The 72,089-nt window shown below is 39.0% G+C and overlaps 2 protein-coding genes and 1 long non-coding RNA gene across 5 annotated transcripts in view; 2 read left to right on the top strand and 1 right to left on the bottom strand.

The window, feature by feature from the left end:
* The window catches only part of LOC109077414, a 13,859-nt gene extending 9,882 nt beyond the window's left edge, over positions 1-3,977 (top strand). The window contains exons 1-4 of one of the 2 annotated variants that reach the window (XM_042745599.1): positions 2,228-2,401; positions 2,505-2,840; positions 3,203-3,253; positions 3,606-3,977. In XM_042745599.1, the coding sequence (XP_042601533.1) occupies positions 2,522-2,840; positions 3,203-3,253; positions 3,606-3,778 (543 nt within the window). In that variant the 5' untranslated portion in view covers positions 2,228-2,401; positions 2,505-2,521 and the 3' untranslated portion in view covers positions 3,779-3,977. Of the gene's footprint in view, positions 1-2,227; positions 2,402-2,504; positions 2,841-3,202; positions 3,254-3,605 lie in introns of those variants that run through there. The other variant, XM_042745598.1, reaches the window with a different exon arrangement.
* A 4,599-nt stretch (positions 3,978-8,576) lies between these two features.
* Positions 8,577-11,681, top strand: LOC122140804. The gene is made up of 4 exons (XM_042745816.1): positions 8,577-8,998; positions 9,116-9,439; positions 11,129-11,197; positions 11,342-11,681. Exons 1-4 carry the CDS (start codon positions 8,938-8,940, stop codon positions 11,614-11,616), a joined length of 729 nt encoding a protein of 242 aa, XP_042601750.1. The 5' UTR covers positions 8,577-8,937; the 3' UTR covers positions 11,617-11,681.
* A 20,381-nt stretch (positions 11,682-32,062) lies between these two features.
* LOC122140764 lies at positions 32,063-55,126 on the bottom strand. Of its 2 annotated transcripts, none has more exons than XR_006157338.1 (3): positions 55,024-55,126; positions 54,737-54,833; positions 32,063-32,081 (listed from the first exon to the last, which is right to left on the bottom strand). It is a non-coding gene; the product is annotated as an uncharacterized LOC122140764 (long non-coding RNA). The 2 variants fall into 2 exon arrangements; XR_006157337.1 differs by lacking the exon at positions 32,063-32,081 and adding an exon at positions 32,446-32,571.
* Between the last annotated feature and the right edge of the window lie 16,963 nt (positions 55,127-72,089).

Here is a 72,089-nt window from a genome sequence, read left to right as displayed (position 1 = left end):
TTCAGAACCTCAAAAAATTAGAATATCTTCTCAAAGATCAATCAATAAAAGATTTACAAAACAGAAATGTTCAAGATCTCAAAAGCAGGTTTAATTATGCACTCAATACTTGGTTGGGGCTCCTTTTGCAGGAATTACTGCTTCAGTGCGGTGTGGCATGAAGGTGATCAGCCTGTGGCTCTGCTGAGGTGTTATTGAAGCCCAGCTTGCTTAGATAGCGGCCTTCAGCTCCCCTGTATTGTTTGTCAGATGTCACTTATCTTCCTCTTCACAATACCCCATAGATTCTCTGTGAGCTTCAGGTCAGGTGAGTTGGCTGTCCAATCAAGCTCAGTAATATCATGGTCATCAAACCACTTGGAAGTGGTTTTGGCACTGTGGGCAGGTGCTAAGTTCTGCTGCCAAAAATGAAATCAGCATCTCCTTAAAGCTTGCCTAAACAGTGCTCACAAAATCATCCCTGGTAAAATCTCCTGGTAGATGGCTGCATTGACTTTGGACTTGATAAAACACAATGGACCAACACCAGCAGACGTCACAGCACCCCAAATCATCAATGACTTCAGAAAACTTCACATTGGACTTTGGATTCTGTGCCTCTCCAGTCTTCCCTCCAGACTCCAGACCTTGATTTCCAAATGAAATGCTAAATTTCTGAAAAGAGGACTGTGGATCACTAAGCAACAGTCCAGTTCTTTTTCTCCTTACCCCAGGTGAGATGCTTCTGATGTGTTTTTCTGGTTCAGGAGTGGCTTGGTTCCAGGAATGTGACAGCTGTAGCCCATTTCCTGAAGACGTCTGAGCGTGGTGACTCTTGATGCGCTGACTCTGGCTTCAGTCCACTCCTTGTGAAGCTCTTCCAAGCGCTTTCCTTGAATCGGCTTTTCCTGACAGTCTTCCCAAGGCTGTGGTCATCCCTGCTGCTTATGGACCTTTTCCTACCACACTTTTTCCTTCCAGTCGACTTTCTATGAATATATTTCGATACAGCACTCTGTGAACAGCCAGCCCTTTCAGTAATGACCTTCTGTGAACTACCCAACTCATTGAGGGTGTCGGTGATCGTCTTCTGGACAAATGTCAAGTCAGTTGTGTTTCCCATAATTGTGGTTGCATGTTCTAAACTAGCCCAGGAGATACACAGTATTTATACTCAAAATTAATCAAACTAATCAAGCTCAAATGGAATATTCAAATTTTTTGAGATACTGAAATTTTAATTTTCCTAAGCTGTAAGTCGTTACCATCAAAATTAAAGCAAAAAAGCTTTTTTGAATTAGATTACAAAAAAATAAAGACCTTTTCTATGATATCCTAATTTTTTGAGATGCACCTGTACTATCATCTATGACTGAGCTGGTGATTTTTCTGGACTGAAAAAAATTTACTGCTGGACAGCTTGGTCCCCCCCAGTTAAAAAATCCTATCTGCGCCCCTGCTTTAAAGTGCTGGAAATAGTTGTGTGAAATGCTTGAAAGTCATTGATATATCCTTGAATTTCTGTCTCAAAAGCCTGAAATTAATAATATCAAGTCAAGTTAATTTATTTACACAGCACTTTTAACAATACTGAAAAATAGTGTGTCAATAAAGCAAAAAGTCATTAGTGATGATTTATTTCTCAGTGGATCTGCATTAATGTGTCAGCAGATCAGCACTGGTTCCCAAATAAACCAGTTCACTAAGCAGTTAATTTATGTTTTCACTTTTCAAATAAAAGCGTGGTTTCAGTTAAATATGTTGCAGGCTCATTAATTGGTAATAAATAGTTGATAATAAATGATATTGAAGATAATAAATAATCAAAATGTATTGGAGTTGTTTTTGCAGCTGCCGGATGCTTATTTTTCTCGCGAGACTTGGCAGCAGTGGTTTGTTTGAGCTGCGCTCAATTATTGGACTGGTTTTTGTCATTTGCTATTTAATGTTTCTCTCTCGTGCACCCGAAATGGCCAAGATTATGAGCTGGACAAAGTGGTGCATCAGTGCAAACGCAAATTAAGTCTCGCCGGCAGAATTTTTTTTTTGCAAAATGTGACAAAAGTCTATAAACAAGTTTTTGAATTTTGTAAGAAGAGAGTTATGTTTGGAGTTCTGGTGATATGATAATTTTTGCCATAAATCGCCCACCCCTTATTTTTATATTATGTGTAATTTATGACATTGCACACCAAACAGCAAAGCTTAATAAACCATAGCTTTAAATAAGTAAAGCACTTCAAATTATGTTGAAGCTTCATAAGCTTTCCTAAAGAAAGGAAGTGGAAACACGTTGTGGTTTAGTGTCTGCACTGAAAGGAAATCTGCAGTTTGATCAATGCTTTTACAGACGAAAGACAATGGAGAAGATCATGCTCTTTGTGTGTTTTTTCATACTTGATTGTTCAGATCAGCTCCAGCGGTAAATATATTCTCATTTACAATTTCACATTATTGAGCTTTATATACTTAGATATAATTAATGTTTTAATCATTTCAAAGGATCAGTGTATGATGTTTTCCAGATGCTTCAGAACATAATATGACTCTGTTAAGATTCCGGCTGAATGAAACCATCATTCTGAACTGCAGCATGACCCACACATACGAAATAGCCTGGTATCACCAGAATCCTGAATCTGGACGACTAACACTGCTGATATTTGCTATGGGCAGGATAAAAAAGCTAAATTCATTGCGTGTAAACACTCGTGCAACAGTTAAAGCAGATATATGGAGCAACACAGTCTCGCTTATTATTACTGGACTAATGGAGTCAGATTCAGGTCTTTATTTCTGTGGAACAAGATCAGCGACTTCAGAAATGCACTTTGAGAAACCCATCAGACTACAGCTTGAGGGTTAGTACTGCCGACTTCTCAATTTCTCTCAAATTTTCATCATCACTAGTAAGCTACTTCACTCAAAAAGGCTGTTTTTTTCACTGCAATGCCATATAAGAACCATTTTTGTTTCCCCAAAGAACCTTCTAGTGATCAGTTCTTTAAAAAACATAGTTTTCTATAGTGTGAAGAACATTTTAATCGTCCATAGAACCGTTTTCCATTAAAAAAAAAAACTTTTGTGCATGGAAAGATTTTGTGGATGATGTTTTTTTTTAATGCAGTGTTTGTGCTCCAGATATGAATGATTCCTGAAATCATGCGTGTTGTTGAGGAGTCATCATATATCTAAAGTGATCATATATTTCATATATTTTCAGACAAGCTGACAGACAGAGAGGACGAAGCTCATTCTGATGTTGAGATCACAGGTGAGAGCAGAAATCATTCTTGTTTGTCTCTTAGTTTATTTCAGGAACTCTCAGTGTATTTGTTATAGGTTATGCAAATTTTAATATTCAAAAGAACCTTTTGTACAATAAAAAGATGCTGTGGATTCTTCATAGAACCATCAAATCCAATTAAAAACTTTTTTTTAAGAGTGTAACTATTTATGTTACTGAGCAACGTAACAGCTTGTCACATTATTACAGAAAGTGCTTCACAGATGTGATTTCAGCGTGATTTTATCACAGTTCAAACTCAGCACAACCGATCAGAATCTGTCTTGATTCTGTTGTTTAATGAATGTTGGTTTCTGGATGTTTTTCTGTCTGTCTGTAGACTGGCTGACGCTGATGGAGCGTGTGCTGATGTTCGGTGGTGTTGGTTTGGCTGTGCTGGTGTTTTTTCTGGTTATAATCATTGCAGGAAGAAAAATTTACTGTCATGGTTGGCGGAAAGGATGGATCGCCGCCGAACATGTTGTTCTGAATGTTCAAAAATCACCTAAATGACATTTGTGAGCTTTATTTTTGACTCTATCACAATAATCAGCATTTTATACTTTACACCAGTGGTGGCTCACCAGTGTGATTCAGATGTGTTTCTGTCGGCCAGATCTCATAGACGTCTGTTTTATCTGTTTCATGGCAATTAACTTGTTCAAATAAAATGAGAGATTTCTGATCAAATAATCAGCAGTAAAACTAAGAAATCACATAACGAGTCGTATTTTTGATGAAAAAAGGAAAGAAATTATCATTCTTTGTAAATGTGATGTAGACCTAAAACATACTGTCTGTGACTATAATTAAACAGAAACAGGTGTGAATGAATAAGTTTGTGTGTACCACTTTATTTCTGTGACTAAATTGCAATCCTGAAACAAATTCATTTATTATGATCAATGTATCACTTATTATTGTAAAACTGATACAACATCAATGCTGTGTTTTAAATCTCTTATTAAAACTACAAAAATGGGTGTTTTTATCATGTTTGTTTTGTGATTTCACTAGTTTCTGTTATTAATTTCTGATTAGTTTTCTGATAAATTGTATCTTTTTGGTGAAATTCTGTGGTTGTGTGACAGAATCCTCTGGGGTTTCATTTAAAATATCTTCAGCTGTGTTCTGAGGATGAATGAAAGTCTTGGTGAGCGTAACAACATGAGGGTAAGTAAATAAGTGAATAGATTTACACTCAGCTTACACTGACCAAAGTGCTATATAAAAATAATTACAAATTACAATAAAATATTAAATGAAATAGAGTAGAATAAAAAAAGTTGTGTAATTAATGAGAGAAATTTCATTTGTGAACTTATCCTTTGTAGCATCTGATCATGCTCCCATCCTTCAGAGGGAGCACTTCCTGTTCCTGCCACATCAGTTCCTGTCTTGTCATTCCTGTTACCACATATCTAAGCCATGTGTTTCCACTACCATTTTGCGAAGTATTGCCAGTTCCTCTGCTTTACTAAGCATTCTTCTATGCCATTTCTATTTTTTATTGTTATGACCAGTGCTTTTGTTTCTCCCTGACTCCCGTTTCTGGATTACTGTTTTGGATTTGTCTGCAATTGGATTGTTTTCTCCATATTTTGACTCAAGCCAGTGACCTGACTTGGAGCTATGATTGTTATTAGTACCTGGAGCACAGATCATTGAATAAAGACCTGCATATGGAATCTATTAGGCCTACCTCTTCCTTACAGAATACTTCGCCAGGCGTGGATCCAGTGGAGGTCTATCAACTCCTGTCAACCATTGAGTATCAAAATGATCTGCTCAAGGGATTTCAAACTCAGTTATTGACACTGCTGCCAACTCTCCAAGTTATTGAGTAAGTCACTTGCTTAATACTTTACAAATTGGTCTATGCTTATCAATTCCCATTATGTTGTCTGTCACTAACCAAGACCACCAATTCTCAGCGTTAATAGATTCTGGAGCTGCTGCTAATGTGATTCATCAAGATTTAGTGAAACAGTTGAACATCCCCACAATCAAATGTGAACCACCTATCATTGTTACCGCCGTAGATGATGGTCCCATTGGAAAAGGTTGTATCACCCATCAAACTCTTTCTTTACAACTTAGAGTTGGTCTTTTTCACACTGAAGAAATCACTTTCTATGTCATCTCATCACCACAAAACCCAGTTATCCTAGGATGTCCTTGGTTGTCTACTCACAATCCACATTTTTCATGAAAGGAAAAGGAGTTGATCCATTGGTCTCCTTATTGTCATACCCACTGTCTGGAACTGGCAAATAAAGCTTCCATCTGCACTACTTATCTCACCAACAATCTATTTCCTTTGCCAGATAATGTCCCCCATGAGTATGCCGACCTAGCTGAGGTATTTACTAAAGAGAAGGCCACCAAACTGCCACCACATCGCCCCTGGGACTGTGTGATTGATCTTCTTCCTAACACCTCACCCCCTAAAAGCCTTGTTTATCCCTTTCAATTCCTGAAACCAAGGCCATGGAAGAATATATTGAAGAAGCATTGTTGTATGGATTCATCAGATCATCCACCTCTCCTGCAGCTTCTGGGTTTTTGGTTATGCCATATGGGCTGTTCAATGCACCTGCAGTTTTTCAGTCCTTTGTTAATGAAGTTTTCAAAGACCTCCTGAATCAGTGTGTGATTGTCTACATAGACGACATCCTGGTTTACTCGCACTCCATTAAAGACTATATCAATCATGTCAGAACTGTCTTGATCCGCCTGCTCCAGAGTAACCTTTTTGTTAAGGCTGAAAAGTGTGAATTTCATGTTACTTCTACCAAATTCTTGGGTAACAAAATTTGCCATACAGGAGTTCAGATGGATGATGCCAAGGTAAAAGCTGTCCTTGAGTGGTTTGCACCCAAAACAGTCAAGGAGTTACAACAGTTTTTAGGCTTTGCTAACTTTTACCGCAGGTTCATCCGTGACTTCAGTGCCGTAGTGGCACCTATCACCACCCTTCTTAAAGGAAAGCCAAAGAAATTAGTGAGGACAGAGGCAGCTACATCTGCGTTCAATCGGCTCAAGTCCAGGTTCACCTCAGCTCCAATTCTTAAGCATCCTGACCCTAAGCTTACTTTTATTGTAGAGGTAAATGCCTCTGACTGCAGAATTGGTGCTGTCCTCTTTCAACGCCATGGAATGCCAGGCAAATTAGACCCCTGTGCATTCTTCTCACGAAAGTTATCCCAAGCTGAAAGCAATTATGATATTGGGAACAAGGAATTACTATCTATCAAGGCTGCGCTCGAAGAATGGAGACATTTGTTAGAAGGTGCACTTCAACCATTTCAAGTTATTACAGACCACAAGAACCTAGAATATATCAAGGACGCCAAGCATTTGAATCCTCGCCAGGCAAGATGGGCACTCTTTTTCTCGTTTTAATTTCACAGTCACCTACCATCCAGGAAGTAAAAACAGTAAGGCAGATGCACTGTCACGCATCCCAGACTCAGCTGATTCACAGACAGGACCAGAAAACTATTTTACTATCCTCCATCATCATTGGACCCATCTGTTGGGGATATTATGGAAGAAATTCAATGTGCTCAACAAGAGGAGCCATCCCCTCCGGAGTGCCCGACTGGCAAGGTCTATGTTCCATCCAATCTTCACTCCAGAATCATTCAGTGGGTCCACACATCCCTCGCTACTGGACATCCTGGAATTAATCGTACCACAGCTTTGGTCAGAAATTAATTTTGGTGGCCCAAATTGTCTGTTGATGTCAATAATTATGTGACTATATGTCAGATCTGTGCTCAGTCGTGAACACCTCGACAACTACCTGCAGGACTGTTGGAACCACTACCCATACTCCTACGACTCTGGTCACACCTGTCTGTTAACTTTATCACTGATCTACCTAACTCACAAGGGTTCCCCACATCATGGTCACCATTGATCGCTTCTCTAAGTCTTGCCGTCTTATTCCATTAAAAGGTAATGTTTCAGAAATTTACGGAATACCTGATGTTATTGTTACTGACAGAGGATCACAGTTTACATCATGGGTTTGGAGAGCCTTTTGCAAACAGTTAAACATCAATGTCAGTCTCACATCTGGCTATCACCCTCAAGCTAATGGACAAGTTGAGTGTCTCAATCAAGAAACTGGCAGATATTTAAGATCATATTGTTGCCAGGAACGGGAGAAGTTGAGTATATTCCTTCCATGGGCAGAGTATGCTCAAAATTCCCTCACACACTCTTCTACTGGTTTGACCCCCTTTCAGTGTGTCCTAGGATACCAGCCTCCTTTATTCCCATGGTCTGGGGAGCTATCTGAGGTGCCTACTGAGGGTGATTGGATTAAGAAGAAGGTGAACTGGTATGGGACAATGCTCATGGTCCTCCTTCCAGCAAGATAATCCGATCTCAAAAGATCCAAGCTAATTGACACAGACATCGTCATCCTGAGTATCAGCCAGGTCAAATGGTGTGGCTTTCTACTCGTGACCATACGCCTGAAACTCCCTTGTAAGAAATTAAGTCCAAGGTATGTTGGTCCTTGTAAGATTTTACGTCAAGTTAATCCTGTCACGTATCGTTTGGAATTGCCTGCTAATTACCGCATCTCTCCCTCCTTTCATGTGTCCCTCCTGAAACCGGCCCACGTGACAACAAGCTCTGAAGCTCCTGACATGGATCCTCCTCCACCACTTTGAGACGATGGGAGTTCCTGCTTACCTGGCAACTGTAGCATCTGATCATGCTCCCATCCTTCAGAAGGAGCTCTTACCTGAATATTGAACTCTGTCCACTTCCTTTTCCTGCCACATCAGTTCCTGTCTTGTCATTTCCTGTTACCATGTATTTAATCCATGTGTTTTCCACTACCATTTTGTGAAGTATGCCAGTTCCTCTGCTTTACTTATTGTTCTTCCCATGCCATTTGTATTGTTTATAGTTTTTATGACCATTGCTTTTGTTCTCCTGACTCCTGTTTCTGGATGACTGTTTTGGATTTGTCTGCAATTGGCTTGTTTTCTCCATATTTTAACTCAAGCCAGTGACCTGACTTGGGAAGGTTGCCGGTTTGAGTCTCGGTGCTGGCAGGAGTTGGGCAGCTGTGGCCTAATGGTTAGAGAGCCGGACTAATTACCAGAAGGTTGCCGGTTTGAGTCTCGGTGCTGGCAGGAGTTGTAAGTGGAGGGAGTTAATGAACAGCGCTCTCTTCCACCCTCAATACCCATGGCTGAAGTGCCCTTGAGCAAGGCACTGAACCCCCAGTTGCTCCCCGGTGCTGGATCTATAGCTGCCCACTGCTCCGGGTGTGTGTTCACAGTGTGTTCACTTCTCACTGCTGTGTGTGTGCACTTAGATGGGTTAAATGCAGAGCATCAATTCTGAGTATGGGTAACCATACTTGGCAAATGTCATGACTTTCACTTTTTTTTTCTTCATTGAATAAAGACCCGCATATGGAATTTATTAGGCCTACCTATTCCTCACATTCTTTTAAACATTTCCTTGTTTGTACAGTCTGTACTCATTAAAGTCTGATAAGATTGTTTAGATGTTATAATTTTGACTGATAGCTTGATGATTTTCACAGCGTTAAGACAGGAAGTGGAAACACGTTGTGGTTTAATGTCTCTGCACTGAAAGGCAATCTGCAGTTTGATCGATGCTTTTACAGACGAAAGACAATGGAGAAGATCATGCTCTTTTGTGTTTTTTCATACAGGATTATTCAGATCAGCTCCAGCGGTAAATTTATTGTACTTTACGATTTCACATTATTGAACTTTTTATCCTTAAATATTATTAAAGTTTTATCTAAATCATTTCAAAGAATCAGTTTATGATGTTTTCCAAATGTTTCAGAACATGATGTGACTCTGTTAAGATTCCGGCTGACCGAAAGCATCAGTCTGAACTGCAACATGACAGACAAATTCAGAATGGCCTGGTATCACCAGAATCCTGATTCTGGACGACTAACACTGCTGCTGTCTGCCAAGATCTGGTCATCACTGCACACTGAATACTCTCAAAACAGTCGCATGAGAGTTTATGGGGATAGGATGAGCATCTCACTAAATATTATTGGACTAATGGAGTCAGATTCAGGTCTTTATTACTGTGGAACAGGACATACATTTAATTCAGTCATGTACTTTGACAAACCCATCAGACTAGTGATGGAGGGTTAGTACAGCTTTTCAATTTCTCTGAAATCTTCATAATGTTTTTAATCTAGCTTCACGTGGATCTTACGATCACAAACTCGCCAGTCTGATGTTAGTCAGAGGATGTAGGTAGACTAATACACGTTTTGCCTGCCACCTACTGCTTGCTTATGACAAAAGTGCAGTTTATTTAGTCTTTTCCCATACAACTTGCTAACATCAGCGATAGACAGAAATCAGAAGGTCTCTGATCATTCTCGAGTCTTCAGTTTGACCTATCCTGGCCGTAGATTTGCGGTAACAAAAGCCTCCTCACAGTTTACTAGTCATAATGATTTCAGGAGATTTTAGGATAAATTAAATATAACAATTTATTATCAGTCAGGTAAAATTGTATCATGTCAATTACATAATGAAAGAAATAGAAGCCAGTTTAGAAAGGATAGTGCAATTGTGAATCTCATTGTAACCACGTGGCAACCTTGCTCCTGCACAGACTGTAGCCATGTGGGGAACGACCAAGTGTTCCACGCAGGAGACAAACAAATTTAACATAGTCACACATGTAACAGTTATCCTAATTTAAGACATATGGTCTTAAATGCATAGCAAAGAACTCAGGTGTTTTAGAGAATAAACTTAACTAGCCAATGTGCACAGGTAGTAGCACAAACAACTATACAGTGTGCTCTATGTGCACAATGTGTTCAACACAATTAAATTTTTGAGTAAGTAATAATATACCTGACTTCAGAAAGATACATAGTATGAAGCATATGAGATACACTCCACACTACGGGCTGATCTGATTACAGAATCGCCCATTAGTGTTTTGTCACTTCCCTTAAATACTCAGACCAGATAACAAAGAAATCTTCAAATCAGTTGTAAAAACATAAAAGTTCTTTTGGTTCAATAGGTTCCCGTGGTCACATAAGGGTCAAACCTGGCTGGAGTTAAACATCTCATAGACCCCTAATGGGTGACGCACCCCCTTCTCAGCAGAACACAATTCTACAAAAGTTGTTAATCTTTCTCATAATATAAATGACTACTGTTAAATTGAGACCATTTTACCAACCGCACAGAGACCTTTAAAATGATACTAAACATGAAGTGGAAAAAACAACATTTTCACAAGATATAACATGGCATATGGATATTCTTGCTTTTGGGGGAGAAGAGTAAGAGTCAGAGGCAAGGAGGGGAGAGGAGATGGAGGAAGAAGGTCGTAAATGAGCAAGGAAATAGGTGTTGTTTTCCAGATCAGTTTTATTGTTTTATTGCATGGCAGAATTGTATCTGTTTTCTGTGAGTTCCTGAGTTTTGACTTGAGGAGTTAATTTCGTAAGGAAATAATTTAATTCCTTTCAAAAGTTTTTTTTTTTTTTAACTGCAATGTCACAGAAGAACCATTTTTGTTTCCATAAAAGGACCTTCTAATGATCAATTCATAAAGAAGCATTGTTTTCTATAGTGTGAAGAACATTTGAATCATCTATAGAACCGTTTTCCTTTATAAAGAATCTTTTGTACGATGGAAAGACTCTCTGGAAGTTTTTTTTATTTTTATTTTTTTTATGCAGTGTCTGTGCTTCAGATATGAATGATTCTTCAAATCATGTGTGTTATTCAGGAGTTTGCTGTTATAATAATATTGAAACTCTTTGTGTTTGAGTAAGTGATCATATATCTTAAATATTTTCAGAGAAGTTGACAGACAGAGAAGACAAAGTTCATTCCATCACAGATCTGTCAGAGGATGATGAGATCAGAGGTGAGAGCGGAGATCATTCTTACTTGTATTTTATTTTATTTCAGGAACTCATCAAGTGCATTAGTGTATATGTTATAGATTATGCTAATTTGAACAATCTAAAGAACCTTTTGTCCAATGGAAATATATATGATTTTTTCCCAGATGCTTCAGAACATAATGTGACTCTGTTAAGATTCCAGCTAAATGAAACCCTCACTCTGAACTGCAACATGACCGACAAAGCTGAAATGACCTGGTATCACCAGAATCCTGAATCTGGACGACTTACAATGCTGATATTTGCCATATGGCCATTACGGCTCTCTGTGTCAGGGATCTGGCAAGCCCGGTTTCAACCAATCCACAACGCTCACAGTCCCCTGAGTACTAACCAGTCACACCTGCCCCGCATCAAGGATCCAATCAAGGCACTATAAAACACTCACCAATACATCAGTTCTCCGTCAAGCCTCCAACAGGAACAGTCTCCTTGCACTTGCCTCCTGAGTTCCTGACACTTCACTGTTATTCAGACATATCGTATACTTACCCTTGTGTTACACTAACCTGTGTCCTTGTTCTGCTGCCCACAGGACCACGGATCACCGAATTGTTACCTGTGATTCGGCGGTCTCTGTAGTCTCCTGTGTATATTCCGAGCTAGTACTGTCTTCGGCATCTGTTAAGGAAGAGAACATACGTGAGTGATCTGTGACTGTGGCTTTGACACTCCTGAATCAAACGTGCTCACCTGTCTACTATCCCATCCCCTGTGTTTATCATACTGCCCGCACTTGAAGACACGAAGCACTCACCGAGCACTTGAAGACGAAGTATTCAACGAGGACTTGTATATTCAAATAAAAACACTGTTCTGAATTCACCTATCTCTGTCTCCTGAGTATATCCTGACACTCTAAAGACCTTGAAGAACTTCGCATGAGAATTTATGGAGATAGAGAGAGCAACACAGTCTCGCTAGTTATTACTAGACTAACAGAGTCAGACTCAGGTCTTTATTTCTGTGGAACAAGATCAAAAGTCACTTTCAGAAATGCACTTTGAGAAACCCATCAGACTACAAGATGGATGGTTAGTACTGCTGACTTCTCCATTTCTCTCAAATTTTCATACTGTTTTTTTCATGCTAAGAATTATTTGACTGTTTCTCAATTGATTTCAGTCATCACTAGAAACACACAAAAAAAAATAAACCAAAAAAATTTTTTTTTTTTTTACAGCAATGCCACAGAAGAACAAATTTATGTTTCCACAAAGAACATTCTAGTAATCAGTTCATAAAGATCAATGTTTTCTATAGTGTGAAACACATTTGAATCATCTATAGAACCCTTTTCCACTCTAAAGAATCTTTTGTTTGATGGAAAGATTTTGTGGATCTTAAAGTTTTTTTTTCTTTAATGCAGTGTTTTTTGCTCCAGATATGAATAATTGCTGAAATCTTGTGTGTTGTTGGAGGACGTACATATATATTTCATATATTTTCAGACAAGCTGACAGACAGAGAGGACGAAGCTCATTCTGATGTTGAGATCAGTGACGGTTATTCTGATGTTGAGAACCAGTGAAATTGCATTAGTGTATAAGTTATAATTATGCAGATTTTTAAGAACCTAAAGAACCTTTAGTCAATGGAAAGATTCTGTGGATATTAAAGATTCTTCATAGAAACTATCAATCCAATTAAAAAACTTTTTTAAAGAAGTGTAACTGTGTATGTTACTGAGCCTAACAGCTTGTACATTTATTACAGAAAGTGCTTCACAGATGTGATTTCAGCGTGATTTTATCACACAGTTCCAAACTCAGCACCAACCGATCAGAATCTGTCTTGATTCTGTTGGGGGGGGGGGAATGAATGTTGGTTTCTGAATGTTTTCTGTCTGTCTGTAGACGGGCGGATGGCGGATGGACGGAGCGTTGCTGATGGTCGGTGGGGTGTGGTTTGGGTTGTGTGTTTGTGTTTTCCGCGTGGCTATTCAATCATTGCGGAAGAAACATTTACTGTCACAGCAGTAGTGGTTCTCACCAGTGTGGCAAACTTGTTCAAATAGTGTCTTCAGTGTTAATGTGTCATTAAATAATCAGCCAGTAAAACTAAGACTGTCACAGTTGTATTTTTGATGGACAAATTATAGAAATTCTTTTTAAACTGTGATGTAGTACCTACAGTAAAAAATACTGTCTGGTGACTATAAATAACACAAACAGGCAGCGCGTGAATGAATAAGTGTGTGTGCTGTCTTTCTTTTGGGAAAACCACTTTATTTCTGTGTGACTAATTTGCAATCCTGAAACAAATTAATTCATTATGATCAACTCAGCTTACACTGCCCAAAAATGCTATATAAAAATAATTATAAATTACTGCCTTTAACTGGTCATTTTGCATTATTGACACACTGTGTTTAACTAATTAATGTTGTTCAGTTGCTTTGACACAATTCTTTTTGTTTGTTGTAAAGCGCTATATAATAAAGGTGACTTGCCTTGGACATAAATATTAAATAAAATAGAGTATAATAAAAAAAAGGTTGAATTAATTAATGATTTTGGAAAATTTCCTTTGTGAATCTATTGCTTTAAACATTCTCCTTGTTTGTCTGTACTTATTAAAGTCTGATAAAGATGTGGTTAAGTATGTTATATTTTTGACTCTTATAGCCACTGATTAATGCTTAAAAACATTTTACAAACGTCATATTTCACTAAATAATTAAGATTACCCCTACTGTTCTGTCATCATTGCTTTGGTACCAATGTTGATTTTCTTGCTTAGTCCTTATGTAACTTTATAATTTTGAGTTTAACTTAAACCATTTAAGTAGCTACATAGCTTTTAGACTTTAATTACCTGTTAACATTGATTTTATGTTTATTTATTTTTATTAAAACAGTAAAGTAATCACTTTGGTAATCTAAAATAACTTTTCAAATGTAAATGCAATTTTTTTTATATATAAAAAGCCAAGTACTGAAAAGACGACTATCATGAAAAGTATAGTCCCATGCAACAAGGAGATGTTCTCTTCATTTGCCTGAAGTCATTATTGAACCAGCTTTGTGTGAGGAACAGAAAGTCAACTGACAACAATCTTCCTCTCTGCGCCGTCCGTTTTCACACTCGCAGTAGTCACATTTGTAAAAAATGAAACCACCAGAAGAGAGGAAGTATGTAACTTTAATTATTTTGAGTTTTATTAAATTAACCATTTTACGTAGCTATAATATAGCTGTTTAGATATTATCTTACCTGAAAAAAAAATTTCAAACAGGATCTGAGTGAAATAAACTACTAACTGACTAAACAACAATTAACTAAATACAAGTGACTCAATCTTGTAGGAGATTACAGTAACTCATTTAATTGGTTTTAAAACTTGTAAGGCCATCGGGTTCGAACAGTTTGAGACTCGCTCTGGATTTTAAGAAAGGAAGTTGGGGAAAAAAACACGTTGTAGGAGGATAGCGACACAAACACACACGAAAAACACAGGAGGTGCACTTCGGGATCGCTGGGAGACAGGTAAGTATAACATTGGTAGTTCTTGAAGTAAGCATGTAGGTAATTCCTAGTTGCGAACAAGACCAGACAGTGGCTGTGTACGTGTGAGTGTCTTTTATGTGCCAGTTAATTAAGGTGCTGATGAGGTGCAGGTGTGTGTGCTCAGTAATTCTGGTGAAGGGAGTGCGCTGTGATATGGTGGATAGTGTTGGAGCCTTGGCGTGTCTGTGACAACAACTTACTGACAATGCCATAGTGTATCATTTAGTTAATCACTCAATGAGCGTTTCAACCGCGGAAAGACAGCAGCTAAAAAAAAAATTTACAGCAGAAAATCCCCAAAGTGTCCATAAAATTAGTAGGAAAATTACAGTAGAGAGGAATTTTGCCAAAAATAAACTTTATATATTTTACCTCATAATTGCTCTTTTTAGTACAGTTAATATAAAGAATGCATTTAGTTGATCTAAAAGACAGCAAAAAGCAAGTAATATTGTGAAATATTTTTACTATTTAAAATAACTGATTTCTATTTGAATATAATTTTAAAATGTCCATTTTATTCCTGTGATTTCAAAGCTGAATTTTTTTAGCATCATACCTCCAGTCCACAGATCCTTTCAAAATCATTAACTATTCTGAATTGCTGCTCAAAAAAACAGTTATTATTATTATTATTATTATGTTGAAAACAGCTAGACATGTTTTCAGGTTTCCTTTGATGAATAGAAAACGTTCAGAAGAACAGCACTTACCTGAAAGGAAATCTTTTGTAAAATAATAAATGTCTTTATCATCATTTTTGATCAATTTTAAATTTAAAACGTCCTTGTTAAAATAAAAGTATTCATTTATTCAATCCCCCCACCACATCAGACGAGAGAAAATAAAAATACTGACTCCAAGCGTTTAAATGCTATGGTGTATAATGTTACAATTTATTTTTTTTTTCAGATAACTGCTCTTTTGATCTTTTTCCTATTCATTAAGATCCTGAAAAAATTTACTCAACTATTTTAAATAATAATAATAATAATAATAATAATAATAATAATAATAATAAAATGTTTCTTAGAATCATGTGACTGGAGTAATAATGCCAAAATTCAGCTTTTAAATAACAGGAATAAAATACGTTTTTAATATATTTAAAATCGAATAGTTATTTTTAAATAGTTTAAAAATAGGCCAATTTAACAATATTATGCTTTTGTTGTATTTTGTATCAAATAAATTGCAGGCTTGGGAGCAGAAGCATCTTTTAAAAGCCATTAAAACAGCCTACTGTTCAAAGCTTTTGGATGGTAAGTGTACTTAATCGAAGGTTGTTACTATTCCTGAATAATTCCTCACTCCAGCTGAAACTCAAAAGCTGGCAGCCATGTTTGAATACATGTAAGTTTTAGGCTCCTAGACACCATTGTATTAAAATACACTGTAGTCTACAAGTTAAGTATAGATAGTTTTGCCTCCAACCACTGGTTAATAAGATAATATAATAAGTTTCAGTAAAACTAACAGTTACAGTATACACTGAATCTCTGACATACACTATACACCCACTCAACTACAGTAATCGTAGGATTTATTAATGCTTTTTTATGCCAGGTTGGAGTTACAGTATACACTGATTCTCTGTCATGGTCTATGGACCCCCTGAACTAGCCTTGGCCGTCCCATGTATAAAACTTTAGCTCCGCCACTGGGTAGAAACAAACTCTAAATTAGTTTTTGATTTTGTCTAATCGTCTTCATAGATTGTGAACTGATCTTAGTACAATTGTAATAGTGGAGGTGGTAATAATAATAATAATACTTACAGGATGTATTCTGTACTGTATTGCACAAAAAGGACGCCGATACAAACTACCAACTCTGAGGGTTTCGAACTCGATGCAGATGCGGTCATCGTTTTGTCTCACTGTACATATATCTGTCAACAACAATAAACTATATGATGAAATTATGATCGTATTGTAACAAGCTATCATAATATACATATTTGTGGTATATAAAGTATAGATAAATGTATGATGAATAATTACACCACGCCTTCTTTCGCCTTCCACTATGGATATTAAGTAAATATATATATTTACCCGGCGATTCTACACATTAAAAACTCCTTTCACCTTTTGGGACAGCCCCTTTCTCCAGGCTGCAGCTACCCTTGTCTCCTTCAAATAAAGAGAGCATGTTTTACACTGTTATACCAGTAGGTGGCGACCAGTGACTGTTAAAATATAGGCCTTATTGATAAGATTCATTCAAATCTATTTTTTTTTAATTTGTAAAATTAATATTTACAGTTTGTAATAGGCTCAACATGGACATTTATAGATTTACTAAATTATTACATTAAATAGAGCATTTTGTCAGAACCTCAAGGAAACTTTAGATTACATATTATTTTGGTTGGTAGTCTAATGTTTTGTTTTTAGACAGCTAGAGCAGTCGTGGATCTCTATTGTGTAAACAGTATCTATCTCTAAAAAAGAGCTGTTTTAGACTAAAGAGAGAAAGTTTTGAGTTCTGGAATTTAGAAGAAGTGTTATAGTACAATGTCCTCTTAAATGTCAAAAAGGTCAAGGGAATTTTGGATTCTTAGTTTATAACCTCTTTAATTGTTTGTTGAAAATTTGTGATCAAATAAACAGCAATAAAACAAAAAAATAATTAACAAATGAAAACCCTAGTAATCAGTTCACTCATCTGTGTCCCTGCAGCACAAAAGCAGTCATCAGCAGCACAGGTAATCTGTGTCCCTGCAGCACAAAAGCAGTCATCAGCAGCACAGGTATATTTGTAGCAATAGGCAACAATACATTGTATTGGTCAAAATGATTGTGTTTTTTCTTTTTATTCCAAAAAATCATTAGGATATTAAGTAAAAGATTATGTTCCATGAAGATATTTTGTAAATTTCCTACCGTAAATATATATCAAAACTTTATTTTTGATTAGTAATATGCATTGCTAAGAACTTCATTTGAACAACTTTAAAGATGATTTTCTCAATATTTAGATTTTTTTGCACCCTCAGTATTACGGAGCCCCTCTGGTCCCACTTTGTCAAAAAAAAAAACTTATCTTGTGGCCTCAAGATACTAACGTGGCCTCGTGGCCTCAAGATACTAACTCGTGGCCTCAAGATAAGTAACTCATGGCCTCAAGATACTAACTCGTGGCCTCAAGAAGTCATAACTCGTGGCCTCAAGATACGTAACTCATTGCAGCCTCCAAGATAAGTAACTCATAGTAACTCGTGGCCTCAAGATAATAACTCGTGGCCTCAAGATACTAACTCGTGGCCTCAAGATAAGTAACTCTGGTAACTAAACTCGTGGCCTCAAGATAAGTAACTCGTGGCCTCAAGATACTAACGCGTCGGCCTCAAGATACATAACTCGTGGCCTCAAGATAAGTAAGTCGTGGCCTCAAGATAGATAAATCGTGCTACTAACTTCGACTACATACCTCATTGGCCTCAAGATAAGTAACTCGTGGCCTCAAGATACTAACTCGTGGCCTCAAGATAAGGTAACTCGTGGCCTCAAGATACACTCGGGCTAACTAAGTCGTGGCCTCAAAGATACTAACTCGTGGCTCTCAAGATAAGTAACTTGATGGCCTCCAAGATGCCTTCGTGGCCTCAAGATACTAACTCGTGGCCTCAAGATAACATAACTCATGGCCTCAAAGATAAGTAAGTCGTGGCCTCAAGATACTAACTCTGTGATACTATCGGGCTCAAGATAAGTAACTCATGGCCTCAAGATACTAACTTCTGTGGCCTCAAGATACTAACTCGTGGCCTCAAGTAGTCGGTGGCTCAAGATACTAACTCGGTGGCCTCAAGATAAGTAACTTTCATTGGCCCTCAAGATGCCTAACTTCGTGGCCTCTCAAGATACTAACTTCGTGGCCTCAAGATAAGTAACTCATGGCCTCAAGATGCTAACTCGTGGCCTCAAGATAAGTAGCTTCGTGGCCTCAAGATAATACTAGCTCGTGGCCTCAAGATACTAACTTCGTGGCCTCAAGATACGTAAGTCGTGGCCTCCAAGATACTAACTTCGTGGCCTCAAGTAAGTAACTCATGGCCTCAAGATACTAACTTCGTGGCCTCAAGATAAGTGCTTCTAACTCGTGGCCTCAAGATAGTAACTTCATGGGCCTCAAGATACTAAAACTCGTGGGCCTCAAGATAAATAAGAATCATTGGCCTCAAGATACTAGCTTCGTGGCCTCAAGATAAGTAAATTGTGGCCTCAAGATTACTAAACTCGTGGCCTCAAGATATGGTAAGAAGTGTCTTGACAACATGGAACCTGTACTGTAGTGCAATGTAATACTATCACATTCTATGCAATATTCTCTGTTTTAATATCAGTTTAATATAGTTTGTGCAGTTTGCTTATCATTATTACCTTGTTTCTGTTCATCAAATCAATTCAATTCTGTCAATAACAGTAAATTTCAATCTGGTAGGCTGCATATCCATCAAGTCCTTTTATAATTCTTCTCATTATTTTTATATTAAGCAATTTTATTATTTATGTATGTAGTTATCTTCCTTAACTGTCTGATTGACATTAACTGTGACACAAGAATTTGTCCCCGAGTTATCAATATCAATAAAGGATCAATAAAGTTATTTCTGGATTCTGATTTTACGTTAAGCCTATAGTATGTGCAGACTGGTTCATTAATATTTTGGGAAGTGTTTCACATTGGTTTGGGAAAAGCATGTCCGTTTATGTAGCCTACGATAAAATGTCAGCAGCAGGGCGTTCTAGGCTTAGGTCCACGGTCAAACCTCTGTCTGGCTGTATGTATTTTATGTGTATTTCCCAGCCAGTACCTGTGACGTCATGTGCAAAGTATTAAATTAATAGGATCTTGACAGGACGTTGCCAGTTTTAATATACCAAAAGTGGTGTTTGAGAGTGGTAAACACATCGTCTGCCTGCATGGCAGATAGTTGTTGTGCGACATTGGATGCACACTTGGATCATTTTTGTCAGCGTTTGCAATGGTAGTCACATGACTGCAAAGTATATGGAATTGCGTCGTTTACTTTAAATCCAACAACAACAAAGTGGTCGTCTATGTCATCTGAGGAGATTTACGTTACAAAAAAAGAATTTTAACCGAGTGTTGTATTATGTCTCATTGGCAATTACTGGTTTTTGTTTAACTCAGAACACCTATGCTATAAAATACTAAGAAGAATTATAAAGGACTATGGATATGCCAGCCTACAAGATTTAAATTACTGTATTGACAGAAATTGAATTGATTGTGAATGAAACAGTAACTATAGTAAGTAAATAGAAGCAAAACTAGCAGCAAACTATATTACCTAATATTAAAACAGAGATATATGCACAGAATGTGAAGTATTACATTGCACTACAGTACAGGGTCCAGTTTAATAACAAAAGGGTCCATGTGTCAGACACTTCACTATCTTGAGGCGTGACGAGTTTACTTATCTTGAGGCCCACGAGGTACTTATCTTGAAGGCAACGAGTTAGTATCTTGAGGCCACAGTTAGTATCTTAATGAGGCCACGAGTTAGTATCTTGAGGCCACGAGTTACTTATCTTGAGGCAACGAGTTAGTATCTTGAGCCACAAGTTAGTATCCTTGAGGCCACGAGTTACTTATCTTGAGGCCACGACGGTTAGTAATCTTGAGGCCACGAGTTTAGTATCTTGAGGCACGAGTTAGTATCTTGAGGCCACGATCGTTACTTATCTTGAGGCCACGATGTTAGTATCTTGAGGCACGACGTTAGTATCCTTGAGGCCAACGAAAAAGTGGTACTTTCTTGAGGCATGCGAGGTTAGTATCTTGATGTCCACTAGATTAGTAGTCCTTGGAAGGTCCACGATCGTTACTTATCCTTGAGGCCTCGAGGTAGTATCTTGAGGCCACGAGATAGTAACTTGAGGCCACGAGTTAGTATCTTGAGGCCACGAGTTACTTATCTTGAGGCCACGAGTTAGTATCTTGAGGCCACGAGTTAGTATCTTGAGGCCCCGAGTTAGTATCTTGAGGCCACGAGTTACTTATCTTGAGGCCACGAGTTACCACGAGTTAGGCCACGAGTTAACTTATCCTTATCACACTATCTGAGTTAATGAATAAAATGACATGTGAAACTTTCAAAGAAAGATTGTATCTATTACACTGTTATGCTAGCAAGAAAACAAAACATAAACGAACAAAAAACAAACAAAAAAACCAACATCTTGCATCTATCGTGCACTGTTTTAGCACTATCTAAGCCCCAATTAAATGTACGACGTCTTACAGATTATGGATGTAAAATATAAACCTGTAGTATTTGGGACAAAAAATTAATGCATTATTAATGTTGGATTCTGAAAGGTTTGTCTTATTTTACAATGGACGCTCTCATCCAGGTGTGAAGTTCTCTGCAAGATGTCTTAGTAATGAAAACAGACTTAGATAATTTTATAAACAACAGTAACATGGCAAAAATCTATTTTTGTATGGAAAATGTGTATATTCTGCTCTGTTCTAAATGTAACCTTGACTAGGCCTGTTGTGTTTTTCGACCGGCACATTGCACAAAAAAGAGCAAAACTTTCACAAAATTTGATTTCTTGATGATTTGATATTTTATAATAGGATTTTATAAAATTCAAATTATTAGAAGCAAAAAAGTGGAAATGAATGACTAAATAACCAATAAGTGCTCCTCTGCTGTCTATCTACTTATAGTGATAATTTGGTGTCTTTTGTTGCACCACAAAATATATAAGTGCGTTTAAAGGGGATCCTTTTACAGTGCGTTTAAAGTGCTGGAAACAGTTGTGTGAAATGCTTGAAAGTCATTGAAAAAATCTTTCTCTCCCTCTCAAAGCCTGAAACTATTAATGTCAATTCAGTTAATTTTATCTACACACAGCTTTTACAATACGAAAAATAGGTGTCAATTGAACCATCTCAAGTCATTATCAGATTTAGAAATCAGAGGATTCTCTGTTAAATATATGAGTGTCACCAGATCAACACTGGTTCTGCATACTTAAACCCATGAGCTATTTCAGTTTTTATTTTTTAATATATCTGCAAAAATGTCAACAAAAGCTTGTTTTTCAGTTTATATATGGTGCTGGCTGTACATTAATTGGTAATAAATAGTTACTATAAATGATATTAGAGAATGGCTGTGCAAAATAACAAAGACTGTGAGTTTGTTTTTGCAGCATGCGCGATGAGCTTCCGTTTCTCGACTGTGTGTATATATATATAGCCATATATATCGGTTTATAGTTTGAGCTGCGCTCACATTATTACATACACTGTTTTTGTCATTACATTTCAAGTTTCTCTTCCGGCAACATGAAATGGTGCAAAGATTATGGTGGCAAAGTGGTGCATCAGTGCAAATGCGGCACAAAGTTCTCGCAGGCAGGGTTTTTTTTTTGAAAAGTGCTTACTCTGGATGCAGGAACGTTTTGCATCTTTGCAAGAAGAAGCGTTCCACTTATGTTTGGAGAGCTGCTGATATGATTTATTTGCCAGATCGCCCACCCTCTGATGACTATCAAACTTGTGTGTTTTTATGACATGCACATTCAAACTATGAAGCTTAATCAGGTTAGGGCCACGAGAGCCCTAAATAGAATAAAGCATTTCAAATTATGTCCGGATGAGCTTCATAAGTGTTCCGTGAAGTCTTTGAACACTTTCTGGTTTTTTGATCCACACTTTTGGTTTAGTGTCTGCACTGAAAGTGCTGCAGTTAGATACTCTGCTGTTCTTTCTAAAGATCTATATGGAGAGAGCATTGCTCTTGCTTCGTGTTTTTTCATGAGCTTGAAAGGCCCCGTTCAGCTTGGCGCAGCGGTACCCATATATTCTCATTTACATATCTACACAGGGTATTGACTGGAGATCTTTTACATATAAGACAGTTCCTTATATCAAGCTCAAAGGATCAACGTGTATGCCCCTGTTTGACAGGCCAGACTTCAGTAAAAAATGTGACTCTGTTAAGATTTCCGGCTTTAATGAAAAGGATCCTTCTGAGCTTGCAAGCCTTGATGCTCTACCAGATGGCAACGAGGCCATATGAATAGAAGTTGGGTATGTGCTTAGAATTGGCTGTAAGGGGTATTGGGACAGACGTCTAACACTAGATATCCCATTGCTATGGGCGAGTTGAGATCTAAATCGCCATGATTCTTGCCTGCACTCCCGCATGGCGGCGTGGGTATAGCAGATGAATAGAGGAAACCATTAGAGGATTGCAGTTATTAAGTGACTTGAATGGAGTCAGATTCAGAATGTAACCATGGTTCCCTGAGTAGGAAACAAGACGTCAGCCGTCCTTCAGATCTCCATGCCATGCTTCGGAAACACGCTTCAGACGACAGATGCGAGGGTTAGTATGACGTGTTGTCTACATGTTTCTCGTCGTTATAGTCGCACTCATCACTGACCGTAAGAGGCTTCACTCCGGCCAACTACGCTGGTGTTTTTTCATTGTACTGCTTCAGACACGGGTCACGACGAGGTGTTCCCATAGCGAAGAGGACGCAGTAGTGTCTTTTACCTACTCAGGGAAACCATGGTTACATTCGTAAAAGTGAGACCTTTCTAGTAGGCAGTCTTCATTAATGCCTTGAATTCTATAGCGAGAAGAAACTTGTAGCTAAGTGCAAATTTTCATGAACAAAAAACCGTTGGGTTGTTTTTTTTTTCATTTAGTGATTTGGGCTTGCAGCGGCATGAATGATCCCTGAATGGTGTGTGTTTGCTAGAAGGAGTGATCATACCTGCTAAAATGAGCATTATTTCAAATAGTTTTGCAGACAGCTGATAGAACAAGAGCTTGAACGAAGCCATTCTGTGTTGAGATCATGTTTGAGTAAGAAATCATCTCTGTTTGTGTCCTAGTTTATTTCAGCAACTCTGCAGTGGACTTTGTATATAGTTTAAGCAATGTGATATTTTCGTGAAATTCACCTTATCACCAACCACAAACTCCAAGGTTCAAGCTTTTTTGTTTTTGAAGAGTGTTAACCTATTGATAATCAACCGTTACTTTGTCACATTATTACAGAAATTGCTTAAACTGATGGGTTTTCTTAGTCAGGATTTTAGTGTTGGTTTCTGGATGTTTTCTGTCTGTCTGTAGTACTGTTATGACGAGACATGCGAGATGCTATGCAGCTATCATTGGTTCATCAGGATGGAATGTGAGGTAGGTTTTTGGTTCTGGTTATATCATTGCAGGAAGAAACCACACTGTTTACGGTTGGCCGAAAGGAGGATCGCCGTGTACATGTTGGTCTGAATTGTTCAAAAACTCCAGCCCTAGGACACCTTTTAGTGAGCTTTATTTTTGACTCTTTACACTCATCTCTCTCAGTACCTTGAAGGATACCACAGTGGTAAGACTCACCACTAGGGTGATGTCAGAGATGAATTTTTCTAATCGGGGTGACAGGAAAAATCTCATCGGGTTCACTGTATTAAAAGTAGTTTGATGGCAGCAAACTTTGTTCAGAAGATTTTGAAAGCCGCACAGATTTCTGATCAAATCATCAGCATAAAGAGCATAAGAAGTCTTGGTTGGTCGTGTCCATTTCTGATGCCAGAAAAAGGATGTCCAGCGGGTGTTCTTTGTGAGAAATGCCGATTTAGACCTGGGTGAACACAACTGTCTGTTACAAGGTTAGAACAGAAACAGGCAAAAGGATAAGTTGTCTGGTGTACTGTATTTCTCTGTGAAAATTGCAGTCCTGGTCAAACTTATATTATGATGGTATCACTCTTATTGTAAGAAGTGGGGTGACATCAATTGAACGGCTGTTGTTAAAATCTCTAAGCGAAACTACAAAGTATGAAGGTATGTGTAACAATTGTGAGTGAGTGATTCAACTAGTTTCTGGAGAAAGAATTTCTTGATTAGATTTCTGATGCGAATAGGATCTTTGCGGACAAGTGCTGTGGATAATGGGAAAGAATGAGTCAGAGAGTTCATTTAAAAATATGAAACGACTGTATGTTCTGAGGATGAACTGAAGGTGTGTTTGATAACAACATGAGGGTGGCAAAAATGTTAAGTGAATAGTCCTTTACCACTCAGCTTACAATGTGACAAAAGTCATACATACAGTCAAGGCCAAAAATATGTTTCATAAAAATTGGGTAAATATGATCAAATGCCTGCTGTGAAAGTTATTGCTTAATTGTTAATCCCGTTTGCAAAAAACAATGCAAAAAAAAAGAACATAACATTAAATATCTTAGTGTATATAAAAAATGTAAAATGTGGGGGAAATATCATTATATAATAAATATCTCTTATTGCTAAAGCCACTATTAGTTTTAGTTACACAGATTACCTTTTTTTTTTCAGTGAGCATATTCGCTGAAGTATATTCCCATAGATATATTGTCTCAAATATTGTGAGCACTCTTAAATGCTTTTTTTCCGTGTCACAAGCCATGTTCGTCGCACTACCTCCTGCGATGGAGGGAAAAACAATGTCAAATATCCCATAATCATGCCAGTCCACTGATAAAACTCAAAGAATTTGCATTTCTGATGTGCAAGCAACGATAATATGAGCTTCACCAATAGTGAAGTGGCTTTAACAGAAAGGAGCTAGTCGCAGTGCAAATTACCATTGTGCCACCATCAGGGTCAATACTAAAGATTTACAACCAGCAGTGGGAATGTACACTAAATCTCCTGGCCAGAACGAGTGCCTGTCTGGTAAACATCCTATTTTACACAGTGAAAATTTATGTGATATGACTAGTGGTCTAAATGACTGGCTGCAATGGGTCTCTCGCTAGAGAATTGCAGAAATTGTATTGAGTCTCTTCCTGTTTTTTCAGAAACACTTTAAAAAGAATTGTCCAAACAGCACCTAACATCAACACATGTGGAGTAGAGGGTTTCAAGAAAACAGTTTGATTACTCATGCTCTTCAAAAACAATGTCCTGCAAAATAAGTATCTTCTGAGACAATGCTCTGTTGTGTTTTTTTGATCCAAAATATTCAGAACAGTAAATCCATTGTTAAATATATTCTACTTTTTAAAATAAAACATTATTCTAATTTTTATCCTTAATTCGATATAATAAAGTTCCCTTTCGAAGGATCCACACTGAGTCCTCTAGCGGGCGCTATGGGAACGCTGTCAGCGTGACCGGTGTCTGAAGCATGAATGAAAAAACGACCAACAATGAACTTGACATTGCAGGCGGAAGCCTATGACGTAAGCTAATGAGCGACTACGGATATAAAAGGGCACTTGTAGAACACATCATCCTCTTTTTTGTCTTCAAGCCTTGTGTACTAATGCATGTGTGTTTGACTACCGAGAGGATACTGTTGCATTCGCGGAACTACTAGAGCAGAGGTACTGTACTCGAGGTTTTTGCCAGCGTTTGCACGAGCGCGTTCGCCTCTCGGGGGAGTTGAACAAGCATTAATGCGATGCATTCGCGGCGGTTTTTTTTTTTGCGGTGTTCTCGCCTGATTCTTGAGGGAATTAAGTGTTTGATCAGAATGTATGGCTCTCAGGGGAGAGATAGCCACGCTGCGAGAGGTGATGCATTGAGATAGAATGCCTGATTCTTGATTGAGAATTTAGCGCTACTCTCACCCGTGTTTCGGGTCTCGCGGCTGCCGAAGGCAGTTAATCAGGTCCGATCACGGGTATTGTAGGTGGGGCATGTAAGGAATCTGACGTGGAATGCTTTTTTTCTTCCCAGAATTCCTTTTTTGTATAGATTTAGTAGAATAGGAACAGTGTATAATTGTGGGTAATCTACATTATTTGTGAAGGTAGGAGGTCCTGACTTGGTGAACAAAAAAGGCAAGTTTTTTGAGTTGTTAGGCTCTTGTTTGAGCCTCTCTGAGCCCGTCCACTCATCATCTTCTCAGCCTGGTTGTGAGGCTCTTGTGAGCCTCCCCGCAGATGATCAGCGGTTCTTGAGGGGGCTATGCTGAGATCACAGTTCCTGGTTCTCTCAAAGCGAGAGGGTCTGTGGAGCCGCTTAGACAGAACTATTAGTATTAGGCTCTATGTGAGCCTCACTAGTGTGTCTAGCATTGAGTAGTCAGGACTCTCTCTCGTTTAGAGAGACGTTACGTTGAGACCTCCCACTCTTAAGTGCTCCTCAACTAGGTTGGGTGTTGGTAGGCTTCCTCTCGTTTAAGAGTGTTATTCTGCTGAAGCCCTCCGCTCTCCATAGCCCGCGCTTAGACAGCACTATTGGTTTTTAGGCTCCTTTTTTTTTTCTTTGTGAGGAGCTCATTAACTGTCTTTAGCTCTGAGTGTTGTCAGGCCTCCTCTCGCTCCTGAGGTAAGCATGCTGAGGCCTCCACTCTTAAGAGCTTCTCTAAGACGAGGGTTGAGTGTTAGCGCACCTCCTCTCGGGTTTTAGAGTGTCATCCCTGCTGAGCCAAAAAAGGCCCTTCGCCTCTCAAGAGCTCCGTCATGGGCAGTGTGATTGAGTTTTAGTAGGCTCTTTCTTGAGCCTCACTTACTGCCCCCGGCACTGAGTGTTAGCCAGGTCTCCTCTCGGTTTTAGAGAGTCGTTATGCTGAGACCCTCCACTCTTAAGAGCTCCCATACCAGGGTGTGAGCATTGTTAGGTTAGACTCTCATTTTAGAGATGTCATTCTTCTGAGCCCTATCCGCTCCCCAGACGCTCCGCCTAGGCAGTATTAGGAGCAGGAGTGTAGGCTCTTCTATTTTGAGCCTCACTAACTGTCTTTTCCCCATGCCGAGTGTGGATAGGTCCTCCTCTCCTTTTTTTAAAGAGCGTTATGGCTGGAGTTCTCCACTCTCGTAGAGAGTCAACTAGGAATTGAGTGTGGTAGGTTTCCTCTCATTTAAGAGGGCTCATTCTGCTGAAGCCTTCCACTCTCCATAGCGTCACTCTTGATCCCAGAGCTCCGCCTAGGCAGTAGAGGCCTCACTACTGCCTTTGACATTGAGTGTGGCTAGGGCTGAGGGCACTCCACTCTTAAGAGCTCCCCTACCGAGTGATTGAGCATGGTAGGCCTTCCTCTCATGCAAGAGAGTCATTCTGTGAAGCCTCCACTCTCCTTAGCTCCGCTTGGACAGTAATATTGGTAGGTATAGGCTCCTCTTTTGTGAGCCTCGCCAACTGCTCGTTAGCGTTGAGTGTTGTCAGGGACGCTCCTCTCCACTGCTAGAGGAGAGTTTTCATGCTCAGGCCTCCACTCTTAGAGCAGCTTTCTCTAAGAGGGTTGAGCATGGTAGGCTTCCTCTCATTTTGAGAGTCATTCTTGCTGAAGCCTCTGTATCCTCAGGAGCTAATGCCAATGCTAAAATCCACATAGTGGTAATTGTGGCACGCTAAGAACCTTTGCAGCACTTTCTAAAAATCCACATAAGGGGTCCACGGGTGCACACAAGACTCTGTGCACTGTCTGGAATCCTGTACGGTAAGGGTTACGCGTTTTAGCTATGTTCCCCTTTCTCAGACTAGGTTAGACCCCCGGTACCTTGGGGTCCACTCAAACCAGCGGTGTCCCTACTAACACACGTGGTCATCGCTCTCCTCAGCGATTGAGGGTTATGGTGAGCAGGGTGATCCTGTTGACTTGCTTTCTGTTAGGGGAGTCATGCTGCTGGAAGCCTCCGCTCCCCAGCGAGCTCTGCTTAAAAACAGCTATTATTGGTATGTAGGCTCTTTTTTCTGGTGAGCCTCGTGTGACTGTCTTTGGAGCACTGAGTGTAGTCAGGCTGTTATGCTGAGGCCATCCACTCTTAAGAGCTCCCCTGCCAGGGTTGTGGGGTTTTGGCGTCATAGGTTTCCTCTCGTGGTTAGAGTCATTTTTCTCTGCAGAAGCCACACCCCAGAAAATGCTCCTCCTAGGCAGTATCCTCACATACCTGGCCATTGGTGGTGCGAGTGTAGCTGGGTCTCCTCTCGCTTCTTTCCTTTAGAGAGTCGTTAAATACTGAGACCGTCCTTACTCTTAGAGGATCCCTGAGACTTGGCCCAGGTGAGTTAGTTTTATGACATTTAGTAGGATAGGCAACTTCGGTCCTGGAGGGTCCACTGGTCCGTGCAGAGTTTAGCTCTTCAACCCTAATTAAAACACACCTGATACAAGGCAAATCCTCATCCTGTTTTCGGGATTACTAGATAGATACAGGCAGGTGAGTTTTTATGCAGGGCTTGAAGCTAACTCTGCAGGGTAGTGGCCCTCCAGGACCGGAGTTGCCTATCCCTGGTCTATGATGATTGGACCGTGAGCCTGCTGTAAAGCCTAGCGTTTCGCTAGCAGGGATGCTGTTCCTCAAGTCCTGACTTGGGGGCTCTCCAACGGTGTACCTAGGCACTTTTCCTCTCAGCATGGCAGCGCTTGGTCATATACGTTTCCCATAGCCGCCACCTAGAGGAACACTGTGGTGGAGTTCACTTTCGAAAGGGAACCATGGTTTACATACGTAACCTGAGACGTTTTATCTAACTCATTCTAAAGGATCAGTTTATGATGTTTTCCAATGTTTCAGAACATAATGTGACTCTGTTAAGATTTCTGGCTGAATAAAAAGCAGCAGTCAGTCTGAACTGCAGCGATATGAACGACAGTTTGAAATGGCCTGGGTATCACCAGAATCCTGAATCTGGACGACTAACACTGCTGCTGTCTGCCAAGAGCTGGTCATCACTGCCACATGAATACCTCCAAAACAGTTGCATGAGAGTTCATGGAAGATAGGAAGACGCAATCTCACTAAATAGTATTGGGCACTAATGGAGTCAGATTCACGGTCTTTATTTCTGTGAAACAGGACATACATTTAATTCAGCTCAATGTACTTCGCACAAACCCATCAGACTAGTGATGGAGGGTTAGTACAGCTCTTCAAGTTTTCTCTCAACATCTTTAATATTTTTTTTTGAAGCGACGAAGCTCATTCTGATGTTGAGATCACAGGTGAAGAGCAGAAATCATTCTTGGTTTTGATGTCTCATTTTATTTCAGGAAAGTCTTCAAGTGCATTAGTGTATAAGTATAAGTTATGAGATTTTTCAGACCCTAAAGAACTTTTTGTCCATTGGATAGATTCTGTGGATAGTTAAAGGTTCTTCACAGAACCATCAAATCCAATTAAAAAACTTTTTTAAGAGTGTAACTGGTTTATGTTACTGAGCAATTGTAACAGCTTGTCACATTATTACAGAAAGTGCTTCACAGATTCTGTTGTTAATGAATGTTGGTTCTGAATGTTTTTTCTGTCTGTCTGTAGACGGCACGCTGCACTGATGGAGCGCTTGTGCTGATGCGGCCTCAGCGTGGTGTTGTCATTGGTTTGGCTGTGTTTGTGTGTTTTCTGGCTATGATATCATTGCAGGAAGAAAGCATTTTATCTGTCACGTGTAGTGGGTGGCTCCACTCTCAGTTGTGATTCAGATGTGGTTCTGTTGGCCAGATCTCATAGACATCTGTTGTGGCAAAGCTCATAGAGGAGCATTTATAATGTACACTATAAAGCTGAGCTGAGAAAGTATAAACTGTCATCTGTTTTAAATTGGCAAACTTGTTAAAATAAAATGAGCTTCAGTGTTAAATGTGTCCGTCAAAAATAATCAGCAGTAAAACTAAAGAAATCATGTACACAGTCATATTTTTGATGTGTACGAATTATCGAGAAATTCTTTTCTAAAATGTGATGTAGTAGACCTACAGTAAAAAATACTGTCTGGGACTATGAAAATGAAACCACACACATGTACCGGGTCAATGAATAAGTGTGTCCTCGTGTGCTGTCTTTTTTTGGGGAAAAACCACTTATTTCTGTGTGACTAATTTGCAATCCTGAAAAAATAATTAAAGTTCATTCTGATCAACTCAATTGCACTTACACACTGCCCAAAAATGCCTTACTATAAAAATAATTATAAATCACTGCCTTTAACTATCATTTTTGCATTATGACACACTGTTTTTCTAATTAATGTTGTCTCAGTTGCTTTGACACAATCTTTTTTTGTTTAAAGCGCTATATAAATAAAGGTGACTTTGACTTGACAAAAAATAGAGTATAATAATAAAACAAGTTCTGAGTAATTAATGAGAGAAATTTCATTTGGTGATCTATCCCTTTCAACATTTCCTACTTTTGTACATTCTGTACTTATTAAAGTCTGGATGAGATTGTTTTATAAAATCCAAATGGTTTTAAAATATTTTTCTTTTTTGACTATATAGCCCACTGATAATTGCGTTTAAAAACATTTCACCAACATGTCATATTTCACTAAATACATAAGAATATCCTCCTGTTCTGTCATCATTGCTTTAATGTACCAATGGTTGATTTTTTGCTTAGTTTTATGTAACTTTATTATTTTGAGTGTAATACCTCTTAAAGCACAGGGCTATTTTGGGGATTTCCGCCTGGCATTTTTCCTACCCAAATTGAAAAGCTTCCACCAGTTTACCCATGCAGAGGTCCACAGGTGTCGCAGAAGCGTTGTACATACCAAAGTTTGGTATCATCTTTACAGGAAATCCCTTTGAAAATTACATAAACTAGTGTTGAAATTGATAAAAATGGTTTTATATGTTGTCTGTGTTATAATAAATGGGGGAAAAAAAAGGCGCTTTTTGATTTTTTTTTTTTATAAATTGAAGTTTGTTGAAATTGATAGATCAGGTTCTGAGAGGTCCAGCATCCAGTGCAAGAGACGCAGCATACAATGTATTTGTTTCCAGCACATGTCAGCTAATAGAGGAAAAAAGGAAATTGTTTCTATCATAATCTATGCAAAAAGTTATTCTATTCCATCTAAAGGGAGGAATAATACCCTTTTTGTATACATTTTCGCACTCCGCCTACCCACAGTTGAAAGTCTCTAGCCCCATACCCACATATAGTAGAACTAACCCATGCAATATTCTTTATATCCTTTTACAGAAACACCATTTGAAGTGACAAAAAAAGTGCTGTTTGTGGACAAATAGTATTATTTATGTTGTTTCACATATGATGAACCACCTCAAAATACAATGGGCTTTTTTGTGTGTGTGTGTTTTTCAGAACAGTCTTGAAAACGAGGATAAGAGTCAACTGCAAAACTAGCAACACTGCTTTAAATTATTAAATATATCTGGTTCTAATCACACAATCTAAATAGAATCCCACAATCTATCAGCTTCATATCATTTCATTTAATGTCCATTCTGCATGGTCTTCTTTGTATGATTGGGAGATCTTACCTGTCTATAACATCTGTAATATTTTCATATTCATCCAGCTCCCCTTCTGTTGTTTTTGACGCATTATCAGCGCGGTATCCGCTGCCCGAAGCTTGTACACGACCTTCGAACGTCAACCAACAAACGAATTATCGTTCATCCACTGCCACAGTACTGTAATAATCACATGTGTATTTACTGTACTTTCACTGAGATGCATCATGTACTGTACTTTTCCGTGTCAATAAACAGTTGTTAGGCGGAGCTTACACGCTTCAAAATAAAATAATAATATATAAAAGTAAAGCTAACACGCGTATTAAGCCTCACCTCACCCAGATTTATCGCGTCCTGTCCTCTCCACGGCGACGGTGGTCATACTACTAACTTGTAGTATGATTCTATAAATACATTTGATAATCACCCGCCGACGCGAGTTGATTCCGCGTGTTCATCTGTGTTTACAGACAGCGGAGAACTCAAACATCCCATCGGCCAGCGCTCCACCGGTTGAGGAGGATGTGGTCATCACTGTCCCACTCCATCCCCCCGCTGTTGACGCAGAGGTGTCAAATTCAGCAGCTCTGAGTGGAGCACACAGCTCAGACTGACAGCTGAAGGGACAAATAGTGCGTCAAAAAAGAGATCCGATCGATATATCAGAAGAAAGCCGCTTAGGCGCATCTTATGATGATGGAGAGCGCTTCTTGGTCAAAAAGTGCGTCTTTTCTGTATATGCGCGTCTGGACTAAACGCTTTATATTCTCACCAATGGAAGCACGCAGTGAAGCACGCTAAACATAACAATGGTCTTGTTTGAAAGACGAGATTCTAATCTAAAAGATTATATCGAAGAGTATAATAGGTATGGTGTGGCTGTTTGCCCGGCTGGAATGAAGCGGTGCTAAGATGGATAAATAATAATTTGCGCAATGAGGTGAGCAAATTTTACATCGCCGATTCTGTTGAAGATCATTCGAATCTGTGATTGTCACACAATAAAATGATCTACATCTTCAGATTCCTGAGAATGAGAGCTTTCTTGTGATATAGACTTGACCTGTTTTGGATGTGAAAAATATTTTTAAATACACATTTCTTCGGATTGAAAAAATCTTCCTAATCGTTAGACGGAAATTTGTGTGGGGGGGATTTATTTCTTAGCTTAATTTTATCTACTTATGAATCATAAAACCCCAATTATATGGTATTCTTTGTAAGAAGACACTCTAAACTTTCAAATGAACCCATATATGGGCTGATACCCAAATAAGGAAGGCTTTGCAAATGAAAAACGAACATTTTGTATGCTATTTTTGGACCCCAGTACCGGGTCCGCAGAGTTTAACTTAAACCATTTAAGTAGCTATATAGCTTTTAGACTTAGATTTGTTACCTGAATTCAAGCAGACTGAGTGAACATAAACCTATAATTGACTAAACACAATTAAAAATACAAGTGACTCCAATGTACAGGAGTTTACAGTACTCATAGTTTATTGGTTTTAAAACTTAAGGCCATCGGTTCGAAATCAGTTTGAGATTCACTTGATGATTTTCACAGCGTTAAGAAAGGAAGTGGAAACACTTTGTGGGTTTAGTGTCTGCACTGAAAGGAAATCTGCAGTTTGATCAATGCTTTTACAGACGAAAGACAATGGAGAAGATCATGCTCTTTTGTGTTTTTTCATACAGGATTATTCAGATCAGCTCCAGCGGTAAAGTATATTCTACTTTATCGACTATTTCACATTATTGATCTTTTTATCCTTAGATATAATTAATGTTTTTAATCATTCCAAAGGATCAGTGTATGATGTTTTCCAGCTGTTTCAGAACTAATGTGACTCTGTTAAGATTCCGGCTGATGAAAACTCACTATGAACTGCAGCATAAACGACCAATTCCCCACACAAATTTGAAAATGGCCCTGGTATCACCAGAATCCTGAAAATTTGGACGACTAACACTGCTGGCTGTCCTGCCAAGATCTGGTGTCATTTCCTATATATTAAATACCCTGACAACAGTCGCATGAGAGTTCATGGAGATAGGAGAACATCTCACTAAATATTATTGGACTAACAGAGTCAGATTCAGGTCTTTTATTTTCTGTGGAAAAGGACATACATTTAATTCAATCTTGTACTTCGACAAAAACCCATCAGACTAATGATGGAGGGTTAGTACAAGCTTTTCAGTTTCTCTCAAATCTTCATATTGTTTTTAATGTTGCAGAATATTTGACTGTGTTCGCAATTATTTTCATTCATCTATGTTACAAATTAATTTCCATAAAGTTTTTTTTTTTTTTGTTTACTGCAAGCCATAGAAGAATCAATTTTTGTTTCCACAAAGAACCTTCTAGTGATCAGTTCATAAAGAAGGCAGTTGTTTTCTATAGTGTGAAGACATTTTAATCATCTATAGAACTGTTTCCATGATAAAGAATCTTTTGTGGTAGCGATGGAAAGATTCTGTGGAAGTGCTTCTTTTTATGCAGTGTTTGTGGCAGATATGAATGATTCTTCAGTCATGTGTGTTATTCAGGAGTTTTGCTGTTATAATAATATTGAATCTCTTTGTGTTTGAGTAAGTGATCATATATTATAAATATTTTCAGACAAGCTGACAGGACAGAGAAGACAAAGTTCAGTCCGTCACAGATCTGCCAGAGATCACAGGTGAGAGCAGAAATCATTCTTACGTCGTATTTTATTTTATTTTCAGGAAATTATTTAGTTTATTTTTTACATTATTTTTATTTCAGGAGTCAAGTGCATTAGTGTATTTGTTATAGGTTATGCAAATTTTAATAATCTAAAGATCATTTGTCCAATGGAAATATTACATGGATTTTGCTTCATGAATCCATCAAAGTGAAGTTAAAAACTTTTTTTTTTAAATAAAGTGTAACTGTTCATATTTACTGAGCAACATAACTACTTGTCACATTATTATAGAATGTGCATCTCACAGATGTAATTTCAGGCGGGTTTTTATTACAGTTCAGACCCAGCACGACCGATCGATAGATCAGTGTCTGAAACGATCTGTTGTTTCTTTATTCTGTAGTTTGATTGGTTTCTCTTATGTCTGTAGCCTCTACAGTCGAGGGGTGTGATGACGGAGCGTGTGATGATGTGTTCAGTGTGGTGCGGTCTGGCTGTGTGTTTTGTGTTTTTTCTGGCTACAGTTGTTGCAGGAGGAATCATTCACTGTTGTTACGGTGGGCAGAAAGGAGTGGGCCACAGCTAAACCGTGCTGGTTGAACTGATTAAAAAAAAATAACCTACATGTCACAAAATTTTGTGACTTTATTTTTCACTCTATCACAAATTATCAGCATTGCGCTGTATGTTATCACTGATGGTGGCTACAGATCTCATTTAGACTTCTGTTATGTGGTAAAGTTCTCGAAGGAGCAACCACCGATAAAGTGCCCCCCTTTATGCTATCTATGAAAAAGTACATAATTTGCTTTGAGCATCCTCAACAGTAGGTTCACATGCATGCAAGATCAATAAACATGCACTTTCATTGCACTCTTGTGTGCATGGTTCTCAAACAACAATTCATTCATCTTTCCAAACCCCTCCTTTGAGTGTTTTTATTTTATGAGAGGGGGGGTTCTACTCTGCTCTGAAGTGGACAGATATGTCCCTGGAGCATAACACACAGTCTTTAAGTTGCACAGATATATTTGTAGCAATAGCCAACCAATACATGTATGGGGCCAAAAATGATTGATTATGCAAATGTGGTAACTTGTGACGTGTGAACAAATGACTCATTTCAAATGATTCAGAGTCGACTTCTTTTCTTGATGCACTTCATGACACACTTTTAGCCTGGTATAACTTGTGCAGACTGTTTACATTCAAATACAGCAGCTACATTACATGTCTGAATAAAAGGTAATTTTTCAAAAATCCATAATGGGGGCACTTTAGTATGTACATTTCGAGCTGAGTTCAAGGAGAAAATATACATGCCACTGGACACATAAAGCGTTGCTCAAATAAAATGTCTTCAATGTTAAATGTGTGTTTGTTTGAAGTTTCGGATCAATAAGAGCGAAAACTAAGAAAGCAACGCGTTGTGCTTTTGCTGACTGAAAAACCTGATTAGTAGCAGTTTGTTTGGTCAGAAAAACAAGAAATGGTTCAAATCAATTCACAATAACTTCTGCATTCCAAAAATTGTGTCATGCAACGCTCTCAAACAAGAAGATCCAATTGCAGCTTTTACTGAAGAGTCCAAAAACAGCAATCCACATCAGGGCAAAAGCAGAAAAACATACAAAATGTAACCCGCAGAAACAGACAACAGAAAACAATACTGATGCAGTCAAAGGCTACGGAACATGGTGTATATAGAGGAACTAATAAGACTAATGACACACAGCTGGAAACAATGAGAACTAATAGAAAAGAGCAAAGGGTGATGGGAAATGAAGTCCAAATAAACAAACGATGACCCAGTGAAGGAGTGCCCTCTGGTGGCTGTTATGTGCACTCCAGCTGATGGCTGTGACAAATTAAACAATGTATTATGGCTGTCACGATTAGACTGAAATGAGCAAATGAATGAAGTATTCATGCACACTGCATCAAATTGCTTTTTACATGCTGTTTTTTTTTGCAGCATTGAGTCTTACAACCAATCACACATTTCTTCTGTTGAACTTAGGATATGCTGGGCCAATCAAGTGGCCTAGATGATCAGCACTTAAAGGCTGTCACTCGTGTTGCGTGTGCACGCTTTGTGAATTCCCTCATCTTAAAAAACTGAGTCTTTTAGCTGCTGATCTACTGCTGATCTTCTTTGCTGATCTTCTACTGTAAACATCTTTGTGTTGAATCACCCAACTAATAAATTCTGACAGTTCTGGAGTGTTCGTCTCATATTCATCTTTTTAATCATAGTTACGTGATTTCTTGACTCCACAGCAAACCGAACAAATTCTTTATTCTTTACTGTTTTACAATTACTTCATGGAGGGCACTGTATTCACAGGCTCGTCATATTTGAAAAAACTTGAAGGTCTTTTACTCTTTATGTTCTTCACAGCAATTCGCTGTCCTGATGCTGTGTCTTTTCTGTTTTATGGCAGTGCACATGTCCTCGTTAATGTGACAAGTCTATGTCTTCTAAAAGACTTTCCTGTCTAAAGCCCTATTCAGACGGGAATGTTTTCTCAGGGGGACAGAAGTGATTTTCACCATTTACAGGGAGTAGTCGGTGATTTAATTGCAGTCCAATCCTGGATGTCGGTATGTTTTTCTTTCACCACCCCCGTAAAAATCCCAGGCCGAATTACCTACTGTTTTTTGATAAACACCGAGGTCGTGTTGTGATTTAATTGCTGTCCGAATTCACATCTCTGAGTTTACAAGAAGAAATCGATTCAAAATTCAGTGCTTAAACCCTTTTTGAGCACTCCCGAACACCCGTAAAGGTAACGCTAACTGTTGTACTTTGGTGTAATTTGCATAGCTACATATTTATTTCTGGAAATGCTGGAAAGTAGTTTAAAAGAATAATACTTAATAACTGCTCCACCACACCGACTGGGATGCTTGTAGGAGTCTTCACAGACATGTTCAACCCGTCCCCTCACCCCAAGCAACTGTGCCAACATGCTTTTAAGTCCACATCCATTGTGCCAGTGCCGAAACACTCCTCTCCCCGATGTGTCTGAATGACTACTACCTCATAGCACTCACACCTATTGTTATGAAGTGCTTTGAGCGACTGGTCCTAGCACACCTCAAGAACTGCCTCCCACCCACACTAGACCCACACCAATTTGCCTACCATAGCAATAGGAGCACAGAGGATGCAGTATGCACAGTGCTGCACTCGGTACTCACACACTTGGACAATAACAACACATATGTACGGATGTTGTTTGTTGACTTCAGCTCAGCATTTTAATAATTGTCATTCCCTCCAAGCTGACCACTAAACTTGGAGACCTGGACATTAACACCCCCCTCTGCAACTGGACCATTGAAATCCCAACCAACACACACCAGCATAATAACACAGCCCAAAACTCCACAACCACCATCACACTCAACACTCGGGCGCATTCACAGGGCTGTGTGCTGAGCCCATTCCTCTACTCCCTCTACACCCACCATTGCAAGCCTGTGCATGGATCCAACTCCATCATTAAGTTTGCAGATGACACCATGGCGCATTGGCATCATCAGAGATAATCTATGCTGTACTCCCTACAGGGGAGGAGGTTCAGCACCTGGCTATATGGTGCACTGACAACAGCCTGCTCCTTAACACCAGTAAGACAAAGGAGCTCATTGTGGACTACAGGAAGAAGAAAGGAAGTACTCATGACCCCATCCACATTACCGGGATGGTTGTTTGAACATAATCTCCAGCTTCAAGTTCCTGGGAACCACCATCACGGAGGACCTGTCCTGGACCACAAACAGCCTCCAGCCTGGTCAGAAGGCTCACCACAGCCTCTTCTTCCTCAGAACACTGAAGAAGAACCAGCTGTCTTCGGGTCATCCTGAGTGAACTTCTACCGGTGTAGCGATCGAGAGCATCCTGACCAGTTGTATCACAGTCTGGTATGGGGAACTGCTCAGTTGCTGACCACAAGGCACTGCAGAGGGTGGTAAAACCACCCAACGCATCACAGGGACACACCACTTCCTGTTATTGAGGACATCCATAGAAAACGCTGTCTATGTTGAGCTCGCAGCATTCTTAAGGACTCCTCTCACCCTGACCATAGACTGTTTAACCTCCTGCCCCACGGAGGCGCCTCAGGCCTCGGACAAGGACTCAGCAGACTCCAGGAACAGCTTTTTCCTACAGCTGTCTCCCTACTGAACTCTGCCCCTCCCACACCCCACCCCCCCACCACCACCACAACAAACACACACACTCCTCACCCCTCCTCATCACTACATATGGTTTACAAACAAACAAACAACAAACAAAACAAAAACAGTTCACTTGTTATTACTTGCACTACTGCCTGTTCATCCAGAATACTGAATGATCCATTTGCACACTGGGATATTTTTCTATGCACTTTATACTATCTTTTTACTATCCATTGCACTAGTGTAACTGATGTTCATATGTTCATAGTTTCTGCTTTTAGCTTTTACTGCTAGTATTTAAAAATCTGTAAATTATGTCCATATCATAGTACACCTATCTGTATATCATGCTGCTAGTATTTAAAAATCTGTAAATTATGTCCATAGTACTGCTTTACCCTGTATATTTATTGTACATTTGTAACATATTGTAGACAATGTATATTCTGTACTGCTTTATTGCACTTCTGGTTAGATGCTAACTGTATTTCGATTTGCCTTGTACCTTACATATTGCAATGACAGCCAAGGAAGTTGAATCTAACCTAATCTTAATCTAATATTTAAATCAGATTTAATTTCTAAATATGAATTAAAAATCAGGATGATGAGTACCACAGTTATAAGTAATGCATGTGACAATATAGCATATATAAGCAATGCATGGGACAATAATAATAATAATAATAATAATAACAATAATAACAATGATACAAAAGTCTGATGTCAATAGATCTTGGCGTGTAAATGCTGATTAATAGACTCTATCATTTGTTCTATATGAGGAGTTTCATTTGACCTTTTAAAACAATGTTACTAAAGGAAAAAGGCTACATACTGTTTTAAAGCATTAATTCCATTATTATCAGCTTAATTATACTGCTTTTAATGTACTCAATACTTTTTTTATTTTCAAATATGGCCAATTAGAGCATCTAAAATAATATTGGAACTGTGTAGCTGAGACTAATTTGTAGTATATTATGAGAGAGTCAAATTGTGATTTCAAAATTGTGAGATTGAACCTTTAATAGTTACAGCCCTAATCTTTTTTCCCCCATTATGAAATTACATAAAAATACATTTTTCAAACATCATATGAGGACAGGAGAAGGTTTCATTAATATTCACAAGAAAAGCAATTTGCCTGTCTCATGAGCCCCTATATTTGAACAATTAACAGAAATGATAAAGGCTCACACACTCAGCTGTAGGAAATATGTTTCCTTGTTTCAGTATGTTTTTCACATCATACAGATGTGTTGAAGATTTAAGGGTTTTCATGTAAAGAAAAAAAACATACTTTTTATGGTATTTAAATGAACTCTGTCAATCAGAACAGAAGTGGGTCTGAACCAGTCTGGATCTGTTAATATTGTCGTGGATTGAGTCTCTTTCTGATTGTGAAGTTGCTGCTGATCTGAGCTGTGATCCTGAACTGAGAGACTGGAGTGTGTCATTGTTCTCTACAGGTTGAGTGATTGTGGCATCACAGATGAAGGTTGTGTTGCTCTGGCTTCAGCTCTGAGATCGAACCCCTCACACCTGAGAGAACTGGATCTGACTGGAAATAAATCCAAGAGACTCAGGGAGTGAGTCCTGCTCTCTGATCTGAAGGATGATCCACATTATAAAACTGGAGACACTTGGAGTGAGTAGTGATGATTAAACATGTTTGGATTTTTTAAATTAAAAGATAATACAGTTTCTTCTTCTTAGGTTAATTTCTTGGTAATTGTGATTCACATGTTTAAAAAAGAGTTTAGGATTCAGTTTATAGTTAAGTATCTTTGTTATTACTTTTTTATTTCAAAATAATACAGTATTTCACTAGTGAAAAATATACTTATATTTGAAATACATTTGAAATAAAAATCTTCTGTTTGTGTTCCTACTAAAAGAAACAAAGTCAGTTCACTGTAAATCTTGGATGCCCTATGGTAAGTAGTGATAAATATAAAATTTTCATTTTGGGTGGATCTATCCCTTTAACATGGCTTGGGGCACTATGCATCGCTAAAGTTTTCCTTTCACCAGAATTCAAGGGGACTAAATGTTAAGTTTACATACGGAATAATCGTATTATGAGTTTACCTTACAGAACCCAGAGTGTCTGCATCAGTAGTAGGAAAGTGGATAAAACGAGCATCTTTCCCATCTGAAGACTTTGTGTTGCATTTCAGGGCAAAACAAATAACAACAAAAAACATCAATGAACAACAATATAAAATGCAGGAAACTAATTAATTGTATTACAAATTATACTAAGACTGGAAAAATACTGTAAATTGATAAACTGTTTGGGGTGATGGCGTTATATGTCTTCGACAGCACCTGTAGTCCCATTTAGCAACTTCTGTTAGCAAACCGTCTTTTTAAAGAATTGTAACAGTTTAAAATAAATCACGAGAGTGGGGTGTAAGGCTGATTTATACTTCTTTCGGCGTCAAACTACACTGTAGCCTACGCATAGACGCACATCCTAAACCGTAGCCTATACCGTAGCCTTACGTGCACCTCTCAAAAATCTTACAGCATCAATTCTATGCTGACCTCAGTATGTACTTGAGTTTTGTGTGTGTTTATGTGCACGTTTAATGTATTTTTAATGTTTTCACAGTGTGTTTCTGTTTACGATATTAGGGATTATTTTCTTAGGGCTACTACTACAGCTACTAATGTTAATATAAAGAAGAATAATTATTCTAACTATTTGACTTCCTAAAACAAGCGTGAAAGTATATTGTCTGCAACACATTTCTTCTCGCCTCTTCATCTTTCAACCATTTTTCTCCTCTGCTAAGAAGAAACACTTTTTTGTCCTTAAGATCTCTTTTAAGGGTTAAGAATGTGAATACCTTTCATCTTTGGCTAGGATCTTCCCTTTAATTTTAAGGGAACGGCCTCTTTCTAAGAATTTTCTTAGAATTTTGTTACTAGGAGCAACTCTTGCCACTAAGAAATTTCATTAATACAGACCCAGATCATGTCAGAAAATCTGTTTTGTATGGTAACAGAACCAACTACCTAGTTAAAAAAAACAAATATTCTTAAATGTAGGCTAGCATTTATTTTAATGCTAAGTATAGTACAAATTAGTGATGGGGAAGCACTGAATCAGATTGAACCAATTGCTTCAAAAATTAATTTTGAGGTTTGGAAGCACTTGAAACAGCACGTGGCTGGAGACACCTGTTGATGAAAACGTTGTAAAAGCATCAAGAACAAAGTGTTTTATTTAAGTATAATCAAACCCCCCTAACATTAATGAACTAAAATTAATTATTTAATTAATTGATTATGTAATTATTGCAATTAATTGAGTGTTTTCTTTAGAGCTGTCTATATAAAAACCAGCAGGCAAGAGAGTTTTATCAGCCAGGAGAAGGAGGTGTATTTAATTCTATCCTAAGCTAATTTTGTTATTTTTTTAAGGTGGATGATGAATTTTTTGTTGAAAGTACTGGAATGTTTTTACACATTTTTAACTATATAACCATCTGTGTTAAAGGGAAGTTATCTTTTTTTTAACCTAACCCACCACACCTGGCCCTGAATTCACTTATTTTTATAGTAAAATTTTTGTGGGATTTTCATGTCACATGATATAGTAAATATTGTTACTCGTCAGATTATGAACTATACTTCGTATGAAAACACAATTTTAGCGAATATTTTAGTCTTTTTCCATTAAACTGACGGGTTATGATCGAGCGCAAAACTTTGGGCTGGCTAATAACCCCACACCGCACGGCTTGAGCAGCAAATAGTTTTCCTGAGTACCCAAAACTGTATTGAGAGTCTTTTATCAGCCAAGAATTGACCTGTTAGAATCCTGGAGTATGGTCTGCGAAGACGGGCCGAAATGCCATGAGAGCAGAAGCAGGAGTATGGAAGTGATGACTAAAAAAGGAGGCAGAGTTTTATTGAATAATCTAGTTATAGTTCTTTATATGCGTAATATTTTCTATGCTCAGTACTTCCTTCTTATGTTAGCATTTCATGAAAACAATAAATCCTGCAACCACACATAAGATTACACAACAATGGAGAAATCAAATTAAAAAATAACACAATAAAAATGACAAATCAATATAATAAATCATTAAAATGCTAATATATATATCAGCGGAAAAAAAAAAAAAAAGTCCATAAAGATAGGGCCCGGTGTCCTGTAGAAGTTTTATCAATCTGCATATAAACACATATGTTTATGGGCAGCTGTGATCAATATGTAGTAAATGACATGAAACGTCTTGGTTACGTATGTAACTCTCGTTCCCTGTGGGAAGGGACGGAGACGTTACGAATGGGACTCGCCGAGAGCCCAATCACCTTCGAGTGGTACAAACGGCCAATGGACACAAAGTAACCTTGGGCCGCGGGATTGCATCGCGGCTCCGCCCCCGCAAGCGGGTATATGGAGCAACGCGAGCACTCGCATCGTCTTCGTGAGAGCCGAGCCAGTGACCCGGGCCATTCCGCGGACAGCGTGTGGCAAGGGGACGTAACGTCTCCGTTCCCTCCTTCAGGAACGTGGTTACATACGTAACCAAGCGTTCCCTTCAGTCGGTCACGTTCCGCTTCGAATGGGTCCCTTACAAAACGCCACATGTGTTTTCCCCCCCAAACCGAGAACATCCAGCGACCCTTGTGAGGGATAGCACCCTGTCGCTGAGCCAGCACGAGTGAGGGCCTATAAGCTCACACAGCAATACACTGGGTAGCATAATTCCAGCTGGACGTATGCTCGCAGGCCGCACTGCCCGTCGGGAGTAGCTACCTACCGAAGGCAGGGATCTCCAAGGGCGGTGGACTACATAAGAAACGCTGAGGTTAGGCCCACCCGGCCGCAGGGTGGACAGTTTTCAAACGACATAGCTGGCAAGGGGCTTGCCAGTGAAAGACCCATGCTGCAGAGAGACTGTACTTTGGAGAATACACAGCGTGGGTTACCAGAAAAGGGGCAATCACAACACAGGAGACGCACAACCTGTTCCCACACACGGACTGACCACAGGGCATGTACGCAATTGTTGGACTCCCCACAGTGCTGGATGAACCCCAGGTTCTGACTGAGGACTCAACCCTGAGCGGGCAACTCAGAGCCACGCATCCAGGCTCAGTTAGGAGTGGAACAATAGGCCGCAGCACACAGCGGAAAGTGACACCGAGCAGGTCCTTACTGGCCCGAAGGTGCGAGTACCCGGGAGGACCGGGTCTCTACACGGAGATATAAATCTCGCGAATGTGGTAGGTGTGCCCAGCCCGCAGCTCTACAGATGTTGATAGCGAGGCGCCATGCGCCCGCGCCCAGAGGAAGCTCCGCTCCTGTTGAGTGAGCTCTAAACCCTAGGGGGCATGGCAGGTCTTGAGCCTGAAGCCAGGCAATGGCCTCCACTATCCAGTGGGCTAACCTCTGCTTGGAGACAGCCTTCCCTCTCTGCTGGCCTCCCTCCTCTAACAGACACAAAGCAGCCGGTTCGAGGTCCCATAGCACCGAAGTTCTGTCCACGAGGTGCGATGCGACGCATTGACAGAGCAGCTTCAAGGCTGGGTCTGCCTCCCTCCAGGGGTGCAGCGCTGCAAGTTCACCACCCGATCCCCAAAGGAGGGTGGGAACTTCAACATACCCAGGCCGGGGTCTCAGGATAACGTGAGAGTTGGGCCGCCCCAATCTCCAGGCACGCTTCTGTCAACTGAAAAAATGCCTGCAGGTTCCCTGACCCCTCTTCTTCACCGAAGCTAAAGCCAGGAGCTAAAGCCAAAGATAAAAACTTAGCCTACTGAGGCAGTCTGCAGGGGATTTCTCTGCAGTGCTGCTGATAGAACCACCGTGAGGTCCCAAGAGGGACTTACTGAGGCGCAGGGTTAAGCCTCCCTGTTCTCCTCAGAACCTGATGACTCAGATCGCGCCTCCTAAGAGAGAGACTTGCCTCTAGCACAGGGTCATGTAGGAGCCAAATGGCGCCAGATAGCCTTTGAGGGTGAGCGTGAGACAGCCTTCGCCCAACCTCCTGGAAAAGGAAAGCAACAGACATTTCAGTGGCCCCAATGCAGCACCACCAAGTGACCTAAGAGTCCCACCTCAAAGCATAGAAGCAGTCTGGGACATGGCTTCTAGCTGAAGTGATGGTAGCGCTACCACCTGGCGGGGGGTAAGGTACCTCAAAACACTTCCGCGGATCTCGTCCAGAACCCACCCATGTGAGGTCCACAGATCGGGATCGTGTGGTGAGAGGGGTGCGCCCGGCCTCTGAGAAAGAAGGTCCTTCCTCAGAGGAATTGGCCAGGGAGTGCTGTCAGCGAGGGAGTACAAGCTCGGGGAACCAGGTCCGGGCCGGGCCAAAAGGCGCGAACCATGAGGACCTGCTCCTCGTCTCCTCCCTGATCTTGCACAACGCTTCTGTGCAAGAAGGCTCACTGGGGGGAAAGATACTTAAGCGCGAGAGGCCCAGCGGCCAGCCAGTGCCAGGGATGCCCCGTACCAGGGTGCCCTCGGTCAGGGGAGTAAAACAACTGGCAGTGGGAATTTTCTGAGAGGCAAACAGGTCTACCTGGCGCTGCCTCCCGGTCATCCCAAATCAGCTGAACCGGACTGGGGGTGAGTCTCCATTCCCGGGCGACTGCCGTCGCGGAGAGCCGGGTCGGGCTGCAACGATTGAGCCTGCCCGGGATGTGAATGGCACGGGGCTTAATTCAGATGCTGACTCCACAAGAGGAGATGGCGAAGAAGGCGATGATGCGCAAGGGAGCGTGAGACCACCCTGACGGTTGATGTACGCCACGGTCGCGAGTGTTGTCCGTGACGACCAGAACATGCTTGTCCTTCAGCAGGGCCCTGGAAGCCGTGCAGAGCAAGACGCACTGCTAGCAACTCGGCGGCAATTGACATGCCACTGAAGTCGGGTCCTGTCCAGGAGCCCGAGCGTAGCATGCCCGCGTAACATGGCACCCCAGCCCGTGGCAGAGGCATTCCGTTGACACAAACATGTCTGGACACCGGGTTGTAGGGGCACCAGAGAAACAAGGGGTCCAACCACGGGTGAAGTTTCAGCGGCAGGCCGGAGTGATGGTCTTCGGAGCGCGCCCCCGCTGTTACGCCCATCTGACTCGGTCAGAAGCCAGTGCTGAAGCCAACTTCATATGGAGTAACCCGAGCGGACTGCTACCATGACGCCAAGGCGTCCCCAGAGCCTCTGAAACAGTTTCAGTGTGGAACCGCTTCTGCCCTCAATCATCCTGTGCACCAGCAGTGACTGCGCATTGCTCGTAAGCTGGCGCCTTTAACATGGCGACCGAAGCCCATTTCATACCGAGAAAAAGATCCCGGCATAGGGGAGAGCTTGCTCTTTCCCAGTTGACCTGAAGACCCAGTCGGGCAAGGTGTCTGAGCACCAGATCCCTGTGCTCGCACCACCGGCTCTAGAGTGAGCTAGGATCAGCCAGTCACCGAGGTAGTTATGATACGGGACACCTTGTTCCCCTGAGAGGAGCCATTAGCTCCCCTCAGCGACCTCGTAGAAGACGCTGGGAGACAGGGCCAACCAATGGGAGAACCTTTGTACTGATAGGCATTCGCTCCCTCAAAGCAAACCCAAGAAACGGTTCGTGTCGAGGAAGAATGGAGACATGAAAGTATCGGCCCTTCAGGTCGATCGCTGCAAACCAATCCATCGGATCTAATGCATTCTAAATGCGCTTTGGGCATAGCATCTTGAACGGAGTCTGTGCAGAGCTCTCGTTCAAAGCACGAAGTCCAGGATTGGTCAGAACTCCACCTGTCTCTTTGGGTACTATGAAGTAAGGGCTGTAGTGCCGGCACTCTATGTCGGCTGGAGGGATCCGGCTCTATCGCCTCTTTGCTTAAAGTAGGCCGCGACTCACAAGGCGATGATTAGGGGCGCATCTTTGCCACCCACCGTCATGGACACCCCCAAACTTGGGGACGCCATGAACCGAATCGCTGTGAACGCAGCCTGAGCAACTGGATTACAGCGGAGGCCTGGGGAGCTCTATCAGGCCCCAGAAACCGAACCAGCGGGTCAAGGGGACTACAGGCGCATTCCACGGCAGCGCAGGAGCAGACAGCCCCAGCATGGGGAGGCATAGCGCCCCTTAGCGGGGCTGAGTGCGGCACCGTCGACTCCGGGGCAGCAAAGAGGGCATGAGAAGGCTTAAGCTGCTCTCGAACCGCTTTGCATGGAAACTGGCAAGGGGAGAGGAGAACGAGCGCGCAGGAAGCACGCCGCCAACCGTCGCTCGCAGGGCCTCCTGGGGGATCCGAGGTAGAGGAAACAGCCTCTTTAGTGGTAGCAGCTTAAAATTACCGTCGCAGGGCCAGTGGCGAACAAAAATGAAATGAGAACAAAGCGATTCTCCCCGGCCCGGGAAGGAGGGTCCTGCTACCATTCCCGACGAGCTGACGCCTCCAACCCCGGTCGCCCGCCTCAGAACGCCGCCATTCGGCGCTGGCAGGCTTAGGGGCAGAGAGGGCGCCAGCCCTTCTGGCGGCCAGCCCCTCGCCAGCGGCCGGGGTGAAGGCTGCCGTGGCCGAGCCGGAGTGGAGGAGGCCACAGGGGGCACCCTCGGCGACGAGCAGGCTGCGGCGGCAGCCGCAGCTGGGTGAAAGCAGCAGTGGGTCAGCCGGGCAGGGATGTGTCTGATAGCCCCAGACTGCTTCTGGGCTGCAGAGCCAGGTTGGGCGCTCTCTCTACCGGTCAAGAGGCCATCCTTGGGAGACCGGGAGCTGAGGAGCTGAGCCCCATCAGACTCCCTCATATCTGCCAGGTTCAGCCATAGGTGGCGCCTCCTGACCACCAAAGTGGACATCACCTGACCCAAGGAGCGCCGCGAGGACCTTCGTCACCGGAGAGTTTAGGTCGGGTAGCAGCCCTGCAAAAACCCCTGGGTCAGCACTGCCCCCGCAGCTGCCGAGCAGCTTGGCCTGATAGACCTGAAGTGAGGCCATGGCATGCAAGGCAGAGGCGCCTGGCCCGCAGCCTGTAAGCCTTTGGCCACAAGAGTGGATGAGAACTACAGGCCTTGGAGGGCAGCTTGGGACCACCACGCCAAGCGGAGGCTTGTGGACACAGTTGCATCGCGAATGAACGCCTCCACCGGGGAATCCCAGCACACTTTGGTCAGCCCACCATCGAGGGCAGTGAAGTGAGGAAGTACCAGAACGGGTTTCGGCAGTTAAAGGTGCCTTCCATGAACTGGTTACTCTGGTGCACTTCCGGAAGAAAGGGTCCACGCGGGGGTGCTGGCGATCCGCAACGACCCCGCACGCCCCCAGTGATACATGTCAGCTCAAGGCGTCGGGAGCGGCTCGGGCAGGGGCGTTGAGGGATTCCACTCAGAAGTTCCATTGATTGTCTCTTCCGTCTCCGCTGGGGAAAGCACGGCCGTCAGCTCGGGATCGGACTCGGACAACAGGTCTGGCACTCACTGAGGGAGGCAACGCAGCTGAAACTTCCATCTCCCAGGACTCATAGCCCGCCTTGTGAATTTTAGCGGCAGAGCGGGGACAGTTACGGTCCGCTTCTTCGACGAGACCGAATGAGATGTCAGGAAAGCCTGAGGAGGGTCCAGCACAATCATCCGGAAACTAAAACCGGCTGCGGCTTAGTGAGGGGGGGTGGGCCGAGGAGGTTGGCTCGTCGAGGGAGCCCCACACCGTAACCCTCAGATGTACCCTGGCCACCACGCCGAAGTAGCCCTCGTCTGAGAAGAGCTAGAGCGAGGTGTGGCAGGGGGGACTCTATACCTTTAAGGTAATCGAGGTCTCGATTCACGCTATGAATAGGGTCCATGTCACCGCGAAATGAGAGCAATGAGCCATCCCCGCGAGCGCCCCGTCTCAGCGTGCTGAAAGCCCAGAACACGTGGACACAGCGATGCGTGACCGAGTTCAAGAGGAAGCGATGTATGACAGTACCCAGAAATACGCAGGCGAAATGACATCTTTAAAAAGATGCAAATGCGGCCGATCCTTTCTTTGTGAAAGAAATCTTGCTCTTTCCAGAGGTGTTGAAAGCACTCCGGGAACGCCGGGGCTGTCGCAGGGAACCCCAAGGCGAACCGCTGAATCGGCGCCGTCACACCAACACCAGCTCTTGTAACCACTCCGGTGATGGTAATAGCCCGATGTGCTTTCGGCTCAGGCGAAAGCTTGAATGCGAGTTTTCGCGTTGCTCCTTATATACCGCTGCTGAGGCCAGGCCTACGCTGATACAATCCCGCACCAGACAAGGTACTTTGTGTACCGATGGCTCGTTTGTACCACTTTCGAGGTGGTGGGCTCTTTCGGGCGAGATCCCATTACGTGGCGTCGACGTGACCGACTGAAGAACTAAAGTTTCACTTCAAATAAAGAGGCATCTTTACTGTTGTGCCGGTAGGTTGGCGACCAGTGACTTTTCAGTAGGCCTTGTGTTAGAGATTCATTCCAAAAACTCAGGACAAGTCTTCATTCATGATTTTTTACACAGTAGACTATTTAAATCATTCAATATCTGTAATAGACTGAACATGGACTTCTTTATAGATAGACTCATTTATAACATTAAATAGAATATTTTGTCAGAACCCTCAAGGAAACTATATGACTTACATGGCTATTTGGATTTGGTTGTCTAATGTTTTTGTTTTAGAATGGTGCAGTTATCGTGATCTCTATTGTGTATACAGTCTCTCTATCTCTAAAAAAGAGCTAATTCTTAGACTAAAGAGAAAGTTTTGAGTTCTGAAATTTAGAATTTTATAGTACAGTGACCTCTTAAATGTCCAAAGGTCAAAGGGGAATTTTGGATTCTTAGTTTATAACCCTTTTAAAAAATTTTTGAAAAGTGTGATCAAATAAGCAGCAAAGAAAACCAAGAAATCAAGTTTTTGCATTTCTCTGTCAGAAAACCTGATTGATAGCAATGCTAAACCTGTTCAAGTTTATTATCTGAAATAAAAACACATCTGGTGTCCCTGAAGCACAAAAGCAGTCTTAAGCAGCACAGATACATTTTGTAGCAATAGACAACAATACATTGTATGGGTCCACAATTATACATTTCTCTCTCTTTTTATGCCAAAAATCATTAGGATATTAAGTAAAGATCATGTTTCATGAAGATATTTTGTAAAATTCCTACCGTAAATATATCAAAACTTAATTTTTGATTAGTAATATGCATTGCTAAGAACTACTTTTAAGGAACAACTTTTTTAAGATGATTTTCTCAATATTTAGATTTTTTGCTCCCTCAGATTCCAGATTTTTCAAATAGTTTGTATCTCAGACAAATATTGTCCCCTCCTCACAAACCACACATCAATGGAGAGATCATTTATTCAGCTTTGAGATGATGTATAAATCTACATTTCTGAAAATTGACCCTTATGACTGGTTTTGTGCTCCAGGGTCATATTTGTTACGGCATCTCCGGCATCAAAAATGAATAAATGACATGTGAAACTTCAAATAAAGATTGTATCTAAAACAAAACAAAAAAAAAAAACTTACAAACAAAAACAAAACAAAAAAACATCTTGCATCTATATTGCACTGTTAGCACCATAGGCCAATTAAAAATGTCCAGTCTTTACAGATTATGATGTAAAATATATAACACTGTAGTATTTGGGATAAATAATAATGCATTATAATGTTGGATTCTTCTGAAGATTTTCTTATTTTAAATGACGCTTTCTCATCCAGTGTGTGTAAGTTCTGCAAGATTCTAAGTAACTGGAAACAGATTTACTCTTATAAACAACAAGTAACATGCAAAATCTATTTTTATATGGAAATGTATATTTTCCCTGCTCTTCATTCTAAATGTAAAATTGTTGTGTTTTTTTTCGAGGCACATATTACATAAAAAAGATCAAAATTTTCACAAAATTTGATTTCTCTTTTTGATGATTTTTATATTTTACAATAGTGATTTTTTATAAATTCATATTATAGCAAAAAGTGGAAATGAATGACTACGCCAATAAGTGCTCCTCTTGCTGCCATCTACTGGTTAAAGTGATAAAAATGTCTTTTGTTCACCACAAGATATATTTCAGTTTAAAGCGGATAATTTTACAGCTTTAAAGTGCTGGAAATAGTTGTGTGAAATGCTTGAAAGTCATTGAAAAATGCTTGAATTTCTCTCTCAAAAGCCTGAAACTATTAATATCAATTCAAGTTAATTATTTGGCTAATAGCCGCTTAACAATACTGAAAAATAGTGTGTCAATAGCAAAGACATTAGTGATGATTTATTTCTCAGTGGATCTGCATTAATGTGTCACCAGATCAACACTGGTTCCCCAACTAAAACCCAGTTCGCTAAGCAGTTCATTTATGTTTTCTACCTTTTTCAAATAAAGCGCGGTTTCAGCCTAAATATGTTGCAGGCTCATTAATTGGTAATAAATAGTTGATAATAAATGATACTGAAGATAATAAATAATCAAAATGTATTGAGTTGTTTTGCAGCTGCGGATGCTTATTTTTCTCGCGAGACTTGGAAGCAGTGGTTTGCTTGAGCTGCGCCAGTTATTGGACTGTTTTTTGTCATTTGCTATTTAACGCTTTGGGTCGTGGCACCAGAAATGGCAAAGATTATGAGTTGACAAAGTGCATCAGTAAACGCCACAAAATTAAGTCTCGGGCTGCAGACTTTTTCTTGCAAAATGCATGCGTCTATAAAATCATAAAAGAGAGCAGGTTTGGAGTCTCGGTGATATGATATTTTGCCATATCACTTCAACTCTTTATTTCTATATTATGTATAATTATGACATTGCACATCAAACAGCAGTTTAATAAACCATAGCTAAATAAATAAAGCACTTCAAATTATACCGCTTCAGGAAGGAAACACGCTGGTTTAGTGTCTGCACTGAAAGGAATCTGCAGTTTGACTATATGACGAAAAGACAATGAGAAGATCATGCTCTTTTGTGTTTTTTCATAGCGGATTATCTAGATCAGCTCCAGCGTAAATATTTTCTACTTTACAATTTCTACATTATTGAGCTTATATAATTACATATAATCACTGTTTTAATCATTCCAAAGGACTGTAGTAGTATGATAAGCCTAGATGCTTCAGAACATAATGTATTCTGTTAAGATTTCAGCTGAACGAAAACCATCACTGAACTGCAGCATATAATACCACCCACCTACAGATATGAAATAGCCTGGTATCACCAGAACTCTGAATCTAACGACTAACACTGATATTTGCTATAAGCAGGATAAAAGAGCTTAAACACATTGCATGAAAACACTACAGAACATTTATAGTAGATGAATGGAGAAACACATTCTCGCCAATTATTACTGGACTAATGGAGTCAGATTCAGGTCTTTTTTATTTCTGTGGAACAAGATCAGCGACTTCAGAAATGCACACTTGAGAAAACCCATCAGGACTATACAGCTTGAGGGTTAGTACTGCCGACTTCTCAATTTCTTCCCTGTAAATTTTCATCATGACTCAGTAAACTACTTCACTAAAAACATGTTTTTTTTTTTTTTGTTTTTTTTTTTTACTGCAATGCCATATAGTAAACTATTTTTTATGTTTCCAAAGAACTTCTGAAAGATCAGTTCTTAAAAAACATTGTTTTCTATAGTGTGAAGAACACTTAATCATCTATAGAACCGCTTTTCCATTATAAAAAACCTTTTGTGTTGTTTCTTTTCTTTAATGCAGTGTTTGTGCTCCAGATATGAATGTGATTCCTGAAATCATGTGTGTTGCTGCATTCTGATGTTGTGAGATCACAGGGAGACAGGCAAAATCATTCTGTTTGTGTCTCATTTATTTCAGGAACTCTTCAAGTGCAATTAAGTTTATAAGTTATACATGCACCTGGGAGGCCTATGTAATAACCTCAAGAACCTTTGTCCATTGGATAGCTCTGGTGTGATAGTAAGTTTCTTCTTCACAGAACATCAAATCCAATTAAAAAACTGTTTGTTTAAGAGTGTATACTGTTTTATGTTACTGAGCAATGTAACAAGCTTGTCACATTATTACAGAAAGTGCTTCACAATTCTGTTTGTTTAATGAATGTTGGTTTCTGAATGTTTTCTTCTGTCTGTCTGTAGCACGGCTGCACTGATGGAAGCGTGTGCGCGATGGATCGGTGGTGTTGAGGTTTGGCTGTGTTTGTGTGTTTTTCTGGCTATAATCATTGCAGGAAGAAACATTTACTGTCACTGTGTGGTGGCTCACCAGTGTGATTCAGATGTGGTTCTGTTGGCCAGATCTCATAGACATCTGTTGTGGCAAAGCTCTAGAGGAGCATTTTAAATGTACATATAAGCTGAGCTGAGAAAAGAAAATGTCATCTGTTTTTATGGCAAACTTGTTTTAAATAAAATGTCTTCAGTGTTAAATGTGTCGTCAAATAATCAGGCAGTAAAACTAAGAAATCATGTCACAGTCATATTTTTGATGTACGAATTATAGAAATTCTTTCTAAATGTGATGTAGACCTACAGTAAAAAAATACTGTCTGTGACTATAAATAAACCACAAACAGGCCGTCAATGAATAAGTGTGTGTGCTGTCTTTCTTTTGGGGAAACCACTTTATTATCTGTGTGACTAATTTGCAATCCTGAAACAAATTAATTCTATTAATGATCAACTCAACTTACACTGCCCAAAATGCTATATAAAAATATTATAAATCACTGCCTTTAACTTCATTTTGCATTATTGACACACTGTTTTTTTCTAATTAATGCTTGTTCAGTTGCTTTGACACAATCTTTTTTGTTTAAAGACGCTATATAACAATAAAGGTGAACTTGACTTGACAAAAATAGAGTATAATAATAAAATTACAGTTTTGAGTAATTAATGAGAGAAATTTCATTTGTTGAATCTATCCCTTTCTTTTTTTCAACATTTCCTTGTTTGTACATTCCTGTACTTATTAAAGTCTGATGAGATTGGTTATTAAATGTTATATTTTTGACTATATAGCCCACTGATTAATGCTTAAAAACATTTTTACAAATGTCATATTTCACTAAATACATAAGAATATCCTCCTGTTCTGTCATCATTGCTTTGTACCAATGTTGATTTTTGCTTAGTTTTATGTAACTTTATTATTTTGAGTTTAAAACCTCTTAAGCACAGGGCTATTTTGGGGATTTCCGCCTGGCATTTTTCCTACCCAAATTCAAAAGCTTCCCATACCCACATGCAGAGGTGTACATACAAAAGTTTGGTATCATTTTACAGGAAATCCTTTGAAATTACATAAAACCCTGTTGAAATTGATAAAAATGGTTTTATTATGTTGTCTGTGTTATAATAAATGGGGAAAAAAAGGCGCTTTTTGATTTTTTTTTTATAAACTGAAGTTTGAAATTGTATAGCTCAGGTTCTGAGAGGTCCAGCAGCCTGCAAACAATTGTATTTGTTTCCAGCACATGTCAGCTAATAGAGGAAAAAAGGAAATTTGTTTCTATCATAATCTATGCAAAAGTTATTTATTCCATCTAAAGGGAGGGATAATACCCTTTTTGTATACATTTTCCGCCTACCCACATTTGAAGTCTACCCATACCCACATATAGTAGAATAAATGCAATATCTTTATATCATTTTACAGAAAACCCTTTTGAGTGACAAAAAAAAGCTGCTGTTTGTGACAAATATATTATTTATGTGGTTTCACATATGATGAACCACCTCAATACAATGTGCTTTTTTTGTGTGTGTGTTTTCAGAACAGTCTTTGAAAGAGGATAAGTCACACTGCAAACTAGCAACTGCTTTTAAATTATTAAATATATATCTGGTCTATCACAATCTAAAATAGAATCCACAATCTCCAGCTTCATATCATTTCATTTATGTCCATTCTGCATTGGTGTAATGATTGGGAGATCTTACCTGTCTTAATCATCTGTAATATTTCATATTCCAGCCTCCCTTCTGTTGTTTTGACGCATTATCAGCGCTTATCCGCTGCCCGAAGCTTGTACACGACCTTCGGAACGTCAACAAACGAATATATGTTCATCCACACAGTACTGTAATAATCCATGTGTATTTACTGTACTTTCACTGAGATGTATCATGTACTGTACTTTTCTCTCAATAAACAGTTGCTAGCGGAGCTTACACGCTTCAAAATAAATAATAATATATAAAAGTAACTAACACGCGTATAGCCTCACCAGATGCGCGTCCTGTCCTCTCCACGGCGACGGTGGTCATCCATAACTTGTAGTATGATTATTATACATTTGATAATCACCGCGACGCAAGATATTCCGCGTGTGATCTGTGTTTACAGACAGCGGAGAACTCAATACCCCATCGGCCAGCGCTCCCCCGGTTGAGGAGGATGTTGTCATCACTGTCCACTCCATCCCCCCGCTGTTGACGCAGAGGTGTCAAATTCAGCAGCTCTGAGTGGAGCACACAGCTCAGACTGACAGCTGTAAGGGACAAATAGTGCGTCAAAAAAGAGATCCGATCGATATATATCAGAAGAAAAGCCGCTTAGGCGCATCTTCTGATATGGAGAGCGCTTCTTGGTCAAAAAGTGCGTCTTTCTGTATATGCGCGCGTCTGGACTAAACGCTTTATATCTCACCAATGGAAGCACGCAGAAACGTAAAAATGGTCTTGTTTTGAAAGAAGAGATTCTAATCTAAAAGACTATATCGAGTATATAGGTATGTGTGGCTGTTTGCGGCTGACTGAAGCGGTGCTAAGATGGATAAATAATAATTTGCAATGAGGTGAGAAATTTTACATCGCGATTCTGTTGAAGATCATTCGATCTGTGATTGTCACACAATACAATGATCCACATCGTCAGATTCCTGAGAATGAGAGCTTTCTTGTGATATATGACTTGACTGTTTTGTGAAAAATATTTTAAATACACATTCTTATGAAAAATTATTCCTAATCGTTAGACTGAAATTTGTGTGGGGGGGAATATATTTCTTAGCTTAATTTTACTACTTTACGAATCATAAAACCACAATTAATGGTATTCTTTGTAAAGAAAACACTCTAAACTTTCAAATGAACCCATATATGGGCTGATACCATATAAGGAAGGCTTTGCAAATGAAACACGAACATTTTGCATGCTATTTTTTGGACCCGGTACCGGGTCCGCAGAGTTTAACTTTCAAACCATTTAAGTAGCTATATAGCTTTTAGACTTAGATTTGTTACCTGAATTCAAACAGACTGAGTGAAATAAACCTAATAATTGACTAAACAACAATTAAAAAATACAAGTGACTCCATGTACAGGAGTTTACAGTACTCATATTTATTGGTTTTTAAAACTTAAGGCCATCAGTTCGAACAGTTTGAGATCGCTTGATGATTTTCACAGCGTTAAGAAAGGAAGTGGAAACACATTGTGGTTTAGTGTCTGCACTGAAAGGAAATCTGCAGTTTGATCAATGCTTTTACAGACGAAAGACAATGGAGAGATCATGCTCTTTTGTGTTTTTTTTTCATACAGGATTATTCAGATCAGCTCCAGCGGTAAATATATTCTACTTTACGATTTCACATTATTGATCTTTTTATCCTTAGATATAATTAATGTTTTAATCATTCCAAAGGATCAGTGTATGATGTTTTCCAGATGTTTCAGAACATAATGTGACTCTGTTAAGATTCCGGCTGAATGAAAACATCACTATGAACTGCAGCATAAACGACCAATTCCCCTACAGATTTGAAATGGCCTGGTATCACCAGAATCCTGAATTTGGACGACTAACACTGCTGCTGCCTGCCAAGATCTGGTCATTCCTATATATTAAATACCCTGACAGTCGCATGAGAGTTCATGGAGATAGGAAGAACATCTCACTAAATATTATTGGACTAACAGAGTCAGATTCAGGTCTTTATTTCTGTGGAAAAGGACATACATTTAATTCAATCTTGTACTTCGACAAACCCATCAGACTAATGATGGAGGGTTAGTACAGCTGTTCAGTTTCTCTCAAATCTTCATATTGTTTTTAATGTTGAGAATAATTTGACTGTTTCTCAATTTATTTCATTCATCTATGTTACAAATTAATTTCCATAAAGTTTTTTTTTTTTACTGCAATGCCATAGAAGAACAATTTTTGTGTTCCACAAAGAACCTTCTAGTGATCAGTTCATAAAGAAGCATTGTTTTCTATAGTGTGAAGAACATTTTACTCATCTATAGAACTGTTTTCCATTATAAAGAATCTTTTGTGCGATGGAAAGATTCTGTGGAAGTGCTTCTTTTTATGCAGTGTTTGTGCAGATTTGAATGATTCTTCAGTCATGTGTGTTATTGAGGAGTTTGCTGTTATAATAATATTGAATCTCTTTGTGTTTTGAGTAAGTGATCATATATTATACAATATTTTCAGACAAGCTGACAGACGAGAGAGAAGACAAAGTTCAGTCCCGTCACAGATCTGCCAGAGGATGATGAGATCACAGGTGAGAGCAGAGATCATTCTTACTCGTATTTTATTTAATTTCAGGAAATTTATTTATTTTATTTTTTACATTATTTTTATTTCAGGAGTCAAGTTGCATTAGTGTATTTGTTATAGGTATGCAAATTTTAATAATCTAAAGATCATTTTGTCCAATGGAAATATTACATGGATGTTCTTCATGAATCCATCAAAGTGAATTAAAAACTTTTTTTTTTAAAATAAGTGTAACTGTTCATATTTACTGAGCAACATACTTACTTGTCACATTATTATAGAATGTGCATCACAGATGTAATTTCAGCGGGTTTTTATTACAGTTCAGACCCAGCACGACCGATCTGGATCAGTGTCTGAACGATCTTTCTTTATACTGTAGTTTGATTGGTTTCTCTGTCTGTCTGTAGCCTCTACAGTCGAGGTGATGCTGACGGAGCGTGTGATGATGTTCGGTGGTGCTGGTCTGGCTGTATTTGTGTTTTTTCTGGCTACAGTTGTTGCAGGAGGAATCATTCACTGTTACGGTTGGCAGAAAGGATGGGCCACAGCTAAACGTGCTGGTCTGACTGATTAAAAAAATAACCTACATGTCACAAAATTTTGTGCTTTATTTTTCACTCTATCACAATAATCAGCATTGCTGTATGTTATCTCACTGATGGTGGCTACAGATCTCATTTAGACTTCTGTTGTGGTAAAGTTCTCGAGGAGCATTAAAGTGCCCCCTTTATGCTATCTGAAAAGTACATAATTTGCTTTGAGCATCCTCAACAGTAGGTTCACACGCATGCAAGATCAATAAACATGCACTTTCATTGACTCTTGTGTGCATGGTTCTCAAACAATTCATTCATCTTTCCAAACCCTCCTTTGTGAGAGGCTACTCTGCTCTGATTGGACAGATATTGTGTCCCTGGAGCATAAAACCAGTCTTAAGTTGCACAGATATATTTGTAGCAATAGCCAACAATACATTGTATGGGCCAAAATGATTGATTATGCAAATGTGGTAACTTGTGACGTGTGAACAAATGACTCATTTCAATGATTCAGAGTCGACTCTTTCTTGATGCACTTCATGACACACTTTTTAGCTTTAGAACTTTGCGGACTGTTTCCATTCAAATACAGCTACATTACACACTGAATAAAAGGTAATTTTCAAAAATCCATAATGGGGCACTTTAATATGTACATTTAAGCTGAGTTCAAGAGAAAATATAAATGCCATGACACATAAAGCTTGCTCAAATAAAATGTCTTCAATGTTAAATGTGTTTGTTGAGAGTTCTGATCAAATAAAGAGCAGTAAAACTAAGAAATCACAGGTGTTGTGCATTTTCTGACCTGATTTAAAACCTGATTATTAGCAATTTTTTTGGGTTTAGAAACAATGAACATTCATGATTTCCTAACTGACTGCAATAAAATCATGCAACTAAATTCACATTTGCGATTTTCTAATGTAGTGTAGACATGATGTAAATAAGAGGATCATTGCAGGAAAGGAAATTAACAAGGTCTTGTGGCAAAAAAATGCCACACAAATTCAAGACCTAAGGGGCAAAATGTGTCATGCAACAATCTCAAACGAGAACATCCAATTGCAGCTTTTATTGAAGAGTCCAAAAACAGCAAATCCACATCACGGGCAAAGCAGCAAATCATACAAAAATATAATCCACAAAAGGCACCCACAGACAACAGAAAACAATACTGATGCAATCAAGGGCTACAGAAACATGGTGTATATAGAGGAACTAATAAGACCAATGACACACAGCTGAAAACAATGAGAACTAATAGACAGCGCAAAGGGTGATGGGAAATGAAGTCCAAACAAACTATAACCCAGAAGAAGTGCCCTCTGGTGCCTGTTATGGGCACTCCAGCAGATGGCTGTGACAAATTAAACAATGTATTATGGCTGTCACAATAAAAATGAAATGTGCAAATGAATGAAAAGTCTTACAACCAATCACACACATTTCTGTTGAACTTAGGAATGCATTGGCCAATCAGAGGAGCCTAGATGAGTCAGCACTGGAAAAGGCTGTGGCTGAGTTGAGTGCGCACACTTGTGAATCATCTCAAACAACCAGAGATGGATGAAAGTATTAAAAGCACTGATCAATATACCATGTACATTTATAAAACAACAAAATAAACTTACTAATAAACTAAATAATTAAAAAAAAATTACAAAAATACCATATTTATTAATTCACCAAATTAATAAACTTAAAACATAGGCCTGCTTATTGTTAAACGTTTTATTTATTTTGTGCAATTCTATCCTCCTACTAAAAATACATGTCATAACACTGATAACTACTACTAAAAATGACTGATAATTCAAGTGTGCAAACAAGTGAAAATAACAAAATATAAAATACAGAAATGAGGAAAACAATGTGTGTTGCTGAATATAAACATACAATATAAAAAACAGACACTACATTGGGCAGAATGTTTTAGTATTAAAGGGGTCATATTATGCTGCTAAAAAGAACATTATTTTGTGTATTTGGTGTAATGAAATGTTTTCATGCAGTTTAAGGTTCAAAAAACACATTATTTTCCACATACTGTACATTATTGTTTCTCCTCTATGGCCCACTTTTCTGAAACGTGTCGATTTTTACAAAGCTCATCTCTCTGAGAAGTGAGGTGTGCTCTGATTGGCCAGCTATCCAGTGCGTTGCGATTGGCTGAATTCCTCAAGTGTGTGATGGAAATGTTACGCCCCTTAACATACTGTGATGCATGTCCTGGCACGACTAGACAAAACCAATAAAACCCATTAGAAACGAGACATTAGTTGCATCCAGTAGGGATTTAAATACTGATTACAATGACTCATAAAGTCTCTTTACACGTTGCGTATCACGCTGCTTAAACATAAAACCATGTCTGCATTTGTGATCGGAGAAACAACAAACAACAAGCACTACTCTACACTGCTCAAAACTCACGTTTGAATCATCATTGGCATATTATTTAAATATGAAAATGTACTTACAGGCTGTGAGTCAGGAGTGCCAGACTGTCCTTGCAAAGTTAGAACTGCCCCACTTTATAGAAACAGACACCAGCATAGTAGTCTACTCTCACAGGAAAATGCACTGCACACATCTGAATATTTGGGTTGAACTGTTCTGGAACAGTGTTGAAATACAACTTAACCACTGATTTCTAGTCGGGTGTCCCCTTTTGGAAGGCCAAACAAAGTAGTTTCACTTTCACAACGAAACACACAGTTTGGGCGGTGTTATGCAAATCTTCCCACATAGTGACGTAGACACATGGGGGCGTGTTTAAACGAGGCATTTCGGGGGGCGTGGTCAAGTCTTAACTTTGATAAAGAATATCTCTTTGGATTTGAGACTTTAGTCTTTACAATTTTATTGATCTTCTTTATGCACCAAGAGCTTGTAACACTCCAGAGAGAAAGGAAAAATGTATGATTTTTGACCCCTTTAAGAACTCTATGCTAACATTTTTTTTTTTTTTGGTTACAATATTTATTCATCTTTGAGTGAGTGTTTCACTTTTCTTGTTTGATTGCTACGTGTGGTTTACCCTTTTGCTTGTTTGCCGGTTGGACTGTTAACTGTGATTTTGACTACTTTGCCTGTGACCTCAAATCAGATTTGGACTGTTGAACTGTTTTCTCAATAAACTTCTTCAAATGGATTCTAACACGGCTTCAGCCTCACCTTCATTACATGATATTATATTATTGCACTGTTCAATATTATTTTAGGCCTACTATTTTTTATTGCATATTTTATTCTGTATTATTGTACACTTGTTTTTACATATTGTATCTTCTATTATTATTTGCCATAATAAAACTACTATTATTTTTATCTTTCAACTTTATTATTCTACAATTTATACTACATATACTTTTTAATATTGCATAAAATATAGAACTCTGTTTAGAGTTTTGCTTTACAATATCAAACTGAGTTTAAAGCACGTAATGTGCCTACTAATAACCTATAATAATCTAAAGATTATTATGTATATGAGTGAATGGTTTCACTGAGAGGGCCTCAAGTACCACTTTTAGTGTCTATGCAGTTTTAAAAAACTGTAATATTATAATTGTTAGCTAAGAAAAGAATGAGCCAAATCTATACATGACAAGTGTAAGATTTCCTTATGGAAGTGAATACATTTACATGTTTTAACTTGTTTTTTTTTTTTTAAAAACACTTCTTTTTTGTATATCTATGGGCTCGTCCAGCCTGAAATACAGGCTTTGATCCAGGATGCTCATATAATCACAAATGGCTGTTTATATTAATTGCCTGTTACGTTGAATTTTAATGTCATTTATTTTATTTTAAACAGTAAAGTAATCACTTTGGTAATCTAAAATACTTTTCAAATGTAAATTTAAAATGTAACTGTTATAAAATACAGTTACTCATAAATACGCAACTAAGTTACATGTATTCAGTTGTTGTACATGTAATCCTGTTGACATGTATTTTGAATTATGCATTGCATTGTGTCATTGTGTGTTTAAGTTTAAAGGAAATGCCCATAAACCTAATGGAAATGGTCATTTTCTGCCCACAACATTTTTCTGATTTTTGACTGTTTAAATATTAGTTTAAAATGAATTATTATTGCTGTAGGCGCATTAGTTAATTTCTAAAACCTACCATTTGTGTCTATTGAGGCTTTCAATTTAATGAACCCTCATCTGTGGCTTTCATTTATATATATATATATATATATATATATATATAGATATTCAGAAGAAAAGATTATAATCCACTAGATCTGAAATTATAAATGTGTGTCTATAAGATACAGAATATGTGGAAGCCTGAATCCATGAGCATCAGAAGCAAAAAAAAAACAAAAACACTATTCGAGTAAGAAGCCATTTCCTGTATTCTGGTGCCTTTTAATTAAACAATTGCTTTTGTAGTCTAAGACAACATACCTGGCAAGGTTTCCCAAAAATTAACACAGCAACAAAGTCTGCTAAATTGTTTAGAACAGCAAATTCATCCTCCGCCAAGCAGTTAATCCTCAGCGACATGCAGCTGAATGTTTCTATGACACAAACACTGGCAGTCTCAAGACTCTCAACTGTGTGCGTATAAAGTATATTGCAATTGCATTGAACACATCTGAGCCGATTCTAATCAAAAACTGGAAAGTGTCCGTTTTTATAACATGCGATTTGATACTTTTGTCTGATGATAGCATGAGAAAAACTGCAGCATAATGCTGCCATCAAGTCAATGTCTTCTTCAGAGATATTCCTGCTTATTTTAACAAGATAATAATGAAAGTGAAAAGTGAAAGTGAAAGTCGTGACATTTGCCAAGTATGGTAACCCATACTCGGAATCGGTGCTCTGCATTTAACCCATCCAAGTGCACACACACACAGCAGTGAGAAGTGAACACACCGTGAACACACACCCCGGAAGTAGCCCAATGCCTTTTCAAATATCTACCATGCAGAATGAAATGAAAAGATTCTGAAATGAAAAAGATTCTCTCTGTACGTGTTACAACAGTGTGACTTCATAGTAAAAGAGTTCTGGTAATAGACTGACCAGCCTGCAGTCCAGACCTGTCTCCTATTGAAAATGTGTGGTGCATTATGAAGCAAAAGATACGACCAACACAGACCACAAGACTGTGTAAGGTCATTTATCAGCAATTAGTGATTTCAGTTCCAAAACACTTGCTTAGTGTTGTTAGAAGAAAAGGTGATGTTTATCACTTGGAACACTGAAAAAGCTGTATCTGTAATTCAATGCTGCAACAAAGAGCGCATAATTCTTTTAAAAGCAACAGGTGAACAAATGATGAACATTCACTTAAACAGCAGCTTGTTCAGTGACAGTATGTGAGCACCTGAGCAGCAGATGTTTACTTTGCTGTGTGCAGGAGTGAGAGCAGCAGGTGTGAGCAGGCCCGGATTAAGAACACAGAGGGCCCTGGGGCTATAAAAAAGGAGGCTGTTCTGTGTTCAGGCCGCACTGTTTACAGTGGCACACACACTTTAATAATACAGTGTATGGCAATAAAAGCAAGTATCTAATCAATTCTAAAAAAAAAAAAAAAAAGGGATTTAAAGCCTGGTAGAGTTGTAATTGATCTAAGCAATGTTTTAAAGAATTAGTTCACTCAAAAATTTAAATTTTGTCATCATTTATCCCCATTCCATTCCAAGAAAGTCACCTGATCTTTCCTCCGTGACAGAAAAGAAGCAGAATGTGCATAAGCAGCTTTTCATAAAGCAAAATAGGATGCCTTTATATAAAAAAGCCAGTACTGAAAAAGACGACTATCATGAAAGTATAGTCCATGCAACAAGTGAGATGTATCTTCAGTTGCCTGAAGTCATATGACAGCTTTGTGTGAGGAACAGAAAGTCAAAACTGACAACAATCTTCCTCTCTGCCGTCACTTTCTCACTCGCAGCCACATTTTTAATAAAATGTTACCACCAGAAGAGAGTAGTAAGTGAATTTAAGAATGCTTAATTGAGCTAAACACACCATACATTTGTATTTATTAAAAAAAAAAAGAAAAAAACGTTTTCTCCAAACATTGAGAAATAGGAGGGATTTTTCACTCACAACGGTGGTGCTGACAGGAAAGATGTGAGTGCCATTACGTGTTCTTCTCAAATCCCTCACAATCTTCAAGAAACAACTGAAAAACTTGTATAACAGGCACTTCTTGTGTTTATTTGCATCTTATGGTAAATCGCTTGTATTCCTCAAATGTGGATAAAAGGATAAAAGCCTCTGGCAAATGAATAAATGTAAATGTATATGTAAACGTAAATGTAAATGTATATGTAAACGTAAATGTAAATGTATATGTAAATGTAATTGTATATGTAAATGTTTACGTAAATGTTGTGTTTTTTTCTGGCTACAGTTGTTGCAGGAGGAATCATTCACTATACTAAAGGATGGACCGCAGCCATACGCTCATCTCTGATTCACCACAGATCACCTCAGTAACTTCTGTTTCTGCTTTATTTTACAGTTTAACTTAATATATCCCTGCTCTTTGCTTTGCTGTATTTACCACAAATTAAAACAGAAAACTGTGACTCAGATGCTTTTCCTGTTGACCAGATTTAATTTCACTTCAGAGAAACTGAGATGTTGTGGCAAGTTTTTGTCTTTTTCAGCGCTAGTGAAAATACATTAATGATTGTGATGCTTATGACTCCAGTTTGAGTGGCTCATTTGTGCTTGTCAGTAATATTTAGTTAAATTTAAAAACACTGCTACTGTCACTGTCTTTAATACAGTATTTATTCATTAAAAAAAAATATATAAAAAGCTTAAAGTTCAAATAGTATGTTTTACACAACTCTTAGATAATGTGCTCAAAAAGACAAGCAAGCATATGCTTGAATATCATTAGGCTGTATATTATAATGCAAATTTAAGATGTCTGCATGAGCTCAGTGCAGGGTAGTTTGGCCATGTGGCCACACATTTATTTCCTTAAAGAGCACCGATTATGCCCCATTTTACAAGATGTAACATTGGTCTTGGGTGTCCCCAGAATGTGTCTGTGAAGTTTTTCAGCTCAAAAAAACAAAACAAAAACAAAACAAAACACAACAGATAATTTATATAACAGCTGGAAAATGTCATTTTAGTGGGGCGTGTCTAAAAAAGAGCTAACCCTTTAAATGCAAATGTGTGTGTGTGTGTGTGTGTTTTACCTGTTAAAGTGTGTGTGTGTGTGTTTTACCTGTTAAACGTTTGATGCCTGAACAAAAGACAAGCATGAGTTTTACCATGTAAGTTCTCATTTTTAACTACAGATCAGTTCATTTGATTTTGTGGTATTATACCAATAGTTTTGTTTTGTATTGTGTAAAACAGCTTGCTAAGGAAACAAGTGAACATGTTTATGATGAACGTATCCATTAATGTGATTATGATGACGACGAGTGATGATTACGATATGGTTATGATTTATCTGTGGGTTATCTATTAGATTATGACATTGATTTCACAGATGAGAGGACTGGTTGGTGGCAAAACCTGTTGGTTTGTGGGTTTGGGTTGTAATGAGGTTTTGAGTACGGGATCAAATTCCCACCAAATGTATTGCAGTCAGGGAATCAAAAAACAAAAAACAAGCGTGAAACCAATATGTAAAAACGCAAGAAAAAATATATTGCACAAAATTAAAAAAATGAAAGCAAAGTTTTCAGTATAGCAAACAATGGTCAAGGATAGAAAAATAATAAGCGTGAATCAAAAAATTAATAACGCATTTAAAACAATAATAAGCATTAATCAAAACTTTGAACACATTTAAAATCATATTGCACAAAACTGAAATATTAATGCAAAAGTATCTGAATTGCACACAAAATCATGTTTTACTTGGTTATATTTCTTTGGGGTTTTTTGTGCTCTCAGACATTTTCTGCTCATAATCTTTTTTTTTTTTTTTTCTTTTGTATGCTTAAGCTGTTTTACACCTGGCTCTTGTTTCCACGTTCTGTGCTTGTTTTTCCAAATGTTGCGGTCAGTGGCGGAGCCAGGATGTTTTCTTAGGGCTGGTCAGGGAGGGGTCAGCAACCAGTCTGGGATGCCACAGAAATCTTCATGATTTCAATATAAAAATGTGTTTGATTATAAAGTACTGGGCTGTTTTAGCACCTAAAACAGAACTGAATACAGTTAATTTCTACTTAATTGTAACTGAGATATTTGTGAATTTATTCCTCACCTCCAGGTATTTTAATAAAGGGACTAAGTATAGCTGTATTGCTCAGTCAGCTTGGGTCTGGTTCTCAAAACCCCCAAATGCTTGCTCTCCAACATCACATACTCATGGATGAGACATGCAGATAGTGATAAAATGACAAAAGTGCCAGAAGTCAACAGTACATAAATGCCAGAATGTAAAATAAATTACTTTATGCATTTAAATGGTTTAATTTTAACATATTTTCTAGTATAAGTGCACTGTTCTCACATTTACTTGTGCATTAAATTACAAATGAAAAAAATAGATAATCAGCTTGTACCTTATATTGTGATCTTGAATTGCATAATATAGGCTACATGCATTTGGGAGACATTCTTATGTGATGCATATACATGCATGCACGGATTGCAGCTTTAATCTCCTTTTTGGTAATTTCATGACTTAAATGACGACAGAATGTTGTATGCTCATAGTTTCTTGTGCGCATTATTTATGATGAAGTGATATAGATTGTGCACTGCATATTTGCGTACAGCTGAAGAGTCAGGGCCAGATTAAAAACATTGGGCCCTGGGGCTATAACAAACCCAAGGGCCTCCTTTATTTTATTGCCACGCCAAAGTGTTTCTAGGCAAGGCAAGACAAGTTTATTTATATAGCACATTTCATACTCAATGGTAATTCAAAGTGCTTTACATAAAAGGAATTAAAATAATCATAAAAAATAGTCACAACAATAAAACAAGGAAATTAAAAACTTTAAAATAATCTAAATTATATTTAAAATGAATTAAAACCATTAAGAATAGAAAAAGATTTTACATAAAATACAGTGCAATCAGTTCGGACATCGCACAGTGATCATTCACTAAATGCACAGCTAAACAGATGAGTTTTGAGTCTAGATTTAAATGTGACTAATGTTTTAGCACATCTGATCTCTTCTGGAAGCTGATTCCAACTGCGGGTAGCATAGTAACTAAAGGCAGACTCTCCTTGTTTTGTGTGAACCCTTGGTATTTCTAACTCGATCCTAATGATCTGAGTGCTCTGTTAGGTTTATATTCAGTGAACATATCTGCTGTGTATTTATGCCATCGGTCATTGAGTGATTTATAAACGAGTAAAAGTACTTTAAAATCAATCCTGAATGTAACTGGAAGCCAGTGTAAGGACCTGAGGACTGGTGTGATATGCTCAGATTTTCTGGTTCTAGTCAGAATCCTGGCAGCAGCGTTCTGGATGAGCTGCAGCTGTCTAATGGTCTTTTTGTGAAGGCCGGTGAGGAGACCATTACAATAGTCCACCCTGCTGGTGATAAAGACATGAACAAGTTTCTCCAAGTCTTGACTGGAAACTAAACATCTCATTCTTGCAATGTTTTTGTAGATGATAGTATGCTGATTTAGTTACTGCTTTGACATGACTACTGAAACTAAGGTCTGTCTCCAGAATCACACCAAGATTCCTGACTTGATTTTTAGTTGTTTGGCCCCTGGAGTCAAGGTATGCATTCACCTTGAGAACTTCATCTTTGTTTACAAATGCAATAACTTGAGTTTTTTCCTTGTTTAACTGAAAAGAGTTCTGGCACATTTAACTGTTTATTTCATCAATACATTGGCAGAGGGAGTCAATGGGGCTGTAGTCATTTGGAGATAAGGCTAGGTAGATCTGTGTATCATCAGCATAGCTGTGAAAGGCAATTTGGTACCACAATAACTTTGTTGTTGTTGTTGCTATTATTATTATATTTAATTTTCTAATTATTTTATCTAATTTTCTATTATTTTAATTTAATTTTACATTTAATTTTTATATTTAATTTTTATTTTATATAAGTACAAGTTTGCATACAAAATTTTCCAGGTTATTCAACACATTAATAACATAAATGCATTAACTCCAGATATGTACTTCAAACAAACAGGTTGCCAAAATCAGCAAAAACATTTGCAATCATACTTCCTAAATGAGTAGGCCTACTTTACAAAATACTTTAAATACTGAGCAGAAATCACTGATCATGTCGTTAAAATCCATGCTTCTAACCATGTCGCATATTAGGAACATCCATGTTAAATGGCTCAGTCTTTCTTGCCCCATTGATGACCGCAAACGAGACTTGATAAAAGATAACTTTGAGAAGGCGCGCTCTCCTGATGCATTTGTTACTGGCAAGGAGAGATATATTCTCAAGGCTGTGTCCACATTTGCAAAAGCATTTGGAAGGTCCCTTGATCTTATTTCTTGCAGCAATTCTCTGGCTGACGCGGACTCTTCTTTTTTGCCAAATGCTTTAAAATGTACAATCTTGTCTGCAAAATCTTCCTGTAAGTCTGTATTGTACTTCTGTATGTAGTTTAAACACAAGAAGAACAAAGATCTTAATCAGAGAGAATCTGAATATTATTCAGGAATGCGGAAAGGTTAGTTATCTCTTTGTATGATTCACTTCTTCAGTCAAGCTCTGCTGTAAGATTGTCATTTATCACATAAAAAAAACATCTGCAATAACTTCTGTCTACCAGACAGTTGAAATTCCTGATGAAATATATCTGGTTCATCTGCATCTTTTTTACTTGTTCGCTTTCTCTGTAGGCCTGTGAAATAGTAGGTGACATGTCTTTCACTGCTGTTTCAAAAATGTCCTCTCAATCTTGCAACAAAGTCCTTTAAAGATGCAACCAAATCCACAGATTGTAGAGATCAAGGTCAAATGTCTTGTGTAGGACTTTAACTAGTTGCATCAAATCGTTGAAGTATGCAGTTACAGTATTTGGCAAAGAAGAGCATTTTCCAATTTGTCCATTTGTTTTGCCAGCATTCTAGCTTTGTTACACGTGGATGAATTCTGATCGTTGTCCTCAGACAAATCAAAGATCACTTAATATTTGCATAGTTGTAGCACAGTACTTTCATTGCCAAGGCATGCATGGACCAGCGAGTGTCTGACAGGGACTTTATCTTCTCAGTTCACTTGTTCTCATTTGCTTCGAAACCACTGGTAATTACCCGCCATCGCGAGGATAATCGGGAGCAGAAATTAAACAGTGTCTGCACAAATGTAAAGAACTTCTTTGTTTCAAAGCAACAATTCACTGTGGTTTATTCACACTAAATAAGTGTGTGTGCTGCACAAGGCACCCATTCTGCCAGAGGATTTACCTCCCAAATGCGTTGACTGTACACCCTTATAAAAGTTGCTTGTATTCTCATAACACTGTCCGGGACAATTGTTTATGTCAATTCCCAGCTCATTCAGTACAGAGTTAAAAAGTGATTCCCCCGTGTGGCTTGTGATGGCAAGAAATTCAAGGAAGCACTCCACTATATTTCCCTCGGGAGAAAGGTATCGTGCTATAAAAGTGAGCTGATCGATGTGGGAAATACTGCCATGGAATCTACACTTATAGAAAAGTACTTAGCTAATTTTATTTAATTGACAATCTCTGATAAAACTTTTTCTTCCTCCTATCAATTTGACAATTTCTTCACATATTGTACTAGACAGGTAGGATGGATTTCCTCTCCCAGCATTTCCAAATTGAGCTATATGTTCCCCCGCAGAAATGGATCGAATTGAACAATGAGTTCAAGTCAGGGGTAGCGTTTCCGTATGGTGTTCCTTGTTATTAGTTATCCTCCTCACCTGTCTGCCCCTCTTTATCTGCCCTATTTGAGTTCTGGCCCGTTCTGTTCTCCCTTGTCTGGAATGTCTACCCTTGCTACGTGTGTTTTCCTTGTTCCCTGGATCGTTATTAAAATCTATATGTTTGAATTCCACTCCTTGTCTCCTCATTCATTCGTCTCCATGCTCACAGTAGCAAACTGAGACAATAATAAAATATTACATACTCTGACAACAGGATCGAAAAGAAGCAGAAAAAGATAAAACAGAAATCATTTATTAAACCAAAGATTCAGATTATAGATTTATTTGAAGTCCACATGTTGAAAATTAACATTGAATGTTTGGAGTCGGCTGTATTTGGTCAGTTATGTAGGTATTTTATCGCTGTATAAAACTGTGATGTGTGTTTGTATCTGTCACACAACAGCTCTTCTGTATTTTAACTGCTTGTGAGTTCATAAATACAGATAAGACACAGAGCTGACCTGTAAGATGAACAGTTCTAACCATGCAAAACCTGTATATATAATCAGCTCAGATTTAGAAACATTTTATTTATTTATTAATTTTGCTACTGCTAAATTAATTTTCATGAGAAATAGATAATTGAACTAACAACCTTAATATTTAATCTGCCTAATGCTAAGTAATGGGGAAACACTGCTGTCCGTTCACAGCTGTTGAAGCCATCTGGATGTTTGGTGTAAGATTGTCATTATCACATAAAAAAACATCTGCAATAACTTCTGTCTACCAGACAGTTGAAATTCCTGATGAAATATATCTGGTTCATCTGCATCTTTTTTACGTGTTCGCTTTTTCTGTAGGCCTGTGAAATAGTAGGTGACATGTCTTTCACTGCTGTTTCAAAAATGTCCTCTCAATCTTGCAACAAAGTCCTTTAAAGATGCAACCAAATCCACAGATTTGTAGAGATCAAGGTCAATGTCTTGTAGGACTTTACTAGTTGCATCAAATCGTTGAAGTATGCAGTTACAGTATTTGCAAAGAAGAGCATTTTCCAATTTGTCCATTTGTTTTGCCAGCATTCTAGCTTTGTTACACGTGGATGAATTCTGATCGTTGTCCTCAGACAAATCAAAGATCACTTAATATTTGCATAGTTGTAGCACAGTACTTTCATTATCAAGGCATGCATGGACCAGCGAGTGTCTGACAGGGACTTTATCTTCTCAGTTCACTTGTTCTCATTTGCTTCGAAACCACTGGTAATTACCCGCCATCGCGAGGATAATCGGGAGCAGAAATTAAACAGTGTCTGCACAAATGTAAAGAACTTCTTTGTTTCAAAGCAACAATTCACTGTGTTTATTCACACTAAATTAAGTGTGTGTGCTGCACAAGGCACCCATTCTGCCAGAGGATTTACCTCCCAAATGCGTGACTGTACACCCTTATAAAAGTTGCTTGTATTCTCATAACACTGTCCGGGACAATTGTTTATGTCAATTCCCAGCTCATTCAGTACAGAGTTTAAAAAGTGATTCCTCCTGTGGCTTGTGATGGCAAGAAATTCAAGGAAGCACTCCACTATATTTCCCTCGGGAGAAAGGTATCGTGCTATAAAAGTGAGCTGATCGATGTGGGAAATATCTGCCATGGAATCTACACTTATAGAAAAGTACTTAGCTAATTTTATTTAATTGACAATCTCTGATAAAACTTTTTCTCCTATCAATTTGACAATTTCTTCACATATTGTACTAGACAGGTAGGATGGATTTCCTCTCCCAGCATTTCCAAATTGAGCTATATCTTCCCGCAGAAATGGATCGAATTGAACAATGAGTTCAAGTCAGGGGTAGCGTTTCCGTATGGTGTTCCTTGTTATTAGTTATCCTCCTCACCTGTCTGCCCCCTTTTTATCTGCCCTATTTGAGTTCTGGTCGCGTTCTGTTCTCCCTTGTCTGGAACGTCTACCCTTGCTACGTGTGTTTTCCTTGTTCCCTGGATCGTTATTAAATCTATATGTTTGAATTCCACTCCTTGTCTCCTCATTCATTCGTCTCCATGCTCACAGTAGCAAATATACATCAACATCATTTTTAATCCTCATACTTTAAATATTCATAATTTTATATCCCCAACTGTAAAATATTAACACAAAATAAAAGCAAATATTAAACAACAATACGATTTATTTGAAGTCCACATGTTGAAAATTAACATTGAATGTTTGGAGTCGGCTGTATTTGGTCAGTTATGTAGGTATTTTATCGCTGTATAAAACTGTGATGTGTGTTTTTTATCTGTCACACAACAGCTCTTCTGTATTTAACTGCTTGTGAGTTCAGAAAGACAGATAAGACACAGAGCTGACCTGTAAGATGAACAGTTCTAACCATGCAAAACCTGTATATATAATCAGCTCAGATTTAGAAACATTT

This window comes from Cyprinus carpio, chromosome B19 (genome assembly GCF_018340385.1).
Source record: "Cyprinus carpio isolate SPL01 chromosome B19, ASM1834038v1, whole genome shotgun sequence".
Lineage (NCBI taxonomy): Eukaryota > Metazoa > Chordata > Actinopteri > Cypriniformes > Cyprinidae > Cyprinus > Cyprinus carpio.
This window is presented reverse-complemented; position numbering and strand designations above follow the sequence as displayed.

Coding starts and splice junctions, on each gene's coding strand:
- LOC122140804 (XM_042745816.1), top strand. CDS start 8,938: ATGGAGAAGATCATGCTCTTTTGTGTTTTTTCATACAGGATTATTCAG. Junction 8,999..9,115: donor TATTCAGATCAGCTCCAGCG/GTAAATTTATTG, acceptor CAAATGTTTCAG/AACATGATGTGACTCTGTTA. Junction 9,440..11,128: donor CATCAGACTAGTGATGGAGG/GTTAGTACAGCT, acceptor AAATATTTTCAG/AGAAGTTGACAGACAGAGAA.